We start from the raw sequence: 72,089 nt of genomic DNA, 5'->3' as shown, positions 1-72,089 counted from the left end.
ATTAAGTGAAATTAAGACTGAAATATTTACCTCTAGTGGGTCCTCCTCCAACTCTGAATCTGATGGCTCGGATAGATCGGACAGTCTCCTTGGTGGGACAGGCAGCCTGGGATCCTAAAGGGGAAAGAAGCACCTTATCAAAAAGCTTCATAATCATTTCTCAGTATAGTCTAGATTTTAATAATTAAATTAACATACTTCTCCGCACAGGCTTCACTGAAGCATAGGGTGTCCTGGTCTTCAATGGCTTTCCATCCAAGTTCTCCAGCTGCACAAGGTTATTTTCCGTAACCTCAGTAACCCTGAAAATATCAAACATCAATGTGAGAGCTCGATTCTTTATTGGCAGGATAAGAGATGAAGCATCTTGTTTTCGAGGGGGTCCTCGAAACGTGATGCCTTTGATGTCTTAACCATTTTTGGGTATCTTAACGATTTACCTGTACACAGTTGGCCAATCTGGCTCCATGGTTTGACCATGCCTTCCACGCTTCCTCTCATTCTTCTTCAGGACCTCCATGCCTGGTGTGATCCTGAAGCGCTTGGTCCCCCTCTTGGTCCTCCTCTTGTATGCCTCTTTCTGTATCTCCTGGGCCTTCTCTATGTTGGCAATCACCTGATGCAGGATAGTTAATCGATATATGAATATTCTGCCCTCACAATTGCCTTTCTGTGCAAGGCAACTAGCTTAACTACTAGAGATGTCCTCAAATATAAAGCAAAAAACCATAAATACATAATGATAATAATATAAATAATGATTTGCTTCCCATTTATAAAACACTTGCCTTGTCATTGACCTTTCCATCGCTCTCAGCCCTTGCCTGGACGTACTTCTCGATGTCCTCGTTATCTGGAGAAGCAATGTCCACATCATCTGGAAGATCTCCAGTGGTCTTAAGTAACATAGGAAAGGCAAAGGACAAGCAATAAAAGTACGTTCAGCCTCATAGAAATTATTATTTTGACATATATACTTTTCATGTTGATTCCCCACTGTTAAGTCGTCTCCTTATACCATACAAAGTGTAACTTCCTCCCCGAAGAGTAACAATTTTGATTTAGAAATTGTTAATATGGTAATATGAAAAAGTCAACCACTACACACCTCTGAAAACAGACGTGGCTCCCGTCCATACGATAGGGCGAATACCTGGAAGAGGCTTGGACACAACAGTTATTTGAAAAAACAATTTCTTTTAATTTGTCTTCCCACCTCTCCTGTTGTCCATCAAGGGTCTTGCCAATGGACCTCTTCAATGTTTGATTGGTCCTCTCATCCAGTCCGTTGGTCTGTAAAAACAGCAAAGTACAAGCAAGGGGAATACAAATATGTATAAGTTAATAGTAACTCTATTTAGAAGCTTATCAATCTTTCTTTTATGTCAATTATATTTCTTTATTACACAGCTTTGTTGAAAATTCGATTCTGATTGGTCAATTAGGGCATTCTACTGTCTGTTATTTCTGTATAGCAGACCGCTGCTATGAATAACAGACTTTTGCTATGGACGCCGTTCTGATCATATCCCAGTCGGGGTCCTGCATCACCCTGTTGGGGTTCATTTCTCTATAATGACCTGTACATTATCCCATACATAATATACACTATACCTGAGGATGGTATGCTGATGTGATTTTGTGCTTGACACCAAACTCCTCAAACATGGACTTGTTTACCTGAATTAAGGAATTCAACAGTTATTAGGGGTCCAAGCCAACAGGTTGGATCCCTATTGTTTTTGTAGTGTTTATTAGGGGTTGTTGGGCAAAATAACCTGCTGAGCACATATAAATATAGCTAACTCCCACCCTAGCTTGAGGAGCACAACACATGGCAGTCACGTTACAATATAGTCAGCTTTTAACACATAACACAAACATGATAATATAGTCAGGTCAAGGCCAGAGCCAAGGCCCCATTTCCCAAGCAGGCAAATGGTAGACACTAACGGGAGAGCCACATTAATTCATCACACAAGAGATACTTCGAGCACACAAGAGATACTTCGAGAACAAAGGAGACACTGAGGAGCTCTTCCCCGTTAGTAGGAACACAAGAAGATACACTTGCATACACCAGGGCCTGAGAGCCAAGGTCAAGCAAAAACACACAGAACCACACACACCTCATCAAGAGGAGGATACAGTATAAAACTGTATCACACAGGGACTCATGATCCCCACCTTCTTCTGAAGCAGACCTTCCACGGAGGCGAAGCTCCGGACGAACCATCAGCGCTGATTAGGGACTTAGACATATTCGATTTCTCACGCTTTATGACTCTGTATAACCGTTGCCACTTTACTTAATAAATCCAAGGTCCTCGTGCCGACAGACTTTATTACCTCTCCGTCTCATTTCATCTGGTCCAGTAACTAGACAGACCGTTTTTCCCAACAATTTGGTGACCCCGACGTGATTTTTTCTGAATTGAACACGCAACTGGGAAACGAGAGACGGAGAGCGGCACGACCTCGGGACCCCGGAGCACCGGACCGATTCCTGCAGTCTCACCTCGCGGCCGCCCAACAAAAGGTAGGCAGAACCTGTTGATAAAATCCAAACTCTGCATAGTTATATAGGAACCACATTAGGAGGTGAGACTGTGAGAGCGGTTCGCTACGGGATATCTCGTGGGGACGAATAGAGTTGCATTCCAGCATTTCCCCATAAACCCGATTAACCCTGAACGCGTGACACATCGAATATCGGCTCGTTGCATGGTGAAAGAATACCGACGAGACCATAGGGCCTATAAGAATCGGTCATAGTGATACGAGACTACCGATGGCCAAGTAATGGATGTGTAATAAATACACCAGTGTATCAAGAGGGTTAGAGGCCCCACCTGTGTATCAAGAGGGTTAGAGGCCCCACCAGTGTATCAAGAGGGTTAGAGGCCCCACCTGTGTATCAAGAGGGTTAGAGGCCCCACCAGTGTATCAAGAGGGTTAGAGGCCCCACCTGTGTATCAAGAGGGTTAGAGGCCCCACCAGTGTATCAAGAGGGTTAAAGGCCCCACCTGTGTATCAAGAGGGTTAGAGGCCCCACCAGTGTATCAAGAGGGTTAAAGGCCCCACCTGTGTATCAAGAGGGTTAGAGGCCCCACCAGTGTATCAAGAGGGTTAGAGGCCCCACCTGTGTATCAAGAGGGTTAGAGGCCCCACCAGTGTATCAAGAGGGTTAGAGGCCCCACCTGTGTATCAAGAGGGTTAGAGGCCCCACCAGTGTATCAAGAGGGTTAAAGGCCCCACCTGTGTATCAAGAGGGTTCGAGGCCCCACCAGTGTATCAAGAGGGTTAGAGGCCCCACCTGTGTATCAAGAGGGTTAGAGTCCCCCTCTTTGTTTGTGTATTAAATAATTCTATGTGGTAAGAAGGTTAGAGATAAACTAGGCTTGTTGCGTGGTGAAAGAACACCCTCGAGGCCTAAGGCTCGCCGCCCTTGATAAGTGAATCTGAGGTGCCTGAAGAAGCACAACGCACATTTCTTGACCATATATTCATAGCATATGCGGGGACTGACGGACAGACACCTGAACTGACGCAGACTAGGGATAGCAGAGACCTCTCACCCCCACCTTCACGACCAGAGAGCAAGTGCGTGTGTATGGAGTCGAGAACGAGAGTCAGCGTGGGTGGAAGAATAGGAGAGCATGGGTGAAAGGGAGACAGAGTGAGAAAGACTGTGTGCGTCTCTGTGCGCGTTAGGGATGGGCAAAATGATTCTTTTCCGGGAACTAGTTCTTTCAGTTCAGTTCACTATAACGATTCGTTTATTTGATTTGTTCGTTTTGATTCGTTCGTTACGTCAGATTACATCTTAAAAAAAATTAAAAATAAAAAATCTTTTTTTTTATAATTATTGTTTTTTTTTTAATTGGTCGTGGGTCCGGATAGGACCGTCAGGACCGCAGTCCGCCGTTTGGAGATACCTGCTATATAGTATGTCGAACGTCCCACCAATATTTATACCACTTGCTTACTCTCTATATTTCATTCATGGTTTTACATTTATAATTTTATTTTACTTTACATTTAATTCTTCATTGTTCAGGCATTACAGAACTTGCATGGTCATAAATAAAAAATACGAACTGCAGTTTAATTTCTTTGTTTGTTCTTAAATTGACGTAGAATGGAGCAAAGACTCCTGGGATTGGGAAATGCGTTTATCCAATAAACAGATGGAGGTCAAGTCTATTTTCGAAAAAATGTAGGGGGATATATGAGTCGAATGGTATGACCCAAGATACGTCAGAGAGAGAACGCGCGCATATTCGACGGTACCGCCTTGTCATTGGTTTACCCAGGTGCCATTCCAACACCATTGCTACCTCTCATTGGCTGAATCTTTGAGGAAGTTGTAGACTCAATCAATATAAGTCGCGGGGAGACGGAGCTCTGTTCGTTTGTATATTTTATTTACGTGACCATATGTTTGGTTGATGTTAAAAAAAAAGAATCAAAGAACCAGTTCTTCTTGTTTTGGGGAACCAGTTCTTGTCGTTCACGTTCGGGATTCGTTCGTTGTAACGAATCAGTCGCGACCGACACATCCCTAGTGCGCGTGTACGCAAGAGTTGATATGTTTCTGTGTGTGTGTGTGTGTGTGTAAGAGGCCCAGAGAGAGAGTGACGAAGTGGCTGTGTGTGTGTGTGTGTAAGAGGCCCAGAGAGAGAGTGACGAAGTGGCTGTGTGTGTGTGTGTGTGTGTAAGAGGCCCAGAGAGAAAGCGACGAAGTGGCTGTGTGTGTGTGTGTAAGAGGCCCAGAGAGAGAGAAAGAAAGAGAACGAGCGTATTTGTGAGCCGGTTAAATATAGAAATAAATCAATTAATGATAACCCGGCTATGTGTGCAACGCTTGCCTGCTTTGTTATGCCCAACGCTATTTTGCCGTGTCTGATGATTGTGGGTGCGGGACACAGAATGAGAAGTCTGTTGATATGTGTCTGTGTACGTCTGCGCGAAAGAGAGAATCTGTGAGTGAATCAGTGAGTGTATGCGTGGTCCGCTCTATCTTCGCCCGTTAAAACGGGTAAAGGAAAGAATAGATAGATTGATAATAATGAATAATGTCTCTCTGACGTATTGCTTCGGTCTATGGCTTAACCTGCGGAAATAGATAAATTGACAATGATAGATAACCTTTTACTGTGTTGCTTCAAGTTACTGTTTGACCCGTTAAAACTAAAACCTAGATAAGTTGACAAGGATAAATGATATCTCTTTTACTGTGTTTCTTTGAATTACTGCTGGATCTGTCGCATAGATAAACTACGATACTAAACCACATCTCTTTGCCGCGTTGGTTGACTGTTTAGTCTGTTGAAGCAGATTAATCAATAAGGATAGATAACGATTATTGGCTATAAGGAATATCTGGATGTATTGAATAACGTCTCTAGGCCTTGTTGTTGTTTTTTGCTTCCCCCCCCCCTGTTTTTTCCTCCTTTTTTCTCGTTCTCCTCCTCCAAGAGTGACAAGGGTTACCCCCTAGTCTCTCATCCGCTCTTGTGTGTTAAGACAGGTCACACAGAGTTATAGCACCACGGCCGCCATTTTTTGAGTTCTCTCACTCAGTCCCAAGCCACACCTCCCCCTCCGCCAAATCTAGACCACTCCAGCCCTACCCTTCCTCAACTACACCGCCCCCTACTGGACCACTCCAGCCCTACCCTTCCTCAACTACACCGCCCCCTACTGGACCACTCCAGCCCTACCCTTCCTCAACTACAGCGCCCCCTGCTGGACCACTCAGACTCTGCCCTTCCTCAACTACAGCGCCCCCTGCTGGACCACCCCAACCCTACCCTTCCCCAACTACACCGCCCCCGCTGGACCACTCCAACTCTGCCCTTCCCCAACTACACCGCTCCCTACTGGACAGCATCAATACCAATCCAACCCCGACTCTCGATCACCCCCTGTTAGAAGAATTATCCCAGTTACTAATAAAGCTAAAAAGACAAACCTCCCCGCACTCGGCCTTCAGTGCAAAGGCGTCCACAACCCCGACCACCCCCATACCAGGCTGCTGTAAGAAGAAGCGGCGAACACGCCCACCATGTCGGACGAGCGACGAAGAGCCCCCGGAGAGGATTGGCAAGACGAACCCCAGAGAAGCGAAGACAGAGAGCGATTCTCAGCCTCCCGGCCAGCTGACAGCCACTCACCCCCACCCTCCCCGGAGAGGGCTCACCTACCCATGCCGAGATTGTTCTGTCCCCTAGAATCGACAACACCAGTTCAGTCCCAGCCAAAAGCCCCCGCCTCATACACCCCACCTTCCCCATTAATGACCCCCTCCCAGTTCAGCCCTGACCCAGATCACTTAAGGGACCCCCGTACCAATAAGAGCGAGCCCCGCCGCCCCCGGCCAGGTATACAAGAGGCTTTTATGGCACCTCTATTGATAGATGCGGAGGGAAGAGCAGCATACACACCATGGAGCCACCGGGACATGGCCAACCTGGTCGCCCGCTTGCCAACGCTCACGGCAGGAGCCTCGGCCTGGATCAGAAGATTTGAAACTGAGACGTCTGGCGATCTCCTGACCCTGGGAGACATACGAGCCATCATCGGCAGGGCACATGGTGCCGGACGAATCATTGAACTGGAGACACTGACCAAGACTGAGGCCCTACCTGACAACACCCCCTTCGAAGCTTACCGAAACCTCTTCTGGGAGAGTCTCAGGGCGCTCTTCCCAGCCGACGCAGGCAGAGTGGGAATCTCCGGCCTGACCATCAAACCTGAAGAATCTATCTTTCAGTACATAGAAAGGGCTGAAGGATTGTGGACGGATAATAATGACTGTCCCCCACACAGTAGCAAACTGGCGACACAGACATTCCAGCGGGCAATAATACAGGGACTGCCACCCACGGTCCAGAGGAGACTGAAGACAGTGGTGGCACTGCACTCCAAGCCCCGGACGGAATGGGTGGCTCACCTTAATCACCACCACCGACTCGAGGAAGACAAACGACTTGAAAAGGATGATGATTACGAGGAATTGAAGAAGCAACTCATGAGGATGCAGATCAAGGAGCTAGCCGAGAAATCCCAGCTGCACAAAAGACCAAGGACGACATGGGGACCCATGAGTATGATGCCTGTAGCGGCCCCACTGCCGACACCCCCAACGCCCCCAGCCCCGACGCCTACCCCACCAATAACACCAGCACCAATGCCCCTATCATGCGCAATGTATCAGATACCGGCGTGTCAAGGGCCCCCGCCACCTGGATGGCTGCAGCCGGGATACCAACCCACCAATTACCCTGGGTACACAATGGCCGCCCCGGTGCCGGCGCCCGCACCACCCCTGTTACAATACCAGCAACCACCCAGCGCCGAGAACTGGACACCCTCCTCCTCAAGCTACAGCCAAGCCCAGGCCCCCGAAACCAGGTTACCACCACCAGAGCGAGCCCAGCCGAAAGCAGAAAGGATACGGACGCGAATCGGCGCCCCTGGCGCCAGCTCATTGGACCTGGCCTCCTTCCGGGTCAACCTATCGTCCCTGATAGACGGGGAGCCATACCCGAGGAGCATGAGCGACTTCCTGATATACCTTGGCGAGATGCAAGAACACGCCGGTCCTTATGAGAAGAGCTGCTGGATCGCACAAGGATGCACTCAGGACGAATCCGAAATCTACCGCTACTCCGATGGCAAACCGGCACTCAGCTCCCGAGCTCTCTCTCTCATGGCTCGGTCACACCACTCCCGCACCCACCAGGGCACCACCGCGACAATGGAGACAATCCGGCGAGACTGGTGGCACCCCGAAATGAAAGCCAGCATCCAGGAAGTGATCAAAGACTGTCACGCCTGCCAAATACACAACCCACGCCCAGCCCACATTCTCCCCCCAGGGGCCCGGTACTAGACCATTATGATGAAGCCCTCTTAGAATATGTACAGGCCCTGACTCTTGCCTCCCGAGCCTTGTACACACAGGTCACCTCCCTCCCGACCCCCGCAGATCCCAACCCCGTCCTCGTTAATCCCGGGGATTGGGTCTGGGTCAAGGTCCACAAGAGACACTGCCTTCAGCCACGGTGGGAAGGCCCCTATGAGGTACGTCTGGCCACCCCCTTCTCTGTCTCCCTTTCAGGAAGGAGCGGCGCCCGCTGGCACCACCTGTCTACCACCCGCAAGGCCGACAACCCGCATGACCGCACCTTGGCTACCGTTCAACGCGACCTCGCCCGGCTGCACCATGAGGCCACCACTGACGCCGCAGGAGGCCCGGACCAATAGACGTTGCATCATCGGCATGGTAGGAATAACCGGGGCCATGATGGGTTTCTTCATCCTGTGGGGAGTGGACTTCCATACGGCCATCCCGGGGAGGTCCCCCACCATCAAGCCCCCGTCTACGACGACACAACCCTCATCGGGACCCCCAACCCAGAGTCCACACCGCCGCAGGAGACAGACACCCCTGCAAGCCGCCAAATCCCCCAGCGACCCCTGCCTCAACAAATACGGTGGGCTATCCCTAACCTATACTTATGGTTCCAGCGCCGCCTATACCTTCCTCCTATGCGACGTCGTTCCGTGCGTAGGCGGACCCGCAGCCTGGGAGAAGTACGATGCATACATCTGCGATGCTCCCAAGGGTTCCTTCGCGGGAGTCCAGGGCAACGGGGTAATGATGTCCCCGGACAACAGCCAGAGCTGGTGTCGAGGATGGCGAAATGTACTATGGATGACAGGGAGGCACCAGGGGTACTATGTGACTAACCGCTCTCAGACTCTCCACAGGCCTGACGCGACGGCCGCACTACAGGCGAAGGGCTTCCTCTCGGGAGGCAACGGCAGAATCACCCTTACCCTCAGGAACATTACCAGCAACCCGTACCAAGGATGGGGCAACCCCACATTAGGGTCGACTCGGGCGTGCGGTGTAAATACTGACTCTGCCTATTTCGTGTTCGGGGTGTCCCAATCCGGCACGGACACGGCGGCTTTGTTGAAAATAAATTTCAGAAAGGCCCCCACCACACCCACCGCACCAGCCTCCAGGGCCAACACGACAACTCCTAAACCCCCCGTCCGACCCATAATGACTCGCGACGGCCCGGTCACGATTTTTGATTTAAATTCCGTGGGGCGACTCCCCACCCACGATTCCATCGCGCTCGCGACCGGCTACGCAGACGATAATGCATGGCTTAGCTGGATTGCTGCTACGATCCGATTCCAGGGGCTGTCCGACTGCGTAGCCTGTGCGTCAGCTCGCCCCCATCTAATCTCGACCCCAGTACTGTTCGATTTTACCAGCGACCCCATCGGTTCTCACTGCATGTTAGCTCTGTTTGTTACCCCCAAACCGGCCGGCTGCGGCCTCCTTAGCTCTCTGTTTCCACCCGGCCTTAACGACTCGATTCCCCCGGTGTACTCCCCTGGGGAGTACACCCACTCTTGCATCACCAGGGTCGGAGCGGTAAATGTTGGGGTGGTACCACCATCGTGGTGCCACTCCATCACGAACGTTACGCTTTGGCCCAACATGACCGAACCGGGCCTAGGACGCCAAGACCTATTCTGGTCCTGTGACAAATTCACCCTTAGACTTACACTCCCGGCACAATGGTCCGGAACCTGCATTATAGTGCGCCTACTTATGCCCGTCACGCTCTTTACCCGGGGTTCGCCCGGGCCCGATAACCGAACTACCTCTCGACACCGCCGCGACTCCGCTCTCACCGACCACTTTGACCTAACCAAGAACACCCCCACGTACATGGATAGCATAGGCATTCCCCGGGGCGTTCCGAACCAGTTTAAGTTAGCAGACCAGATAGCCGCGGGTTTCGAGAACATACCCCTTATCTCTGCCATAATTCCAATCACCCCCAACAAAAACGTAGATCGCATTAATTACATTCACTACAACGTCCAGCGCCTATCCAACCTGACTCGCGACGCGGTAGAAGGGTTGGCCTCACAACTGGCCGCCACCTCTCTAATGGCGTATCAAAACCGTCTAGCCCTAGACATGTTGTTAGCCGAGAAAGGGGGGGTCTGTTCGATGTTTGGGGCTCAGTGCTGCACCTTCATTCCCAACAACACGGCCCCTGACGGGTCAGTGACAAGGGCCCTGGCCGGCCTTCGAGCTCTTTCCGTCCAGATGGCAGAGGACTCTGGGATCGACAACCCCATGGAGAAATGGATGACCGACATGTTCGGCAAGTGGAAGGGCCTTCTCATGGCCGTCCTGACATCCCTGGCCTGCTTCGTCGGGATTGTGGTCTGCTGCGGGTGTTGCTGCATCCCCTGTGCCCGCACCCTCTGCTCACGCCTCATCACCACGGCCCTCGAAAAGGAGAAACAACAGCCCCCTCCCTACTCCGAAGCAGCCCCCCTCATGCCCCTTCTGGATTGCCTGGACGAGCTTCCCCTGGACGACCAGATGGTGCCTGAAAAATTTGACTGTGAGTATGGCCTCCCTCGCCCTGCAACCCCTGACTTTGAGTACGAGCTCGACTGTGTCTTCGCCGAGCCGGACATCTACCCGTGAGTGCTAGTGGCCTCTCCCGGTGCACGGCCCCGGCGTCCTGTTTCCACCACCGTATGCTGAAACCCCACCACGACACCCCCTTTTCCCCCCCCCCCCCGCCTGTGACGTGCTAGTAACCTCTCCAGGTGGGCTGCCCCATTCCCGCATTCCCGTCCCCGCCAACGGCACCACCCCCCTCCCACCTGATGCACCCACGTTGCCCGGACCAGGGATCTGCGTTCCGGCACCAGGGGCTGCGGCCCGTTCCCTTAAGGCTTGAGGGCGCCCCTGGCTGTATTCGCTTCTGTACGCTTCACTGTTTTTAGCCGCTCCCATATCTATGCCCGCGTCTACGCAACCGACGCCGGGAACGTAAATGTTGTTGTTTATATCGCTGTCCCGCTAGATGGAGCTCGGGGATACACACGGGCGAGATTCCAGGGGCCTTGATTGCCCGTTTATCAGATGAGGTCCTGAGCGCAGTTGAATAAAAGGGTCTAATGCTCAGGTGGCGCCTTGCGTCCACCTGCCCGTGATGACGCTCAGGGCTATTCCGTGGTTTCAGTTGTTCCCGTGCCCCGTGCCTACCCTGGATACCCCATGCGTGTGATTGCTTATTGTTACACGACCAGCTAACTCCTCCTCACATCCTTAGTTTGTGGTCACCTAGGGATGGGTTGAGGGGGATTGCCATTCGTTATGCACCTCATATCTTTCTGATATTATTATTATTATTTAGGGACACATTTCATGGTTGCATTTCTTTCCTGTGATTGTTATGGTGTAGTGTTTGTGTGATTGTTGCGTTTTTGTTTGTATCGTTATTGTTTACTGTTAGTTTTATTGTTGCATTTTGTTGTTATTGTTATGGTTTGGTGTTGGTTTTGTTGTGTATCACCTGCTGCCACTTTATTTGGTATTGTCTGTTCGCGATGTAAGGCCGGGGTGGATGCCACCCCCTAGGTGGGGTGTGTATGGCATACCCATGTCTGAAGCATGGGTGGCGTTTCTCCCACGTGGTTCCCCATACACCCGGTCCAGCGACTTATTTTAGTCCCATGCTCATGGTTGTTTGTTTTTATGATAATTTTGCCTTCTTTCTGTTATTTCTAAAAGTGTTATGATGGTGGTCCCGCGCTGAAGTCCTATCCCTCGTACCCCTAATGAGTAAAAGTCGTCTTGCGACGACTTGAGGGGGATATGTTGGGCAAAATAACCTGCTGAGCACATATAAATATAGCTAACTCCCACCCTAGCTTGAGGAGCACAACACATGGCAGTCACGTTACAATATAGTCAGCTTTTAACACATAACACAAACATGATAATATAGTCAGGTCAAGGCCAGAGCCAAGGCCCCATTTCCCAAGCAGGCAAATGGTAGACACTAACGGGAGAGCCACATTAATTCATCACACAAGAGATACTTCGAGCACACAAGAGATACTTCGAGAACAAAGGAGACACTGAGGAGCTCTTCCCCGTTAGTAGGAACACAAGAAGATACACTTGCATACACCAGGGCCTGAGAGCCAAGGTCAAGCAAAAACACACAGAACCACACACACCTCATCAAGAGGAGGATACAGTATAAAACTGTATCACACAGGGACTCATGATCCCCACCTTCTTCTGAAGCAGACCTTCCACGGAGGCGAAGCTCCGGACGAACCATCAGCGCTGATTAGGGACTTAGACATATTCGATTTCTCACGCTTTATGACTCTGTATAACCGTTGCCACTTTACTTAATAAATCCAAGGTCCTCGTGCCGACAGACTTTATTACCTCTCCGTCTCATTTCATCTGGTCCAGTAACTAGACAGACCGTTTTTCCCAACAGGGTCCAAGCCAACAGGTTGGATCCCTATTGTTTTTGTAAGGATTTTTCCTATTATTAGGGGTCCAAGCCAACAGGTTGGATCCCTATTGTTTTTGTAATGATTTTTCTTTTTATTATTATTCCCCCCTAGAAGTGGGTCCACAGCCCAAACCGTAAATGGTGCCGACACGCCAATTGCATGACTAGATCCAGGGCCCTGAGTTCTAAGCAGACGACAAAATCCAGACACGCCGGCCACTAGGTGGCGCTATACCAAGGAAAGACGCGTTTGGGGCTATAACTCCCACACCGAACCTCCCACATTCAAAACCTCGTACACACAGATTCACTGGAGTCTGCTGCATCTTTTGGCATAGGCCACGCCCATTTGCGTCTATAATTTTTTTTCGCAAAATCGCGAAAACCGCAAAACTGTTTTTTCGCTACTCCTCCCACATTTCTTGACCAATCGACACAAAACTTTGCACACGACATCTTCAGACGCACACGCAAAGGAATCATATACAGTTTTTTGATCCGACCTTCGACGACGAAACGATAGCATTTTGAATATTGGTATATTAGCTAAATTAGACGTGGAAAATCAAAAATACAAAAAAATACAAAATTAGACATCGGATCGAGTCCAAATTCTACACACATGTTGGTGCTAACCTTAATGACGTTCGATAAAAAATTCGGAAAATTCCGCCATTAGGGGGCGCAATAAACGAGGAAATTGTATATCTTCTACAAAATTTCGCCGCAAAAACGCTACACTGACTTCTCGCTACTCCTACCACAGTCAAATCCTTTGTATCCACAGGTTCAGGGTAGCGTTTTCAACACATGCTTCGCGATGTGCCGGCGAAATGCACATTTCTTGTCGCGTTGTGCCGGCGAAATGCACACTTCTTGGACCCCTGCATAACTGCTTGCAGTTCTAGTTATTCTTCCCCCCGTACTTGTTGGACTACAGCCCAAACCGTAAAAGGTGCACACGCGCCAATTGCATGACTAGAACCAGTACCGGCACCGCTACTCAGATAACCAAATCCAGACATGCCGGCCACTAGGTGGCGCTATACCAAGGAGAAACACGTTTGGGACTATAACTCCCACACCGAACCTCCCAGAGTCCAAAAACTTGTACAGACAGATGCACTGGAGTCTGCTGCATCTTTTGGCCTAGGCCACGCCCATTTGCGTCCATGAATATTTTTCGCTAAATCGCGAAAACCGCAAAACTGTTTTTTCCCTACTCCTCCCACATTTCTTGATCAATCGACACCAAACTTTGCACACGACATCTGCAGACGCACACGCAAAGAAATCCTATATACTTTTTTGATCCGACCTTCGACGACGAAACGGTAGCGTTTTGAATATTTGTTTATTAGCTAAATTAGACGTGGAAAATCAAAAATCAAAAAAAATCCTAAATTAGACATCGGATCGAGTCCAAATTTTACACACATGTTGGTGCTAACCTTAATGTCGTTTGATAAAAAATTCGGAAAATTTCGCCATTAGGGGGCGCAATAAACGAGGAAATTGTATATCTTCTACAACATTTCGCCGCGAAAACGCTACACTGACTTCTCGCTACTCCTACCACAGTCAAATCCTTTGTATCCACAGGTTCAGGGTAGCGTTTTGAACACATGCTTCGCGTTGTGCCGGCGAAATGCACATTTCTTGTCGCGTTGTGCCGGCGAAATGCACACTTCTTGGACCCCTGCATAACTGCTTGCAGTTCTAGTTAGGTTTCTTGTTTGCCAGTGTTAATCAATCACTGTTAAATGACACATCTATATGTGTAAATACTCCACCTTGTTCCAGAATTCACGACCCTGGTCTGTCAAGATGACCTCAGGAGCCCCATGGGAGTAGAAAATGTCCATCCTAGCCTGTGGAACATCAAAAGAAGCTGAAATCATTCTCCATCCCCCCGCCAAACTTTTCTGTCAGTTGTAACAACATTCTGCATTCACAATATGTGGCTACGCTGCAAATGTTGCTATGATTTATACACCTGTGATGTGGCAATTGCAGTCTTGTCCTTGATGGGCCTGGCCTCCACCCACTTGGTGAAGAAGGCAGTTGCTGTCAGACAGAAGCGGTTCCCATTCTTTGAGGCTTTGAATGGTCCAATTAGGTCAACACCTAGAGTAGGGAGAGTAATAAACACATACCCACAGCCCATGACGTTAGAGAGGTAGAAATGGCAATACAGTACATTAAGAAAATAATACAAATTAAACTATGACTTTGAGAGGTTGTAGCCATTTCACAGAATCAAAAAGCAAGATATCTCACCAATCATATGCCATGGTGACTTTGGTTTGATGGGCTTCAACTCTGGTGCCTCCGTTTTCACTTGCTCAAACCTCTGGCATGACATACAGGTTTTCACCTTTACAACACAAGGAGATTAAACACAACAGATTTAATAATATGCTCTAGAGTAGAGGTGATGTTCTTTGCGTGTCACAGTAGTTTGAATGAACAATTACTTATATAAGGCAATCACTATAAATTATTATAGGGGTCATTTGACCCCTCTTGTGGCGCTAGTAGTAAGTAAAAATGGCCCGGCGTTCCTAGTGTTAAATCTCATGTTCCTCAGCGTATCACAGGAAATATTAAAGCTGATCTGGATCAAACACAACTTGAACAAATTTATCACTTGCCCATTCCTGAACATCTCTGGTAATTCCCTTCCAGTAGAAGCGTTGGTTGATCTTGTCCAGCATCCTCTTGACTCCAAAGTGGCCAGCATGGATTTCTGTCAGCACCTCATCCTTCTCCTTCTCAGTGAGGATCACCCTACTCATTGAAAGGCCATTCTCCCCAAGGTAGTGCATACAATTCCCTAGAAAGAGGGAGAGAACATACATCAGCACTGCATCAGGTGTAGATTGCCTATAACTTAATTCAGAATGAATTATGATGGACTGCATAAAATCTTAATTATTTAATTACAGAATACCTTTAAGAATGAATTTTTTTGCATCCCTCCGGATCTGCCGTTTCTCCGTGAGGGAGCGACCTGCTTCATACGACTGAGACGACAGATGCAAAAAAATACAATTAAATGACACCATTTTCAATCAACAAGAAAAACCTATACACCTAAAATCTAATCCTAAAATCTATCAATCTATCTAAATTAAATGAACACAAGCTAGCTAGCTAGACGTTAAACACGTTAAACACTCAGTTTGCTAGCTAAATATGATTAAACAATTTAATACAATACAAATATAAAGTTAGCAACGCTAATAAATGTAATTTGTAAGTGTAAGTGTTATCTGTCTTGTCACGGTCGATGTTATCGGTCTTGTCGCGGTCAATGAAAAATGGCGAATGAACGAGCTTGAAGGTTCGCGAATGTTCGTCAACCTTTCACGTCATTCGACGCGATCGTCTGTTGCCAGGCAACGGACGACGCGATCATCTGTTTCCAGGCAGGTTTGGACTGGATTACGTAATGATGACGCGCCCGGTACAAATTTGGCAGCCGGTACAAATTTGGCATGACAGAGGCCGTGCCCCCCCCCCCCCCCCCCCCCCCCCCTTGGGGTTTCCCTGCATGTCCACGGCTCCACAATGGGTTTTATTGTGTTGCATGTTTCCTATTTCTTACCCTCCAGCACTGATTCACCTTTACTTATATGTGCACAATGTTAATTAAAGTCCTTAACGTCTTTATTCTGGTTGGAGTTTTATTTTGTGGCGACCAATGTGTGTATGTATGATACTTTACATAATTATTTATTTCACTTATGAATTATCTGTTTACTGTACATATTTTACTATTCATATTCTTATTAATTCATACCTGCTTTCTATCCACTTACTTACTCTGTTGTTTTTAATGCTCCCTTCTAACATGTGTGGATTTTTATTGCATGCACCTGCATTGTTTCACTAAAACCTTGCAATGGGCGCCTGTTCCTTCTCCCTTTAAACCCTTTATTTAATATTATATATATTTATTTACCATGATTTATTTCATCTTTGTGTGTGTGTGTGTGTGTGTGTGTGTGTGTGTGTGAGTGTGTGAGTGTGTGTGAGTGTGTGTGTGTGTGTGTGTGTGTGTGTGTGTGTGTGTGTGTGTGTGTGTGTGTGTGTGTGTGTGTGTGTGTGTGAGAGAGGGACACACAACGCATCCCTCCCAGACAGTTTATTTTAGGTTAGACTTTTATTTTATTTATTTATTGACCGTGGTATCACTAGCATTGATTGATTGATTGATTCACTAGATGTGTAACTTGTATTGACCCGTGCGCTGTGGGGGGGCCCTCTAGGGCCCCGGCCCCTCTGGCCCCCACCGGCTCCGGCGCTGACCTGTTCCCCTTGGCTCCTCCTGGGGGCGCTATAACAGAACTTAACCAACAACATCAATCTGAAACATGGACCCAGCTCTGCTCCCTCCTCAGACTCCGCCTGCTGCCTCCCATTGGTCCTTCTTTCCTCCCTCTTCCCTTTTTAGCCTAAAGGGAAAAACAACACAAATAGAAAAACAAAGGATTATATCTTAAAAAAGTAACAAATATACAAATGAAAAGGTCTCCCCTGGGTGCACCGGATGATGTGCCGGTATGGGGATGATGTGCCGGTGCACCCAGAGACATTTTGACCAGCAAGAGCTGAACAATATATTAAACGGGTTATCTGGATTAGGCCTCAGGAGACACGCCCCCTGAGGTCAGGGAGACACGCCCCCTGGGGGTCCTCAATGACCCGTCTGCAATGTCCACCGTAACTGTGAGAGAGAGAGAGAGAGAGAGAGAGAGAGAGAGAGAGAGAGAGAGAGAGAGAGAGAGAGAGAGACATTGAAAACAGACCCACTCAGCGTCGTGAGCCACTACTCACCACAGCCCTACCAGAGTGCCGATGGCAGCGCATTGCAGCAGACCTCTGAAAAGCAGAATTACCTCGTGGTGACACACTATTATTCAAGGGACCTCGATATAGCTCACCTCTCTCCAACGTCCAGCATTCCAGTCATCAACAGGCTCAAAGCAGGCTCAATCTTCCTGAGATGGGGGATACCACTCCAACTGGTGAGTGACAACGGCCCACAGTTCACCGTCCAATATGGTCATTTTTAAGTTAAAATGACCCAAAGGAAATTTAATATACCTCAAATTTGTTATTACAGTTCACACCCATTTGGTTATTCCTTCATCCAAACAGTCTTTTTTCTTTTCATCACTTTAGTGGGTCAGAACTGCATTATTTAGCTCACACTAGCATCCATTAGCTTAGACATGCAACAGCATAGTTACAAAGAAAATAAAGGTCACAGAATCGTGGACAGGACGAAAGAAAAATCATGGATAATATAATACTACATAATACTACATTAACAACAGTGTTGTCTATAACTCAGATGTAAAGGTTAAGTTATTAACAATTTATTTCTTCTTTAAGAGCTAGAGACTAGCCAAAATGTGTTTAATCCTTTCCTCTGGGATGAAATACTCATTGGCATCATGCTTTTAACTGAGGTTAAACTGTTTCAAAATCCCTGCCCCTTTGTGTACTTCATATACCCCTGTGACTTCCTGGGGGCTGAGCACCCCCAAAAGTCAGAACATAGCATCGCCCCTGGTCTAGCCAGAGGTAACGCAGCGATATCAACATGAGTAGTTCAAGCTGGAGAAGGGCATGTGTTCATTCTATTGAAGTCTAGTCTATTGTATAGCCTACTACTGTATTGTTGTTTTTATAATTGTCATTTCACCATTTTCCTCAGACCAGAACCAGGTCCGGGACCGTCCTGGTCCCGGTCCGGGACCGTCCTGGTCCCGGTCCGGGTCCTGGACTTGGACCCGGTCCGGATCCCGGTCTTGGTCCTGGTTCTGGTCCTGGTCCCGGACCTGGTTTTGGTCCTGGTCCCGGTCTGGGTCCTACGCATTCAGGTCCTGGTCCTGGTTCTGGTCCGGGTCCTGGTCCGTGTGCGGGTCCTGGTCCCGGTCCGGGTCCTGGTCCGGGTCCTGGTCCCGGTTCTGGCCCTGGTCCCGGTCCGGGTCCCAATCCGGGTCCTGGTCCCGGTCCCGGTCCTGGTCCTGGTCCGGGCTCTGGTCCGGGTCCCGTTCCAGACCAGAGGTTCTGCTGCAACCAGGGGCGGCTCTAAGTTCTTCTTCTGGGGGGGCCCAGGAAGCCTCAGGGGTACATGAAGTACATAAAGTCCTGTCCAAGAGTTCTTTATTCCACCACCTTTATTTTATTAGTTACTATGCTGTTGTATGTGTAAGCCATAAACTGGCAGTGTCAGCTAAATAATGCAGTTCTGAACCACTAAAGTGATGAAAGGAAAAAAGACTGTTTGGATGAAGGAATAATCAATGGATGTGAACTGTAATAACAAATTTGAGGTATATAAATTTTCCTTTGTGTAAATTTCACTCAAAAATGACTTATTTCTTTTTTTATTTACACAGTTACTGAAACACATTGGTACAACATGTACTAGATTAATAATATGAGAAACATACCACTATTTCGGGAGCAATAAACTACGTTGTCTCACTTTCAGGGAGACATAGATTTTTATAAAACTTCTGATGCAAAAAAATGTTGTACTGATACAAAAAAAAAAGTTTTTTTTCAGTCAAAACAAAACCGCTGGCATTATTTTATCAGCTGTGGGCGTTTTCATAGTCATTACAACGTGAGCTAATCTACAAGTACAACATGTTCTAGACCAGTGGTTCTCAATTATTTTCTGTCATTCCCACCCTAGGAGACAGATATTTTTTCACGCCCTCCCTGAATTGATATAGCCTACTATTAAGAACCTGCTAATATTTATTTATTTAGATTAATAAAATTAGCGGAGATAACATCTGCAACCACTTAAAACAATTTCCAAATTCAGTTTATTAACGCAATTTCTAACATTTAAACAAGACTGCTAAGTCTGTGTGACTCTCAAAACAGAGAAACAAGAGCAAATGATTAACTGGGGTTTTCATTTAATTAAAATTATTTTTAAACAGTAAACATTGGTCACTTGCAGGCTTCATCAGCTTATTCCCTTTCAAAAAAAAAAATATATGTTCATCTTTCAAGCATGAATAAAGACACCAAGTCCCTCTGTCATGACTAAGATCAAAATTCTTGTAAAACTTCTGACACTAAGTCCCCCCTGCCCCCCCCCCCCCCCCTGATAAGCTGAGGGCGTTTTCATGAGTCTCATAGTATTAAAACATGTTGTACTTGTTGATTAGCTCACGTTGTTATGGCAATGAACATGCTCTCAGCTGATAAAATTATGCCAGCGTTTTTTTCAACTGAAAGTTAGCACCCATGTCAACTTTTTCTGCTCCTTGCACCTTATCATGCTTATCATGCTACGCAGCATTACAAGCCCCTGCCGACTAAACCATGAAGCAATTCAAGAGGAGATATAGATAGAATCCCCTTGTGGTCAACTCTCATTTAATAGTCATCTGACGGATTATGTCAAGGTTTTAAAATGATTATTATTATTATTAGCTGGTCATGTTATAACACAGCCGGAGACCCCCCAGACCAGACCCCCAAGACCAGACCCCCCAGACCAGACCCCCCAGACCAGACCCTCTCCTCAGACCAGACCCTCACAGCCTGTTCCTCACAGAGAGAAAACTAATTTGAGAACTCTTCTGCTTCCTCCTACTCACTTGCTGTCTCACTCTCTCGCTGTCTCACTCTCTCGCTGTCTCGCTGTCTCTCTGTCTCACTCTCTCGCTGTCTCACTCTCTCGCTGTCTAACTGTCTCTTTCTGCGTCTTTGTGTCTCTCAATTTGTATAGCCCTTAATGTCTATCTCTCTCTCTCTCTCTCTCTCTCTCTCTCTCTCTCTCTCTCTCTCTCTCTCTCTCTCTCTCGCCTCTCTCTCTCGGTTCCTCAAGAACTTCCCCTTCCAACAGTTTAGTGTGTGTGTGTGTGTGTGTGTGTGTGTGTGTGTGTGTGTGTGTGTGTGTGTGTCTGTGCATAGGTGTGTGTGGTTCTTTATCATGTTATAATTCTGTGTGTTTATTTATAACCTTATGTCTATGAAACGCAGCTTTGACTTCAACAGCAGACGTCATCAACCTCTTGATTGTAGTGATTTCTGTGGACAGTGGACACAACCACGCACACACAGTAAACACACAGTACACACACAGTACACACTCAGTACTCACAGTACATACCTAGTTCACGCACACACAATACTCACAGACAGTAAACACACAGTACACAGTCAGTACACACACATTTCACACACACACATCCTGTGTACTTATACTCATACTGAGCCAGTATCCTGTGTCTTATACTCATACTGAGCCAGTATCCTGTGTACTTCTACACATAATGAGCCATTATATTGTGTACTTATACTCACACTGACCCAGTATCCTGTGTACTTATGCTAATGCTGAGCCAGTGTCATGTGTACTTATACTCATACTGAGCTAGTATCCTGTGTACAAATACTCATACTGAGCCAGTATCCTGTGTACAAATACTCACACTGAGCCAGTATCTTGGAACTCATACTGAGCCAGTATCCTGTGTACTTATACTCATACTGAGCCAGTATCCTGTGTACTTATTACTCTTAAGGGTTCATCCGTAGACACAGTTTAAAGGAAGTTCCACATAATCTGCTGAACCCAAGGTTGCCTACGTCAAAGCAGGGCAACTTTCGCATTCATGCTGTAACCACTAAGAGAGTAAACAAAGGGAAACTTAGACACACTGCTAACCTCACAAATCTCATATCTATTGCCTCCAAACCAAAAACAACCTTGAAGCCTATCAACAACACCATCAGGATGGCTCTACTTAATGTGAGGTCTCTTAATAACAAATCATTTTTAGTTAATGATTTTATTACCACTTCTAAACTGGATTTTATGTTTTTAACTGAAACATGGCTGGAACAAATTAACAATGCAACCGTTCTGATAGAGACAGCTCCTCCCAACTATAACTTTTTTGATGCATGTAGATCTGGAAAAAGAGGTGGAGGGGTTGCTGCTATATTTAAAAATGTGTTTCAGGGGAAAACAGATGTTATTTGGTGATTTTCCATCGTTCGAATACCTTAGTGCTGTATTGAAATGCTCCCCCAGAGTTCTCCTATTAATTATTTACAGGCCACCCACATATTCTGCACATTTTTTCGATGACTTCACAGAATTATTGTCTAGCATCTCAACAGAATTTGTCTGCCTAGTTATAACTGGTGACTTCAATTTTCATACTGATGATTTGAATGACAAGTGTGCAAAAAAACTTTTTACCATTTTGGACACATTTGAACTGTCTCAACGTGTGAAAGAGGCTACTCATTGTAAGGGGCACACTCTAGACCTGGTTATCACAAAGGGCCTCAATGTTTCTGATCTCTCTGTGACTGATCCTTCCTTGTCTGACCACTTTTGTGTTTTCTTTAACATATCTTTCATTCCCGACATACAGACAAAATCAAACACTGTCAAAAAACGGTACATCAATGAAGATTCTAATGTACTTTTTAAAAAGGCCATCTCCTTGCTACCACCTCTAAACCCATGTTCTGCTGATGATTTGGTAGAAAACTTTCATTTGAAAATTTTGAAAGTTATAGATGTCATTGCACCTTATAAGGTTAAAACGATTTCTGGAAAGCAAAAGGCACCCTGGAGAAAAGCTGCTTCTGTAACAGCACAGAAAAAAGAATGCAGGAAGGTTGAACGCATCTGGCGTAAAACAAAACTTCATATTCACCATGATATCTATAAAGAGAGCCTCCGTGCCTACAATTTAGACTTAAAAAATGCTAGAGAAACATTTTTCTCCAATATCATTAAAACCAACACTAATAATGCTAAAACCCTATTTGCAACTGTTGACAGACTGACCAACCCCCCAACAGAAATTCCACCTGATCTCCATTCCACGCAGAAATGCAATGAGTTTGCAACTTTTTATATTGATAAAATTGAAGGTATCAGATGCGCCATCAATATCTCCACTTCAAACAAAAATGTTGGACTACCACCCTGTTCAGGCAAAAATAACATGGCAAGGATGGCATGCTTTAATGTTATAGACTCTCAAAATCTTGTGGAAACTGTGACACAACTAAAGCCATCCACCTGTTGCCTTGATACTATACCTACCAACCTCTTTAAGAATGTTTTCGACTGCCTAGCAGTAGACATATTGCAGATAGTTAACAACTCTCTCCAGTCAGGCAATTTCCCAAAAGCTTTGAAAACTGCAGTTATTAAACCCCTTTTAAAAAAGCGGAGCCTAGATGCCTCTATTATTAACAACTATAGACCAATATCAAATCTACCCTTCATAAGTAAAATAATTGAGAAAGTTGTCCTCCAGCAACTTAATCACTTCCTGGCATCAACTGGTTGCTATGACACCTTCCAATCAGGATTTCGACCCCTGCACAGCACTTAGACCGCCCTTATTAAAGTTGTAAACGACATCCGTCTTAACACAGACTCTGGCAAAACCTCAATACTAATGCTACTTGACCTCAGTGCTGCATTCAACACTGTAGACCATACATTACTTCTGGACAGGTTAGAACTACTTTGTTTCCATTGGCGACTTTGTATCAGAATCAACCAACGTGACATGTGGAGTCCCACAAGGTTCGATCTTAGGACCCTCTTTATTCAACATCTACATGCTCCCACAAGGGCAAATCATGCAAAATAACAATATTGACCATCATTGCTATGCTGATGACACGCAAATCTATGTATCGCTATCACCAAATGACTATCGGCCCATAGATCTGCTGTGCCAGTGCATTGAGCAAGTGAAAGAATGGATGCGCCGAAATTTCCTTCAACTAAATGAGGACAAAACAGAGATAATCGTATTTGGTTCTAAAACGGAAAGGCTTAAAGTAACCCAACACCTTCACTCTCTGTCCCTGAATACCTCAATCAAAGCCAGAAATCTAGGGGTTATCATGGATTCAGATTTTCATTTCGACAGTCACATCAAATCAGTTACAAAATCGGCATATTATCACCTTAAAAATGTAGCAAGACTTAGAGGGCTCATGTCCACCGAAGACTTACAAAAACTTGTACATGCCTTTATCACTAGTAAGCTTGATTACTGCAATGGTCTCCTTACAGGTCTCCCAAAACAAACTCAGAGGAAGCTTCAGCTTGTTCAGAATGCTGCTGCTCGAGTTCTAACAAAGACCAAAAAATTTGATCATATTACACCAATTCTGAAATCGTTACATTGGCTTCCTGTAGGTCAGAGAATTGATTTTTAAAATCATGTTGCTAACCTATAAATGCCTACATGGTTTAGGCCCAAAATATTTAACTGATATGCTTCCACTACATCAGCCTTCTAGACCCCTAACAAGCTCTGAGACCAATCTATTAATTATCCCCAGAGTAAACACAAAACATGGGAAAGCAGGATTTAGTTACTATGCAACAAATAGCTGGAATAAACTCCCAGAGGATTTAAGACTTGCCCCAACTCTGAGCACCTTTAAAACAAGACTGAAGACTTTTATGTTTGCTATAGCTTTCAGCTAAATCTTAAATACATTGCACTTTCTAAAAATAACTTTGCCTTTATTTTCTATTTTAATACTAAAATGCCTTTTTCCATTTCTTTGCATATGTTTTTCTTTTACTTATCTATTATTTAATTTAATTTAATGACTGTTTATATGTGAAGCACTTTTAGTCTGCCTTGTGTATGAAAAGTGCTACATAAATAAAGTTGCCTTGCCTTGCCTTGCCTTAATCTCTCTTTTGCTCTTGTTTTGACTCTTGAGCTGCTGGTGTGTGCGTGTGTGTGTGTGTGTGTGTGTGTGTGTGTGTGTGTGTGTGTGTGTGTGTGTGTGTGTGTGTGTGTGTGTGTGTGTGTGTGTGTGTGTGTGTGTGTGTGTGTGTGTGTGTGTGTGTGCGCGTAGCTTCGTTTTCCCCGAAAACACGACATTCACTGCGGCTCCTTCACTTCCTCATCTAACGGTCCGTCGTAGCGATCAGCACTTCTTCCTCATCTTTTAAAACCTTTCACCTGATTAACTTGTTTTATGAACACTTTAACCTCCGTTTCTTCCCTTACATTCATACTTTAACAACTTTATACCGTATAGACGCATTTTAATCCCGGAGTAGATAAGGTAAGGTAGGGTGACAGTTGACTAGCGTTTATATCGTCTGTGGGTTGCTGGAATATAATGATCAACCAGTGTACTACCGTTTATATTGTCTGTGGGTTGCTGGAATATAATGATGAACCAGTTTACTACCGTTTATATTGTCTTTAGGTTCCTGGTATATAATAATGATCAACCAGTTTACTTAGGGTGACCAGATTTGAGTTTGTGAAAAAGAGGACACTTCGTCGCGGGGGGGGGGGGCGAAAACAAGGGTAGTTTTTCTTTAGTTCGTCCGTGAACTTACATTTACGTTTAGGCATGGCTGCAGACAATGGCGATCCTAGGTCCAATTGCGCCCCGGACAAGATTGTTGACGGGGGGGGGGGGGGGGGGGGGGGGGGGGGTTGTATCGTGAGCCTACGTACTTCAGTGGGGGTTTAATTCCGTCTATACACGGCACCTTCTCAACGAGCACATGAGATCGGTCGCCCAATGACAGACTCTCTACAGTCAGCTCGCGCAAGAAGGTGGAACGTAAGGGAGATACCATTTCCAGAACTTGGAAAGCCGTAATAACCATGGACATATACAATGGTAATAACTAGTAGGTTATGTGAAAGACCCAGAAACACAAATATGCGACGAGGCAAAAAAAAAAAAAAAGATAATAATAACAATAATTTTTTTTTTGCGACGAGGCAAAATACCGGACGTTTTTGGAATCCCTGCCGGACGCATTTTTTAGGTCTCGAAAAGAGGACATGTCCGGGAAAAAGAGGACGTCTGGTCACCCTAGTTTACTACCGTTTATATTGTCTTTAGGTTACTGGTATATAATAATGAACAACCAGTTTACTACCGTTTATATTGTCTTTAGGTTCCTGGTATATAATAATGATCAACCAGTGTACCGTTTATATTGTCTTTAGGTTCCTGGTATATAATAATGATAAACCAGTGTACCGTTTATATTGTCTTTAGGTTCCTGGTATATAATAATGATCAACCAGTGTACCGTTTATATTGTCTTTAGGTTACTGGTATATAATAATGATCAACCAGTGTGTGGCAGGGCGAGGTGAGAAGCGGGCGTGGGGCGAGGTCACGTTAGGGACCACACCAAGCACAGCCCGTGTTCAGGAGGTTGCAGACAACGCCACCTTGGGACTTTCACCCAAAGATTTAATTTAGGACACGCAAGTAAGTTGACTCTAATGGCAGGAGACGTGGTTCACAGTTTTAACAATATATATTTTATTTGATTAATCCAATGGAATAATCACACAATAAACTGTTAAGGCGGAGGCTGATGTGAATGGGGGGACTAGCGAAGGGAAGGGTCCAAATAATATAAATCACCCGGGTAAATGATAATCACACACACAAACACAAATCCCAGGGAAGCACAGCACACAGGAAGAAAAGGGACACCGCCACCACCACAGACCTCTGCAAAGTAAAACAGACAAGAATCAAACACAATGAAACAAAACTAATGCGAAACCAAAACGGGGCAAACAATCAATCCAAACAAAATATCCTTTGCTCAAAAACAGAAAAGAAAGTAAATAAACAAACTATATTCAAAGCAAAACAAACCCAATGGCCAAGGCGGCACACTTATGAAAAATGGCTGTAACGGTTCCGGCCGTGGTAACACAACGCCAAATCTGTTGCAACGCTGTAGGCAACAGACAACAAACAGCGCTATAAACAAGGACAACAGACAAAGCTGTAAACACAACAGCGGACGGCGCTGTAATTGAAACTGCAGACGAAATATAAAGACAAAGCAGCAGGGTTCAGCCGTTCAGGTTGCTCAGTAGCCGTCCCTCATCTAAAAACAGAATGTATAAAATTGGTAAAAATGTTTATTATTGAAATGACCGTATGGGCCCAATGCTGAATTAAAACACACTATACCTGTTGACTCGATTGGCGGCACACTGACGATAACAGGGGGAGGAGCCTACAGCTACATGCGGTACCTACAACCGAACCATTGTTAGCGCTAATATTTAATAATCAGATTGTGCAGACCAAGAGGACACTTACCAACGCAGGCCAACGGGAGTAGCGCACGCTAATAGCGGGGCACAGCAGCTCAAGCGCTCTGCAGCAAAGCAAATGCACCCAAGAGTCAACAACAACCTCAATAGGATCTCAGAAACAAAGCAGCAGCGTACCACCTTACCCGCCGCGAGACAACACTTCGGACCGGAAGTCATGCATGCAATTGAGCCCAGAGAGAGAGAGCACCAGGGAGACCTGCCTCCTTTATGTAGCGTTCCCCCTACCGGCTGCTATGCGCACTTCATTGAGTGTCTACTACTACATTCTACCCCCGCTTCTTGCATCGTCGTCCCGACGATGGACAAAAAGCAAGGAACACGAGCTAGGACCAGGGTCTAAATAAAGCAGACACTGCATGGGAAACTGGTGCAGGGGGACCCACAGCCTCTACCTGTCCAGTTGGCCGTGGAACATGATGGACATTGGAGTGGTGACCAGCAGTTGAGCGCATGGTCCGGCGTGGGGCGAGGTCACTAGGACCGGGACAACTGACTGGAGGGGTAGCGTCCAAGTTCCGTGCTCCAGTACGTGGTGCTGACAAAGGGACGCCGACTTGGGGGTCGGGGTCAGATGGAAGAACTGGCCTTTGGGGGCGGGCCTGAGTCACAGCAATTAAGCTGGTGTCGTGCCTGACTGCAGAGGCCACTGGGGGCTGTGGCCTGAGGACCAGCAGATCGTACTCAAATGAGTCATCATTCTCAGCAACTGGTTCCTCCACAGATGGTGAGTCATGAGGGGGGGCACATCCAGGTGGGTCCACTCCAACCACAGCTTTCAGCATTTTGCGGTGGACTTGCCTGATCTTAGTCGGGTTGTCCACTGGCACGATAGTATATACAGAGCCACCTTCTACAGGTGCTCTCAATACTCTGTACTTCATGGAGCTCCACCGATCCCGAATCTTGTGAGGCCCTCGTGCAGTAAAATCACGCAGAAATACCAACTGCCCTTCCCTGAGCAATAGCTCTTTGACATGCTGGTCATGGGCTCGCTTTCGGCGGCCTGCAGCGTGTTGCAAGCGCTCCCTTGCACCTTCGAATGCCACCTGTAGTCGAGCCTGGTGTTCCTGGACCCATTCATGGACAGAACCATTAACTGGGTTCTCAACTCTACCCAATAAAAAGTCGAGTGGCAGTCGAGGTTCCTGGCCGAACATCAGAAGAAACGGACACTCTCCGGTAGCCTGATGGGGAGTGGCAGGGCCGCTGACAGGTTTGGCTGGGCCCGGGACAAAATTCTCTCAATGGGCCGCCCCCCCCCCCCCCCCCTGAATCACTGTGTCTTTCTCTCTCTCTCCCTTCACTCTCCTCCCCTTCTCTCTCACTGGTAGCCTGTTCTTCCTCTATCTCACTGGTAGCCTGTTCTTCCTCTCTCTCATCCTCTTTGGTAGCCTGTTCTTCCTCTCTCTCATCCTGTTTGGTAGCCTGTTCTTCTTCTCTCTCATCCTCTCTAGCCTCTCCTATAAAGGTGAACATATTTCGATAAAAAGGGCTATATCTAAATTAACAGGGGTCAAAATGAACCATTTAAAAAAGAACAAATTGAAAACCCCTTAATTTGACGATTTAACACAGAAAATAATAGACTGATCAACTTGGCTAACTCTATCCCAAAGACTACAAAAGTTTAAAAATCTAAGGTTTTTTTTTTGTTCCCAAAATTGTCAAACGCCGAAACACAACCACAGAATTCCCTTGTGCAGCTCCCAAACACATGACGTCAGGATGACAAGCCCATTTATTACGGATAAACCAAAGTGAAAGGGAAGTTATGGCTTTCAGAATCATACCACAATAAAACTCACGCTATTGTATTCACTTAGAGCTCATTAACTGCACATTTCATCGACCATTTTTCACTTGACCAAGGGGAATCATGTCAAGGGTACTTTTATTTATCGCCAGACCCGCGTTTATGTCCGCTGAACTTCCAGAGAATGTTTGGGGAACAAGGCGGAGCCCATTCATCTGGCGAGTTTCAAGTTAACGGCAATCAGAAACTAAGTTACAGGCTACCCCAAAACGTCACGTTTATAACCCATTCGTTACATCCAACTCTATCTAAATGGCAATTTCACATGTTGCCATGCTACTGGCTTATTTTAAACCATGAGCCGCGTTACACTGGCTGTAATTCAGCTGACTGGGAATGATTCTCAAATCAATTCAGCCTGATTGGAGTGCGCAGCGCGTGCCTGCCTGAAACATTTGATTTGGACATGGGCCTATTTGCGGGGTAATGTGCATATTCTAAGATTCAATTAGATATAGGCGTATGAAACACAGTGTAATAAAGCTGTTGTGGTTATCAAATTATTCAATGCCCCCTGTCTGTCTGATATTGATCTCCGTGTGACTTGCTCATGTGGTGCTGCGCTAATATGTTTGACACGCCGCCTGTGCCTGTGTTACTTGACGACGGGGCTGGAAAAAGTTGGCCGTGTCTTACCTGGCTGTGCTGCACAGCTGCCTTTACTGGTACCGGCTGCAGCATCACCTGACTCTTTTCTGAAATATTTATTAATATTTATAAAGAGATCCCCTCAGGCTTTCGGCTTCTTCCTCTCTTTTTCACCTTTCTTTTTTTTTCAGGGCTCCTGACTTGTGCATGTTGAATCAACTCGCGCACTGACCACTAATGGAATGATGTCGTCTTTTTTCTTCTCCAAAGACCAAACCATTTTGGCATAGGGGTGATAGGGGGTTATTGGCCGTTTTTTCAAGGACAATGAAGGCAAACAATCTAGGAGTCATTAATTGAATGCAAATAAAGCACTTTTCTTCTCTAAATCAACACATTTTGAAGTATACATACAATAATTAATCCCAACTTCATGGGGGTCCAGTTATGGGCCCCCCCCATTCCAGGGCCAGTCCAGGGCCCGGGACAACGTACCCGTTTGTCCCCCCCTGTCGGCGGGCCTGGGGAGTGGTATTATAGAAATAAACGACCTGAGGCAAACATGAAGTCCAGTCCCTCTTTCGGGAGACAGGCAGTGTACGCAACAGATTGTGGAGTGTCCTGTTGAACCGTTCACACTGACCATTCCCCTCAGGATGGTAGGGTGTGGTGCGCGATTTCACAATACCATACAAGCTGCAAAGTTGCTGTATGAGCGAGCTCTCAAAGTTACGGCCCTGATCGGAATGTAACCGAGACGGGACACCAAATTTATAAAACCATTCTGATACAAGGACCTTGGCCACTGTGGTTGCACGCTGATCCCGAGTAGGAACAGCTATGGTGTATTTACTAAAAACATCTGTCATTACCAAGACATTTTCAACACCATTCTGTGCAGGCTCAAGGGTAGTGTAGTCGATGGCAACGATTTCATTAGGACGCGATGCCAACAAATGGCCCATATAGCTGTTAGGTGTTGGGTGGACATCTTTGGCGACTTGACACCTCTCACATGCCTGACACCATTGAGCCACATCAGAGGACATGCCTGGCCAATAGCACCGGGACCGCAGCAGCGCCAAAGTGCGCTCCACTCCCTGATGACCATGCTCCTGATGGACCTGGTTTAAAACCTCGCTGGTGAGAGCCTCGGGCAACAACAACTGAAAAGTGGGCTCCGCACCATCTGAGCGGAACACCTGGCGGTACAGGACCCCGTCCCTCTCGACCAGGCGATCCCACTGACGGAGCAGAATCAGTGCAGACTGTGACAGTTGTACCTGCTCCTCGTGGCTAGGACGCTGCTTTCTCTCAAAAAACGGCATAAACTCTAAAATCACCGGGTCAGCCTGCTGAAGGGTACAGATCTCAGGGGTGGTGTGCTGTGGCAGGGCTACAATGGTAGCTTGGATTACCTCATCCTCTCTCAGTGCCAGGGCTTGTTGCAGAGGCTTGGGCATGGCAGTACCAGGGAGCATAGCCTCAATATCCTGAGGACCAGGTGGGCATTGGCGAGACAGCGCGTCGGCATTCTGGTTACTCCTCCCTGACCGATACTTAATGTCGAAGTCGAAGGACGCCAGCTGGGCTGCCCATCGCTGCTCAGCTGCACACAGTTTAGCAGAAGTTGAATGACTCAAAGGGTTATTGTCTGTATAGACAATACACTTATGACCCAACAGGTACTCTCGACTTTAACTTTTCAGTCATGGCCCACTTAAGGGCCAGGAACTCAAGTTTCATGGAACTATAATTGGTCATGTTCCTTTCTGTTGGTCTCAAGCCGCGGCTAGCATAAGCTATCGGCCGCACCTTTCCTGCTTGTTCCTGTGAGAGCACTGCCCCCAAGCCACCATGGCTCGCATCCACCTCCAGGATAAAAGGGAGGGTAAAATCTGCATAGGCCAATACTGGTGCAGTAGTGAGCCTTGCCTTCAACGCTTTAAAACCTTGTTCACACTCGTCAGTCCACTGCTCGATGACACCATGTTTGGACTTCCTACCCGTCTTTGTGCTCCCAAACTCTGCCACAGCCTTATGCAGAGGGGCTGCCAACTTGGCAAAACCCTCTACAAACCGCCGATAGTAGCTGGCAAAGCCAAGAAAAGACCGCAGCTCAGAGACAGTCTTAGGCATTGGCCAATTAGCGACTGCCTTAACCTTGCCGGGCTCCGTGGAGACACCGTCTCTAGATATTACATGGCCCAAATAATGCACCTCCTTCTGGAAGAAAGAGCATTTACTGAGCTTTGCCTTTAGGCCCTCATTTTTGAGTCGGTCCAGCACAACCCGCAACCGCTCCAGGTGTTGTTCCACGGTCGATGAAAACACAACAATGTCATCAAGATACAACAGTAATGACTCGCATTGTTTGTCTCCAAAAATACGCTGCATGAGCCTCTGAAATGTGCCAGGAGCATTACAAAGACCAAAGGGCATGCGGTTCCATTCAAACAAACCAAACGGGGTGCAAAAGGCAGTTTTTGGCTTGTCTGCCTCAGTAACTGGCACTTCATTGTAGCCACTGGTTAAGTCTAGGGTGGTAAACCAGCGGGCACCTGAAAGCGCATCAAGTGACTCCTCAATGCGAGGCAGAGGAAAGGCATCCTTCCTAGTCTTGCTATTGAGTTGCCTGTAGTCAACACACATACGCAGAGTGCCATCCTTTTTCCTCACCAACACAATTGGGGACGCATAGGGACTACTACTTTCCCTGATTACCTTCATTGAGTGTCTACTACTACAAGTGTACCGTTTATATTGTCTTTAGGTTACTGGTATATAATAATGAACAACCAGTGTACCATTTATATTGTCTTTAGGTTACTGGTATATAGGGCTGTCAAAATTGCTCAAAAATGACATTCGAATGTTCGTTTGGAAAAAAATCACGAATTCGAACTATTCGAATATCTGGTTGCCTATTTTACGCAATGCCGTCAATATGTCAATAATGCGACAAAACCATGGTTCAAATTAGTGGGATATATATATATCCTATATATAGGGCGGCGGCTTCCTGCTGGGCATTTCCTTACTTTAAAACGAGGGACATCGCGAACAGACGGAGGCTCATTCACAAAGCAGTTAGGCGCTTGTACCGCGGGAGTGTTTTTTCACATTCGAATATTATGAGGGACATCGCGAACAGACAGAGGCTCACTCACAAAGCAGATAGGCGCTTGTGTAACCGAGCGTTGGCACTTAGATATTTATATGACAAGAATGACACAAGCGTGGAAGGGAAATTAGTCTCGTTTACTTAGTACCTATCAGAAGTCACCCAGTCACAGCGTGAGAGCTGGAATACCTATATCCAAGTACGGAAACCCCGAGGGGATAAAATACATTTGCTCTTCACAATACTAGTCTGTTACACTTGTACCGCGGGAGTGTTTTTTCACATTCGAATATTATGAGGGACATCGCGAACAGACAGAGGCTCATTCACAAAGCAGATAGAGGCGCTTGTACCGCGGGAGTGTTTTTTCACATTCGAATATTAATTTTCACGTTCGAATTCGCGTTTTTGGATACATTTCGAACGAATATTCGAACTTCGAATATTCGTTGACAGCCCTACTGGTATATAATAATGAACAACCAGTGTACCGTTTATATTGTCTTTAGGTTCCTGGTCTATAATAATGAACAACCAGTTTGCTACCGTTTATATTATCTTTAGGTTCCTGGTATATAATAATGAACAACCAGTTTACTACCGGTTATATTGTCTCTAAGTTACTGGTATATAATAATGAGTTTACTGTAGAGAATACAACGTTAGTTCATGTTTCACTGCTTTTCTGACCCGTGTGGTAAATTGAACAATGCTTTCAATATTCAAGTGATTCATTTGTCTTGATGCTCCTCCAAATTAAAAGAAGGACGTGACAGAAGTCCTTTGTATGTACTGCTATTTAAGTTAAATATCTGTGCGTAGGGTCTGGGGATTTACAGTTTAATAGAGCTCGTAAGTAAGCCAATTCCGGTAGACCCTGTTGTGGGGTTCATATTTATGAACCCCATCCTCTCTCTCAATGAACAGCTAAAGTATAGAAGGAGTTGTGTTTGTGTCCAGGTCTCCAGTCTACTATGTATGAGGAGAGAGAGGATGGGGGTCCTACTTCTAAGACCACTCTGTCTGGGGAACATGGCCGCCGGAGCAAAGCTAAGAGGTAAGAAGAGGATCTCTGTCTGTGACTGTTGTCCATCTCAGAGCTCAGCAGTGATACATCATGACTCCATCATTAGTCTGACTAACAGCTGTGTGTGTGTGTGTGTTGTGTTGAAAACCGGAGCAGCAGGAGAGAGCAGACTCCCCTGGACACAGCAATCGTATGAATTAAATTAATATTAAGACGACTTTACAGGTTTATTGTTGAAAGATTCAATGTCTTTCAAATGGCCCCATTTAATGAATCAGTTTTAATTTATCTTTGGAGGTGAAGTGATTAGTTGAAACCAATTATCCGTGAAGAACAACACTGTGTAGAAATGTAGAAACTGACTGCTCTATTTTCTATGTTAGATAAATTCATTGTGAATAAACACTCTATGCACAGTATGAAGGGTACTTGTTTGTTTTTATGTCAACATGTAATTGCTTTAATGCCATAATAACTTTTTCTGCCCCCCCCCCCCCCCCCTTCAATTTCCATTTCAATAAACTGAGAGTGATTATTGAAATCAAAAGTCATGAGAAAGTAGTTGAGTAGTCCTGCAATAAATGATGAAATGAAACGACATCCACCAATCCTAACTTCCATATGGTTCTTGTTTTTCTGAAGGAGGCAGCAGAGAGCAGACCCCCGTGGACCCAGCTTTGTCTCCATGAAGAGCGACCGGTCTATGGATTTACCTTTTAACTTTAAAGATGGACGCCCCTCCAGAGAGGAGAGGTAGGAGATTCAAACAGACGATGAAAACAGACCGGTTTGTTGTTATAAGACTCTACTGATACTGATGTTTACAGGTCAGGAGAAAACAATTGTGTGTGTGTGTGTGTGTGTGTGTGTGTGTGTGTGTGTGTGTGTGTGTGTGTGTGTGTGTGTGTGTGTGTGTGTGTGTGTGTGTGTGTGTGTGTGTGTGTGTTTGTGTGTGGGTGTGTGACGGTTGTCCATCTCAGAGCTCAGCAGTGATAGATCATGACTCCATCATTAGTCTTAGTAACAGCTGTGTCTGTGTGTGTTGAAGCCCAGAGCAGCAGCAGCAGAGAGCAGACTCCCCTGGACCCAGCTGTGTCTCCATGAAGAGTGACCGGTCTATGGATGGACCTTCTGACCTTATAGATGGACGTCCCTCCAGAGAGGAGAGGTAGGAGTTTCAAACAGACGATAAAAACAGACCGGTTTGTTGTTATCAGACTCTACTGATACTGATGTTTACAGGGCCCAGTTTACCGAAAGCATCGTTAGCCTAAGTGGATCGTGAAGTGCGTCGTACGAGCATCGTACAGTTTTCACACCGTTTCCCGAAAGCATCGTTGGTAACGAACGTCGTGAAACCGCTCGTAGCTAACGAGGACTCCAGGGTACTCGTAGGACGCTAAGAGCATCGTTAGCCTACTATAGCCTCAGTGGCGTCAGCAGCGGACATTCCGAGTATTGGATGCATTTTATTAAAACACATCCAATACCACGCAAGGCCCAGCTTAAGCCAATTTTGATTCCATCACTCTGGTTAAAATGTCCTCATATTGATCAATGACAGAAGACATTGGCTACTAGACTTGCATCATGCTGAGACCAGCGGGTGTCTGAGAATTTCTGCAGGTGTTTTTTGTTGCGATTGTTGGCATTAAGCACTGTAGGCGCTTCGGTGAGGCTGTGATGAAATTCACTATTTATTGGACCCTGTCTAGACAGTAACGAACATCCATGACCATAGTTAATCGCGTTTGTAGTCTCCACTCAGACGTGAACTCATTATTGCATGCGGGTGTCTTCATTCATTAAAAAAATAAAACATTCGGGAGTATGCAATCATACAAAATATTACTGAGATGGTGAAATCGCCGGGCGTGCCAAGCTGCGACCGAACCGGCTCGGCAGTGTAGAAAGACCTATAGCCAGGGTTCGAGTTAGGTGGGAGCCAGTGGGAGCTGAGCTCCCATCGAGAGAGGTCTGGCTCCCATGAAAGCAGCAAACTCAAATATCTGTTGGGGTCTCTGAAAATACAGCAGCATAATATTGTAATGACAAAGAAAGCTATTTTCCCTTCCACATGCAGAGTAATATTGACGTTAAGTGGGATAATAGAACGCCGGTCATTATCGGGAAAATAAGCCCAGACAGGGCGAACCGGACACCGACGCGAAACGGAGGTGCTTCCACCTGAAGGGGCTTATTTTCGATAATGAGCGGCAACTTGCCAAACGAAGAAATAACCTCACAAGGTGTCTTTTTACAATTTATTTGTTACCATTCGTAGTGTTGATCAGCAGAGAAATAGTTGGCCAAAGACGTTGACGTCGCTTAGCAACCGAAGACGCAGGCATTGTTGTGAAGGGCCCATGCAAGTGAACGGAGCGTTCCACGGCATGGAGAAGAGCCGTGTCATAATAGCCCATATATCATAGCACCCCCCCCCCCCCTGTGTGTGCGTGTGTGTGTGTTTGTGTGTGTATGTGTGTGTGTGTGTGTGTGTGTGTGTTTTTGTGTGTGTGTGTGTGTGTGTGTGTGTGTGTGTGTGTGTGTGTACGTGTGACTGTGTGTATTTGTGTTCCTCACAGATCACACCAGAAGAATTCAAAGGTTACCAGGCCTGTACAGAAGCATCAAACAGAGCTGATCAAGGTGTGTAAATGTCCACCAAGACATCTTCAGCTCTACATGAACATTAGAAAGCATCTCTTGTAGTGCTCATAGTCTCCAGGCTTCCCTCTTTAGACCATGAGGATGTGAATCCAGGACAGATGCTTCTGATGACCTCAGTTAGTTCAGAGTAAAGATCTCCATGATGTTTGTTCTGTTCCAGAGGGCTGAGGAAAACGCACATGCTTTCCTAGACAAGGAGCTGAAGAAGCTCTGGAGGGATCTCTTCTCTGATTACCCACAATGCTCAGAGGGTCAGAGAGTGGAGGAGGAGGAGGTGGATGGTAAGAAGGAGGAGCAGAGGAGGCGCGCCATAGAGGGAGTGGTGGACATCACAAAGCTCTGCCTGATGGAGATGAACCAGGAGGAACTGGCCGGAACACTGTGGGGCGGTAAGAGACTCTTATCTTGAAAACAGAGGAGACTATTATTTTGAAGCGCAGAAGACTCTTATCTTGAAAACAAAATGAAAATGTATATTTTAAGAGTAGTATGAGACTCTTATTTGTTCTGTTCAGACTAAATTATATAATCTTATTTAGTGTTAAGAGATTTCTTCATTTATAATTCATCAATGGGGCGATATATTTCTTCTTGGGGGTTTAATGGTTTGATCCAGATATGAACGGTTATTGTGAGTCGATCAGGTTAAATGGTTTGATCCAGATATGAACGGTTATTGTGGGTCGATCAGGTTAAATGGTTTGATCCAGATATGAACGGTTATTGTGGGTCGATCAGGTTAAATGGTTTGATCCAGATATGTAGGGTTATTGTTGGGGTATCAGGTTAAATGGTTTGATCGTTATGTAGGGTTATTGTGGGGGTTTCGTGTTAAATGGTTTGATCCAGATGTATAGGGTTATTGTGGTTCGATCAGGTTAATGGTTTGGTCCAGATATGCAGTGTTATTGTGGGGTTTGAAGTTAAATGGTTTGATCCAGATATGAAAGGTTATCGTGCGTCCATCAGGTTAAAGAATGTTAAACAATAAATGGCAAATCAACAGAATAACTATAAGTGGAATAAGTGGAAGAGATGCAGCACTATCTTGTTATATCAGCATATGAAGTTAATTTCCACTGATTCACTATCATTGTTATACCTTGGTGTACCTTGGGTTGGCTTCGAGCTGGATCGCTCAGGCCAAGATATCGAGTATCTCCAACGCCAACGTTCCCGTAATAGTAGATAGCAATTATTGACTCTTGCTACCAGCCCACTCCAACAGAGAGTTTCCGTTTGCCCCAGTGTAGCCAGGGGTAGGAGGAGTGTCGGGAACAGAATGGAGAAAGCTATCAAGTGCTGCCTTAAACTTGTCAAGGGTTGGGATCGACTTGATGTCTGGTGGTACAGCATTGTACAGTGCAGAGGCTGTAGATGAGAAGCAATGGAATCTCATTGTATTGATGCTGCTGTACTTGGAGCTGCCGAGAGGTCGCAAACATGTAACACCTCGCCTTTGTGAATGTTGGAAGACGATGTTAACATTGTTGGGGATCACTTCGTGGTAGATCTTCCAGACGAAAATCACGATGTATCTCACGCGGCGGCGCTGCAGGGAGTAGAGGTCGAGCTGCTTGAGTCGATCCCAGTAGCTGAGGTTCGTGTAGCCCGCTATTTTGGCAGTGAATGAGCGTTGGATAGACTCAACCATGATGATATCGCAGAGCAGGTGGGGAGACCAGAGAGCACAGCAGTATTCGATGATGGAGCGAACGTATGTTTTGTAGAGCAACATCAGTGTCTCTGTCTCTGACTGAAAAGGTCCTCAATACCCAGCCAGCTTTGCCAGAGGCTTCGGTTGACTTTTTGGAGATGTGCTGGCGCCATTGGAGATCCTTGTCGATGTACACACCAAGGTCTTTTACAACGTCGTCTGAGGATATTGATTTCCCAGATGGTAAAGGGTAGGGGTGCTACAGATCCTGGTTTTTACCGTGTTGTAAAAGTTGGAACTTGTTTTCGTTTAGTTCCATGTTGTTGCTGTTAGCCCAACGAACTACCGCATGCAGATCTTCTTGGAGAAGCTGGCAGTCTGACGGGGAGCTGATATTCTTGTGCAGCTTAGAATCGTCAGCAAAAACTTTTACTTTGCTGTGTTTAACAACTGAGAACAAGTCATTAATGTACAAAATAAAAAGTAGTGGACCCAACTCAAAACCCTGATGATGTTGGATTCCACACCATCAATAACAACGTGCTGCGTTCTGCCGTGTAGGAAGCTGGAGAGCCACTGGTGTACTTTTCCCTGGATGCCATAGAGATTACGTTTTTTTAGCAGAATAGCATGATCGACTTTGTCAAATGCTTTACTGAAATCCAGATAGAGGATGTCAGCGTTCTCGTCAGCATTCAAATCACACATGATGTCCTCAACATGGTGAAGGAGTTGGGTCAGGCAGCTTCTTCCAGCTCGGAAGCCATGCTGATCTTGATTGATGATATCCTTGGATTCAATAAAATCAACCAACTTAGCACGGAAGACCCGTTCGAACATCTTGATGAGATGAGATGTTAGGGAGACAGGTCGATAGTTGGCAGCTACCGATCTTTTTCCCTTTTTGAACAGAGGAATCACGCTTTGACTCTTGAACTTTGTCGCTATTTCTCCGGAGTTGAGTGATGATCTCCAGAGCTGAGTGACTACTGGGGCTAGCACGGTTCCACATTCCTTGAGGATGAGGGCTGGGAACTTATCCGGGCCAGCAGCTGAGTAGCGGCCCATTGCTTTGATAGCATCAAGGACATCGTGCTCGTCAAAGTCAATATCCGTTATCGACTCTGACTGGGCGACAAGCTTGGATACACGAACCTCAGCGAGGTTCGTGTATCCAGCGAGGAGATAGGAGACTTTGACTTCTTTGCAAAGGAGTAAAAGGCCTTGGGGTTGGTCTTTATTTTGCTGATGCAGCTAATTCGTCTCCCAGGCGTTGCTGCTTGATGTCTGCTTTCAGAAGCAGCTCGATGGCAGCTCTCTCGTCATTAAGTTTTTGAAGCTTGGTGACGTTTCGTGGAGGAGCAGGGCCTGCGAATCTGTACTTGATAGAGTTGATCCTGGCGTTGAGGCGCTTCTTTTTACGGAGGAGAGCTCTTTGGGACTTGGGGATCTTTGAAGAGGATGAGGATGCGGCGGCTTGGCGGTTGTGGTTGTGTGAAGGAACATGCTTCTTGCAAACTTGGACGATGATACCTTCAAACATGTCCCAAGCAACATATTGTGGTGTCGTTGGATTGACGACTGTAGACCAGTCTACAGCAGGAAGTGCATTGTTGATGCACCCCCGAGCCCTACCCCTTCTGCCCGCCCACACCTCTCTGTCTCTGTGAGGGAGGTGAATCGCCTGTTCAAGAGGCAGAACCCCCGGAAGGCGGCCGGACCGGACGCCGTCTCACCCTCTATCCTGAAGTTTTGTGCTGACCAGCTGGCCCCGGTTTTCAGTGACATCTTCAACTCCTCCCTGGAGCACTGTCAGGTACCAGCCTGCTTCAAGGCCTCCATCATTATTCCCATCCCCAAAAAGCCGAGGATCACAGGCCTAAATGATTACAGACCCGTTGCCCTGACCTCTGTGGTCATGAAGGTCTTTGAACGCCTCGTCCTTGCCCACCTGAAGTCCATCACAGGCCCTCTCCTAGACCCCCTGCAGTTTGCGTATAGGGCCAACAGGTCCGTGGAAGACGCGGTCAACATGGCTCTACACTACGTCCTGGAACATCTGGACACTGCAGGGACCTACGCCAGAATCCTGTTCCTGGACTTCAGCTCGGCGTTCAACACCATCTTGCCACCTATTCTGGAGAGTGGGCTCTCTGCGCTGCAGGTGCCTGACTACACCTGCAGGTGGATTACACATTTCTTGTCCAACAGGACTCAGCGAGTGAAGCTCGGGAAGTACACCTCTGAGCCGAGGTCGATCAGCACCGGTTCCCCGCAGGGCTGCGTCCTGTCTCCCCTTCTGTTTTCCCTGTACACCAACTGTTGCACCTCCAGCCACCAGTCGGTCAAGCTCCTTAAATTCGCGGACGACACCACACTGGTAGGGCTTATCTCCAGAGGGGATGAAGCTGCCTACAGGAGCCAGATCGACTTGGTGGTTTCTTGGAGCAACAATAACAATTTGGAGCTAAATGCGCTAAAAACAGTGGAGTTGATAGTGGACTTCAGGAGAAACCCGACCCCCACCCCACCAATCATACTGGGGGGCACTCCAGTCGTCACCGTGGAGTCTTGCAGATTCCTCGGGGTGACGCTCTCTCGGGACCTGAAGTGGGGGCCAAACATCGATGCCCTCACGAAAAAGGCCCAGAAACGGCTGTTTTTCCTGAGGCAGCTCAGGAAATTCAAGCTGCCAACATCCATGCTGGTGAATTTCTATACGGCCATCATCGAGTCCATCGTCACCTCCGCCATCATCACCTGGTTCCCCGCAGCGGCGGCCAAGGACAAGGCCAAGCTGCAGCGGGTGATACGCTCGGCGGAGAGGGTGATTGGATGCCCCTTGCCCCCCCTTGGGGCCCTGTTTAACAGCAGGGCTCTGGGGAGGGCCAGGAAGATAATGGCGGACCCAGCACACCCAGGCCACGGTCTCTTCGTTCCGCTCCCTTCAGGCAGGAGGTTGCGGTCACTAAAGACTCTAAAAACTAGACATTCGTACAGCTTCTTCCCCACGGCCATCCGACTCCTAAATGCACTGCCCCCCCCCCCCCCCCCCTGACCTGTCTCCCCACTCAGTGATCCAGTGATCAAATGGTCTGTTGTACCCAATCACGTGAGCTCTCTGCACTTTGGCACTCTATATTTATTATATTATTTATTTACATTTGCAATGTCTTGTCCTGTCTTGTCTGTCCTGTTGTGAACTCCACTGTACCAAAACAAATTCCAAACGTGTTTACATGTCATGGCAATAAAGTCTTCTGAATCTGAATCTGAATCTGATGGAGTCCCAGTCAGCAGAGTTGAAGTTGATATCGTCAAAAGCTGAAGTAGGAGCATACTGCAGTTTGGCTGGTTGCTTCAGCAGGAACTGCGGATGGAGGAGAGTACAGCTCACGATGTCGTGATCTGACTTCTCGGTCTTTGAGACTGACATGCTATGAATCATGTCAGTGTTGTTGGAGAAGATGAGGTCAAGGATGTTCAGGTCCTTCCGGGTCGGCTCATCTACTAGCTGCTCAAGGAAGTTGGAGGACATAAACTCTAGTATTGCTAAACCAGAGTTCCTGTCAGAGGCTAGGATACTGGAGGTAGGCTTGATAGACCTAGTCGACCAGTCGATGAATGGGAGATTGAAGTCTCCAGCGATGTACAGCTCGGGTACACCTGTTATACCGTTGATGAAGTCTTGTATAACGCACAAGCAGTCGTCGAACATGTCCAACCGTGCTAGTGGGGGACGGTACACTCCGACAAGCAAGAAGTTGGAGTTCGCGTTGTAGATCAGTGCGACTTCACAGTAGGAGTTGGAGTAAACTTTCACCATGTCAGCGGGTATGGTGTTGTGAAGATAGATGGCAACTCCACCTCGGGCACGTTTGTCGCAATCAGCCCGGAACGTGGTATAACCAGGGATTCCGGTCTGGGCTTCGAGATGGTAGGGCTTCAGATGGGTCTCTGTGAGGATGAAGAAGGGGGTATGCAGCGTGCTCGATGCAACGTTCTCCTGAAGAGACTTGATCTTCCAGCGTTGGTTTTTGATCCCTGGGTCCATTCCCTGGACGTTTAGCAGGAAGGTGGTGGATATTGGGAGAGGAGATGGCCGTCCTACAATCCCTTCGGGGTCTGGCAGGGGAGGGGATGTTATGCTGCGTAACCCTGTAGAGGAGGAGGAGGAGGAGGATGATGATAGAGGGATTGATGAACCTCTGGGTAGTACTGCATAGGAGACGGGGGATACATCTGCCTGTTCAGGTTGAATCGTTGCTGATGGTGGAGCCCCATCATTGTCTGGAATGACGTCTGGATCAGGGAGGACAGATCCTTGGTGACCTCCTTTGTCAGGTCTGCCTTCATCTGCGCCAGGTGCTTGAGAAAATCCTCGTGGTTCAGGGGCTTGGGGCTGGAGGGATTTTTGTTTGCTTGCGTTTTTTGGGATGACACGCTATCATTCCTGCTGCGCTTGGAGTGCTGCACGGGCTTATAAGTGGGCTTTCGTTCGACACTGAACGTTGTCTTCTTTCCTGCAGCTGCAGCGGTTTGTTTTTTGTTCGATGTTTTCTCATCTTTAGAGCGCTTCACACCACGGATGTGTATCAGCTTGCAGTTCTCGTTGAGACACATTTTTGTGGCGAGACCATTGAGGCAGAGTGAAGCATGGAAATAACGGCACTTATCTCCTTTCTTGCAGCCCCGATTGCCTTCGGGACCGTTCCTCATGTGTTTCTTGCACCACGTGGGATGGTAGTTAGCACATGGACCGCCTGTTAGTCCTGTTATTCCATGGGAGCATTCATGTTTCAGGAGCAGGGGGCAGACTGGCTTGGAGCGATCATACTCGGAGTCCTGGAGGAGCTTCTTGTCGCTGGGATCGCTATCAGATGCCAGACGCTCGCTGAGAGGGGCAGTTGTCTTGAGCTTGGTGTTATCAGCAGGTTCCAATTCGACAGGGGGAGCTACCTGTGAATCTGGAGCCGGGTTCTTCCTAGCAGGGAGGCAAATGCTGCAGAGAAAAACTATGCCAGTTTCTTCGTCTATCAAGGTGTCTGCATAACACCCTAGATGTCCGGGTCTACAGCACATGAGGCACACTACCTCGCTGGTGGTGTTCTCAGAGCAGGGGGAGTAGTCCTGGCTGCATTTGAGGCAGGTGATGGTACGTGCATCTTGGATGAATTGCACGATTGCTGTAGCAAATGCAGGTTTCGTGGTGCCTTTGAAGGTAGATAGTTGCGCTCCAAGGGTTGGGAAATCCACTTGAGCCGTTGATAGAAGGAGCTTAAACGCAGCCTTCATATGCTTCAGGAGGATGGTACTTGTGCTACCAAGTAGGTCAACATTCCGCTGGAATGGCTTGTCGTGTTGGTAGGCGTCGAAGAGGGTCTTTGTCTCAGTGTCTCCAGCCAGGGATTTGAGCTTCCCGATGAGCAGTTCATCTTTTGAGAAGTCAGCGGCCGAGGAAGGCATAACCAGGAAGTGCAGCGTTACAGCACCTTTCAGGCATCAGTAGCTCAGGTATTGGGGAGCAAACCAAAATGATTTTGGTTTGGTTTTCGTTAGACCAATGGTTTTTCTCTGTAAATAACAAACAAAAAAGAAAAAAAAAATATCCATTCCTTGTCACGACCAGCTTCTCGAACCACAAGTAATGAAGCCAATAAATATCATGAAGTTGATCATTTTACAAGAAATATTGGCATGCTTCCACTGATGTCTCCATCCACTAACTGATGTCTTCTGTTCATTCTCAATTAGGATCTGCTGCTGTCGAGTGCCAAAATAAAATCAAGTCTCATTTGAAGAAGAAATTCTGCCATGTGTTTGAGGGAATCCCTAAAGCAGGAGAGAAAACAGGCCTGAATGCCTTCTACACAGAGATCTTCATCACAGAGAGAGGCAGTGGAGAAGTCAACCAGGAACATGAGGTCAGACTGATTGAAACAGCTTCCAGGAAACCAGCCAAGGAAGAAGAGCCAATCAAATGTGAAGACATCTTTAAACCCTTACCTGGAAAAGATCAACAAATCAGGACAATAATGACAACTGGAGTGGCCGGCATTGGTAAAACCGTCTTAACAAACAAGTTCACTTTGGACTGGGCTGAAAGCAAAGCCAACCAGGACATACACTTCACATTTCTCCTCACTTTCAGAGAGCTGAATTTACTGAAAGGGACAGAGTTAAGCTTGGTGGAACTTCTTCATCACCTCTTTATTGAGACCAAAGAAGCAGGAATCTGCAGATATGAAAGGTTCAACGTTGTCTTCATCTTGGATGGTCTGGATGAGTGTCGACTTCCTCTGGACTTCCAGAACAACCGGATCTGGAATGATGTCACAAAGCCGACCTCAGTGGACGTGCTGCTGACAAACCTCATCAGGGGCGACCTGCTTCCCTCCGCTCGCATCTGGATAACCACACGCCCTGCAGCAGCCAATCAGATCCCTGCTGAGTGTGTTGACATGGTGACAGAGGTGAGGGGGTTCACCGACCCACAGAAAGAGGAGTACTTCAGAAAAAGATTAAGAGAGGAGACGCTGGCCAACAAAATCATCTCCCACATCAAGAAATCACGAAGCCTCCACATCATGTGTCACATCCCAGTCTTCTGTTGGATCACTGCTACAGTTCTGGAGGACATCTTCAAAAAATCCCAAGACCCAAGACCGTGACTCAGATGTACAGCCACTTCCTGAGGGTTCAGTCCATACAGGGGGACAGGAAGTATCATGGGAGAGCTGAAATAGATCCAGACTGGAGTTCAGAGAGCAGGGGGATCATTGTTTCTCTGGGAAAACTGGCTTTTAACCAGCTGGAGAAAGGCCACCTGATCTTCTACGAGGCAGACCTGGCAGACTGTGGCATCGATATCAGAGCAGCCTCAGTGTACTCAGGAGTGTTCACCCAGATCTTTAAAGAGGAGTTTGGGCTGTACCAGGCCAGGGTGTTCTGCTTTGTCCATCTGAGCTTCCAGGAGTTTCTGGCTGCCCTTTATGTCTTTCTGTCCTTCATCGATACTGGTATCAATCTGCTCTCAGAAGAACCACCCACCTCTGGGGAAGATAAACTCCTCCTCCTCTACCAGAGTGCTGTGGACAAGGCCTTACAGAGTGAGAACGGACACCTGGACTTGTTCCTCCGCTTCCTCCTGGGCCTCTCTCTGGAGACCAATCAGATTGTCCTACGAGGTCTGCTGGGACAGACAGGAACTAGCTCACTGACCAATACAAAAACAGTGTCTTACATCAAGAAGAAGATAAAAGGAGATCTATCTTCAGAGAGAAGCATCCATCTGTTCCACTGTCTGAATGAGCTGAACGACCGTTCTCTACTGAAGGAGATCGAACAGTACCTGACATCAGGAAGTGATCCCCAAAAAACTCTCTCTCCTGCTCAACTGTCAGCTCTGGCCTTCATGCTACTGACATCAGAAGAGGAGCTGGACGTGTTTGACCTGAAGAAATACTCTGACTCAGAGGAGGGTCTTCTGAGGCTGCTTCCGGTGGTCAAAGCCTCCAAAACATCTCTGTAGGTTCACTCATAACAGGAATTAAAATACACACTACACAATATACATGAAACTAAAATATAAGGTTAAAATAATATGCAAAAGATCCCTGTAAGTTCAGAACAAGATGTTTTACCAATCTACTCATAACCGAATTAAGTTAAGTTATATAATAATATACAAAACATCTTTGTAGGTGTCCTATTAACGTTTAATGTATTACAGTACACATAAAAGAATATTCAGATCAATAGAACATAGAAGTTAGGGCTGTAACGATACGCGTATCGAAACCGAAATCGCGACACTCAAAGCCACGAACCTGTCTCGCGGTGTGAGAAGGCAGAAGCGCGATATGCCCTTTCTATCTCTTCGGTCAAATTGTCAGATTGAAATCTGCTGACAGCGCCCCCTCCTATCGATGCCGTAAGTATGTGACGTGATGCCCTCTCTGTGATGACAGCTCTCCGTGGCTACGGAGGATTGCATTTCTCCACAGCCGTCGAAGTCCTCATATGCGATATGAACGACATTTATCCAGAGTGAGCCAAGCGCGAAAAAAATTGCCTGTGTGATCCTGTCTCTATTGTTTTGTGTGATTTGACTGGCAGTTTGTCTGCTTATAGGTCGGAATGAAGCGGCCACCGATTATTGACAGGATAGGTACTTTATTCTACTGGACTCGTTCGCTTCTTCACTAGAGACACGCGCTACCGCTCGCTCTCCTCGCTCGTCCACTCACTCGCTGACGTCACTCACACACGCATACGCACACTGCCATTCTCGCGCACACACATATGCTACTCGTAACACTATGCCTCGTTATTGCGACGTTCATGTTAGACGTTCATGTTTTTCCTCATTTATTGAAAGTTAGGCTATTAAACATCTTGCATTCTATACGGCCTGATTATGTCATTATTTAAGCTACATAGCCAAATAAGAAGCGCTAATAAGGATATTTGAATAAACCAACCAAACAGTTAAAGGGGCCCTATTATGCCTACTAGCAAAAAGCATCCTCCAACTGCAATCTTTGGTTATTTCTTTATTAATTTAGCTATACTTTAATAGTATTCTTTCTGTTCAAATCTGTTCAGTGTTCCAAATGATTTGTTATTAAATGTTACATTAAGATAATTGGTATATAAGTGTTGTTTAAATAAAATGCTTTTTAAATTTAAAAAAATCGTGGGATGTATCGAACCGTGGGTCAAAAATCGTGATACAAACCGAATCAAGAGTTTGTGTATCGTTACAGCCCTAATAGAAATAGTTTTAATTTAAAAACATTTTCAATCTAAACTAAAGAAGCATTTAACATTTTGCATTGAATATTTTATGAACATTTATACATTTAATTTTTTAGTATTTTTTGTTAAACTAATTACATTTCTTCATTATGGAATAACTTAAAGATTTATGTTATTTTAAAATTCCTAACTTGTTCTGTTTATTGTGTGTGTAGCCTGAATGGCTGTTATCTGTCAGAGAGATGCTGTGAAGCTCTGGCCTCAGTTCTGAGCTCCAACTCCTCTAGTCTGAGAGAGCTGGACCTGAGTACCAATGATCTGCTGGATTCAGGAGTGAAGCTGCTCTCTGCTGGACTGGGGAGTCCACACTGTACACTGGAAACTCTCAGGTCAGTTATCAGCCTCTTCTTCTAACTGGTTATTCTAGCTTCCAGTAAGTGCTGCTCCTGCCTGATGCATTTCTGTTGCTCTTTTCCCTTCTGACAAAACACTCCCTGGTTCTACACAACGTTAGAACCTGTGAAGAAACGGTCTTAGCGTACCAAACACAGCAGACTTCTCCTGACTCTAACTGAACAATATCTCATTGAGGTGTAGCTATTGCTGACAGGGCTGAGGGGGAGGACTAGGGGTGAGGGGGAGGGGGGGTAACCGGGCTGAGAGGGGGGTGAGGGGGAGGGGGGAGGGGGAGGGGGTGAAGGGGCTAAGGGAGGAGGGGGAGGGTTGTGACCGGGCAGTGAGGGGAAGGGGAAGGGGGGGTGACGGGGCTGAGGGGGGGGATGAGAAGGAGGGGGATGAGGGGGGTTGGTGAGGGGGAGGGTGCTGAAGAAGAGCAGGCGATCACAAAAAGAAAGAGAATAAAAAGAAGAAGAGCAGCCTGGATCCAAGGAGAGATGTTTGTTGTTGATATATTCATAATATTGTTGTTGATGTTTTCATAACGTTATTGTTGTATGTGTACATATGTATATGTATGTATGTGTTCATATCTATGTATATGTACACAGAGCGCAGGAGAACTTTACTAGTGATGATGATGATGATGAGGATGAAGAGCGATTCAGCAGCTCATCATGTCTGGTTCTCCCTCAGATGCCTGTGACCTCACACTGGACCCCAACACGGCCATCAGACTCCTCCCTCTGTCTGAGGACAACAGGAAGGTGACGGGGGATGTAGAGGACCAGTCGTATCCGGATCACCCAGACAGATTTGACACCTGGTACCAGGAGTTGGGTAGAGAGGCTCTGACTGGCCGCTGTTACTGGGAGGTAGAGTGGGAAGGAGGGGTTGGTATAGGAGTGACATACAGAGGAATCACAAGGAGAGGACGGGGTGATGACAGCAAGCTTGGACTGAACAACAAGTCCTGGAGTCTTTATTGTACTGATGGTCGTTACTCTGCCCGGTACAACGGTACAGAGACAGCCCTCCCTCTCCGCCCCGCTGGCTCCACCAGAGTAGGAGTGTATCTGGACCGGCCTGCTGGCTCTCTGTCCTTCTACAGAGTGTCCCCAGGTGGAGGAGGGTCCTCAGACACACTGACACACCTCCACACCTTCTGGTCCTCATTCACCCAGGAGGACCTCCTCCCGGGGGTAGGGTTCTGGAGGGGGTCCTCAGCCTCTCTGTGTCGGTTGTAGAAAGAGAGCGGGGGGCAACAGGAGCCTCCCGGGGTTCTGGGGGGCGTCTCGGTGGTCCCTCAGTTGTAGAGAAATGGGGGGGGGGTCTGCGGGGTGCCTCAGGGGTGGAGGGGGGGGGGGTAGAGGAGGGTGGAGGGGGCAGCACTTTGCACGCACACAAACACATACACAAGCACACATACGCATGCAAACACATAAACACACATACAAACACACACACACATATACAAACACACACACACACAGACACAGACACACACACACACACACACACACACACACCTACACACATACACGTTCACACACACATAAAAAAAACACATCTCTCTCTCTCTCTCTCCCCCCACTCTCTCTCTCTCTCTCTCTCTCTCTCCCTCTCCCTCTCCCTCTCTCTCTCTCCCTCTCCCTCTCCCTCTCCCTCTCCCTCTCTCTTCTTTAAAGTATAGCATGATAAACCATGAAAATACTTTGAAGATCTCCCATAGTTAGATAAGAACATTTATTATTTGAAATGTACATAAAATACCTATTGATGGTCAACCTTTATATATTCTCAGACTTCACCAGTTTAAGTCTTAAAGTGCGTATTGGAAGTTAGATACTGCAGTGAAGAATCATGTAGGAAAAAAATTCGAATACACGATTATTTAGTTTTTATTATTAAATCTACACTACAAGTGGCATCTTGAGCCGTTTTTGTGATACAATTTTACTTCCGCATCTCAAACGCTCGTTTTCGAGCGTGACGTAGGAATTGGTAGACGGACGTTCTAATCATCATAGACTACATAGGCAACATAACAACAATGGATAACAGTTTCGGACCACTTCCGTACAATTTTGAGCCAGCTAGCCGTGAGGGAGAACAGCAACCACCTAAAATGGGGAGACACCATGGCAATAGGAGGGAGATAGAGTTGTGGTGTCAGGAGAATTATGGTGAACCAGGAGCGGCTGAACATCAACACGGCCACGGAGGAAGAGCTCATGACCCTGCCCGGGGTCAACCGCCCCGTGGCGCGGAGCATCGTCGAGTACCGGGAATGCATCGGGGGCTTCAAGAAGGTGGAGGACCTAGCGCTGGTGAGTGGGATAGGCGCCACCAAACTGGAGATTATTAAAGTGGAGATCTGCGTGTCGAGTAGGACCAGTTCGTCGCAGCACTCCCCGTCCTCCCTGCGGAGAGACCCGGAGCATATGTCCTCCTGCAGCGGCATGAACATCAACACCGCCACCCCGCCGCAGCTCATGAGCATCCGCGGCATCACGGAGAAACATTGTCGCCTATCGGACCCAACACGGTCCGTTCAAGAGCATCGAAGACCTGGTTCGGGTCGATCACATAAACTGCTCCCTACTGGACAAGATCCGTTTCCAGGTGTTTGTGGAGCGCTCAAGAACTCCGTCCACCAATACCAACGGCGGGCTGACCTACACGGGTCGGTCCCATCCGAGCCCAACCTCGTTCAGCCTCCGGAGCGACGACCCCGACCTCCCGCCGGGAGGACCCACGCAGATGGTGTCCCTGCGGCCCCGCGTGGCACCGGCCCCGCGGGGCGGCCGGGCCGCGGTGCGCCTGGCCACCTTGGACCTTCAGCGCTGCTCCAGTGAAAAGGCCAACAACCCTGGCGTCAAAGAGGTCGTGTGTATGCCCCTACTGGAGAACGAGTGAGTACAACTAACGTGAGGGTTTGCAGGCTCAAAAGCCTGCTCCATCCTTTCTCCGATCGGGGAAACTGTGAAATCGGAGATGGTCGGACAGGAGGTCGGAGTTGGAACAACCCCCACTGATACAAAACCTCATCTCGTCGATTAGAAAAAACCCAAAACCACAGGGGGGGGAATACAAGACCCCTCACCGCGGTAACTACTCACAACTACGCATAGAGCTGAGGCAGCAACAGCGACCGCGTCTACCAATTCCTACGTAATATGACGCGTTTGACGTATCACATAAAAAAACAACGGTTTTTGAAGCCTTGCTCAAAATAGTCACTGTAAAACTGGATTTTTTGCCGATATACGTTTTTAAACTGATAAAATCCTGCATTTTAATTTCAAAGAGCAATTTTCAGAGAATGTTATGTATAAATATTTTTAAAAACATTAACTTCCAATACGCACTTTAAGGGCTGTTATATCATCATTTTTGTCATAATCCTGATTTGCGACCTGATTTAAAGCAGATGTTATGTTTTATTCTTACTAATCAAGATGTCTATGGGATAATGTTGCATCTTGTAAATGACTTTAAACTGAATCTTTTTGTGTTCTGTTGGGAACCAAACGGCCGCAGAACATGTTCAGTTATTAAAGATACGTGCTCACCTGTTGATGATTTGTAGTCTGCTGCTTCTATTGTTTTAGTCCTCGTGTTTATTGTGTACATGTAAGGGACTATTTTTCTGTCTATTTTTGTTAATGAAGCATAATAGCAATAAACAACTCAGTGGATCCAACTGAATGTTCTCATGTGTTCAGCGGATGATTTCTCGTTTTATTAGTGAATAATACTTCCATAAGTGCCTTAAGAATATAAGATAAAATTAATCAGAAATTATAAATAAACCAATAAATGTTATTCCGATTTTATTCTGGGACCTCCTCCCTGGGTTTTGGTTGTGGGGGGGGGGGCGGCCTCAGTCTCTGTCGGTTGTAGAAAGAAACCAAAGACAAAGGGCTGGATACACACTCTCTGTCTTTCTTTCTCTCTCCCCGTCTCTCTCTCTCTCTCTCTCTCTCTCTCTCTCTCTCTCGCTCTCTATCTCTCTTCCAGTCTCTATTATTTTGCAATTGTTCAAATAAAGGCTGTAGATAAAACACAATGAGAAAGACTACATGTCTCGTATGTGCCGTCACGCTCCTGTAACTAGCGTGGACAAGACCGCTAATCTCCCCACCGGCATAACTGAAACTCTCCACATGCCCAAACGTATGCTGCTATCCATTTGGATGGTATGCTGGTACGAACGACCAGCTTCAGCAAGAACGTGACGTATTCCCCTTGCTCCAGCCTTCCAGTTTGCCATTTGTGTTTCTGTCGAGCCACGAGGGGGAGTAGTAGCAGGCTAGTCATCATTAGCAACATAGCCTCTTTAGCAAACCAGCTTCAAAACAAAACTTTACATTGAATTGCACGCAAAGCAAGACCGTGCAATGCATATATTGGTGACCGGATTAAAGCAGCAATGAAATCAAGTGTGTAAGAGGTTTTTAACGACATTAAAACCACCAACGTGGTACAAATAGAAAGAAAATACATCTCATCCCCCATTAACTATGGGCGCAGCCATCTTCTTTGCGAGTTGTATAGCTCTGCACGCTCTACTTTGAAAGCGACGAGATACTTCGACCAAAAGGGGGCGTGCCTCAGTGAAATGCAGCAAGAAAGCTGGGAGATTTGCGACTTTACCACTTCGTAAATCCAAATGGATAGCAGCATTATAATGGTTTTCACCTCTTTGGATGCTTTTGTCATTAACATTAACATTATCAAACTTCTTCACGAAAATGTTTAGTTTTCTTTGCATGAAAAATTATCATTTTAATCCCCAAACATCATATGTGTAACCCGGGGCATATAAAGACTGGGACCAGAAAATAAGTACTTTCTCTCCATTGAAACCCATTCATATTTTTCGATCTCATAGGTCCCATGGGCTCTACCGGAAGGGGCGTGGCTTCGCCACTCTGTAGGTCCATGACTAGCCCTAGGCTAACGTCTTGCCTAACACTTTACCAGGGATAACGTCAAACTGTTGCCGTGTTAACGGGACTAAAAACCAACCGCCGCAGTGTGGGCAGCTGGGGCTGGGGGAGGGCTGCGGGGGGACGGGGCGCGCCACCCCTCCTCGTCCCAGCCGCCGGCGTGGCCGTCAACGGGCCAGACGTCGGAGGGCGGCGGAGGATGGGGTCCCCGAACAGCGCTCCAACGGCCACCCTACGACGGATCCCGGTGGGGGCCCTGAAGGAGGTGGTCCCCGACCACACCCCCAGGGCTCCTGCTGACTCTGGGGTCTGGCAGACGAGGGCCTTCGCTAAGGATTCTGGGGGTTCTACTGTTCTAGGGGGTGGGACCGTTTCGGGGCCCTCCTGGGTCATTTGTGGTTGGTAAACTAATCAGGGTTCATGGGTTGGGGTTTATCGATGTCGGGGTGTGTTGGTGACTCTTGTGTTCATGTTGTGTTCATTGCACCATTACTGAAAGTGTTAGTGTGGTTGAATGGTGGCGTGTGTTTTAGTGTGTACCGTGCTGGTGTTATTAAAGGCAGCGCCGTTGTCCAGCGGTGTATGGGGCGCGGAGCTGCGGCCGACTGCTAAACCTGGGCTCCCGTCTCGTCCTTCACCTGCTGCTCGCCACAATATGATTGTTGAAGTTAAACGGATTGAATTATGGTATATGATCGTCTAGTGAGCTCATGTTTAAAAGGATTATTGTGGGATGTTATTATTTAAATAAGAAGTAAATATTAAATATTTATAATTAGAACTAAGTTTAAGTGGATGCACCAATCTCGTTCAACTGGAGAATGCAGAAAAAAGGAGAGAACTTGACAATAGTAATATTATATCAGTATTCATTAGTGATAGTAATATTATAACAGCATTCATCAGGGATAGTAATATTGTGATAATATTCATTAGTGATGGTAATATTGAAACAGCGTTCATTAGTAATAGTATTATTGTAACAGTATTCATCAGTGATAGTAATATTGTGATAATATCAATTAGTGATAGTAATATTGTGATCATATTCATTGGTGATAGTAATATTGTAACACTGTTCATAAGAGCTAAAATTATATTTTCAGAATCCCAGTTTTACAATTTTAATTTAATACCTGCTTGTATTTCCAGTTGGTCTCATCGATGTTGAGGCTAGAGTGTGAGGTCGTTCTAGATGGCGCTCTATTCCGAGGTGGCTATCACTAAAGCTAACATGAAGCTAAAGCCGTTGTGTATGTTTGGTGTAATGAGCTCACAGGAGTCCCAGCGTTCTGCTCTCAGCGCTTTATTAAAACATTCCTGGACACGACGCTCGGCGATCATGAGTGATGTGATGATGAGAGTTGATCAGGAGCCCGTCCTCTGGCCGGGTCACATGGGGCTCCAGGTGGGAGGTCAGAGGTCAGAGCCCGTCCTCTGGCCGGGTCACATGGGGCTCCAGGGGGGAGGTCAGAGGTCAGAGCCCGTCCTCTGGCCAGGTCGCATGGGGTTTCAGGTGGGAGGTCAGAGGTCAGAGCCCGTCCTCTGGCCGGGTCACATGGGGCTCCGGGTGGGATGTCAGAGGTCAGAGACCCTCCTCTGGACGGGTCACATGGGGCTCCAGGTGGGAGGTCAGAGGTCAGGGTAAGCAGGCCACTGGGGGTTAGCGCGCCGCGGTAAAAGCAGCGACCTCGTCTGAAGAGACTCACGTCCAGGCCCAGTGGGAGGGCCAGCTCTGGAGTCCTGTTCCCCAAGGTGTAGTGGCTGGGTCGGCGAGGCTCCGGGCCCCCCACCGGGGGTCCATAGGGGCTGCAGTCAGGTCTATAGCCGCTGAAGCTGAGCACAGCCATGGTGCGGACTCGGAGGTGAAGGATCCCCCTCCCTTCTGATTCACTGTTCTGTCTGTTCTAACGTGTTGCGCTGACTGGACTGGATGCCTGGACTCTCCTCTTGGTTAACCGGTCAGCACCCCATCATCAATTTAATAGGTTTAGCATGTATTTACCTGTACGTCAATTATGGCCCCCACACTCAAAAAAAAAAATCATTGGATCAACGTGATTTTATCATGCCACCTAAATTCCACGTAAACAAATCATGTTATGTCAGCGAATCTTAATCATGTTATTTGAACACATTGTACATGTGTAGGTTGAACATAATGTTAATATTTTCATTCAACTAATTTGCATCTTGTTGAATTTATTTGTTTGTACTTCATTGGATCAACGTGATTTTATCATGCCACCTAAATTCCACGTAAACAAATCATGTTATGTCAACGAACCTTAATCATGTTATTTGAACACATTGTACATGTGTAGGTTGAACATAATGTTAATATTTTCATTCAACTAATTTGCATCTTGTTGAATTTATTTGTTTGTACTTCATTGAACCAACATGATTTTATCATGCCACCTAAACAAATCATGTTATGTCAGCGAACCTTAATCATGTTATTTGAACATAATTTTAATATTTAAATTAAACTAATTTGCAGGTTTTTTTTATCAAATCAATTTCAATGTATTATATTATTGGTCAAACAACTTAGTCCAACATAATTTCACCTTGTTGTAGTAATTCATGTGGGGTTTGTCAGTTTAACTAATGTTGATCTTGCAAGTGTTTCTTTCATTCCTAGTACAAGAATGTATTGTATACGAACAAATGTGCATAATAGATTTTTTTTACCCAAATGCATGTACACGCAGGTACACACACACACGCAGGTACGCACACACGCAGACGCAGGCACGCAGACGCACACAAAAAAAACCGCAGGTACACACACGCAGCTACGCACACGCAGGTACGCACACGCACAAAAAAAAACGCAGGTACACACACGCAGGTACACACGCGCAGGTACGCACACGCAGGCACGCACGCAGACGCAGGCACGCATACGCAGGCACGCAGACGCACACACAAAAAAAAACGCAGGTACACACACGCAGGTACACACACGCAGGTAGGCACAAGCAGGCACGCACGCAGACGCAGGCACGCATACGCAGGCACGCAGACGCACACACCCAAAAAAAACACGCAGGTACGCACACGCAGGTACGCACACGCAGGTACGCACACGCACGCAGGCACAGGCACGCAGACGCACAAACAAAAAAAACGCAGGTACACACACGCAGGTACGCACACGCAGGCACGCACACACGCAGGCGCAGGCACGCAGACGCACACACAAAAAAAAACGCAGGTACACACACACGCAGGTACACACACGCAGGTACGCACACGCAGGCACGCACGCATACGCAGGCATGCAGACGCACACACAAAAAAAACGCAGGTACACACACGCAGGCACGCACGCAGACGCAGGCACGCATACGCAGGCACGCACACACACACACACACCATCAAAAAAAGATTCTCTGCTCAACAAACATGCAAGACCCTCTGAACTAGTTTTAAACTTATAAAAATAAAAATAAATCTCCACAGACTGTCTATCTGGAGGGAATTCACTCCATCAGCTTATTTTTTAGGAACTGTGCCTTTGAGGACAGCCTCTGCCCATCCAGATTGAGAAGAATTTTCTGTACCACTTCGAATGTACACTTGAGGTCTGCTGGGTAGGTTAAGTTAAGGCAGTAAATCAGTCCAAATAAAAGCACGAAGGCCATTTTTTACCCAAATGCATGTACACGCAGGTACACACACACGCAGGTACGCACACACGCAGACGCAGGCACGCAGACGCACACAAAAAAAAACGCAGGTACACACACACAGCTACGCACACGCAGGTACGCACACGCACAAAAAAAAACGCAGGTACACACACGCAGGTACACACGCGCAGGTACGCACACGCAGGCACGCACGCAGACGCAGGCACGCATACGCAGGCACGCAGACGCACACACAAAAAAAACCGCAGGTACACACACGCAGGTACACACACGCAGGTAGGCACAAGCAGGCACGCACGCAGACGCAGGCACGCATACGCAGGCACGCAGACGCACACACCCAAAAAAAACACGCAGGTACGCACACGCAGGTACGCACACGCAGGTACGCACACGCACGCAGGCACAGGCACGCAGACGCACAAACAAAAAAAACGCAGGTACACACACGCAGGCGCAGGCACGCAGACGCACACACAAAAAAAAACGCAGGTACACACACACGCAGGTACACACACGCAGGTACGCACACGCAGGCACGCACGCAGACGCAGGCACGCATACGCAGGCATGCAGACGCACACACAAAAAAAACGCAGGTACACACACGCAGGCACGCACGCAGACGCAGGCACGCATACGCAGGCACGCACACACACACACACACCATCAAAAAAAGATTCTCTGCTCAACAAACATGCAAGACCCTCTGAACTAGTTTTAAACTTATAAAAATAAAAATAAATCTCCACAGACTGTCTATCTGGAGGGAATTCACTCCATCAGCTTATTTTTTAGGAACTGTGCCTTTGAGGACAGCCTCTGCCCATCCAGATTGAGAAGAATTTTCTGTACCACTTCGAATGTACACTTGAGGTCTGCTGGGTAGGTTAAGTTAAGGCAGTAAATCAGTCCAAATAAAAGCACGAAGGCCATCCCGATGTTGCCAAGATCGCTGATCACCTCCTCTCCCTCGATGAGGACGCCAACGTCCTCTAGTTCGTCTCCAGGCTCCGCGCCTTCCCTTTTCATTGCATAGACTCCCAGCACAGTTTGTGCCTTGCAGGCGCTGACCTCGGTGTCTGTGTTCTGTGGGATATAATATGTACATCGTTTTATTTGTGCTTGAATTTATGAGTTCAAACCAGCTCTGCAGAAAATAGATAAAAATTATCAATATTGTATTAAAACTAAAACTACGTTATGTCTGTCATAAAACAAACAATTTCTATTTGTATTAGTTTCAAATGTATGTTTTGCCACTTAAAAGATGTAGTGCGTTAGAACACGTATTTTGGCACATCTAGTCGTAATGATATAGAGGTCAACGCTCCCCTGCTAACCCCAAACTTGAACCACGACATGGAGGAGAAAGGGATTGTTGGCGGCGAATGTCTCCCGCTTGAGCCCCGCTGAGGGACCACCGCCGGAGGCGGAGGTGCATAAGCGCTGCCCGGCCAAGATCCCTTTCTCCTCCTTGTCGTGGTTCATGTTCTTGAGGGAGTCAAAGCCAAAGTTCCTTCCCCCCCAATTCATTCTCAACCTTGGCTGAGATAACCCCCAATACGAGTCTCGTTGTAGAAATACCAGAGACGAGAGTCCGACGTGTTATGCGCCATCACACCAACAGCAGAACGGTTATCCAAATAACAAGGAAGTGTACAACACTTGCGTTACAGTCCTGGAGCTCTATATCTAAATAATATAATACATAGATATCTATATCATATAACATATTGTGTGCGCCTCCAGACGATATTATGATGATACTCTGGTTCTTCCACTTTCACATCAACCTGAAGTCGACTGAACCACGCGCTGCCTGCTGCCGGCTGCCGGGCGATGGTGCCTCGCGGCAACCGGCGGCATGTCGCAGTTCATGTACTTCAGCGAGTCAAACCAAAGTTCCTTTCCCCCAATTCCTTCTCAACCATGGCTCAGATAACCCCCACGACAGTCTTGTTCTGGAAATACAAGACACGTCAAAGAACCGACAAGAAACACTAGCGTTACAGTGTGTGTATTCACACACACACATGTGGCGCTCGCACGGTCGAATCTCAATGGCGGGCCAACGTCTCTGGGCGGGCCAGGCAGAGTAAGGGGAGGAGCTGAGATTCCTGATGACGTCATGAGCACAGACATCAGTGATGTTGATAGGTTTTCAATGTAGTGAGTCCCCGGGACCCACAGGTGGCGAGTTGGGTGGGTCCCTGAGAAATTCAATGGGTCCCGACTCCCCAGTTTAAAAAATGTGTTTCTTTTTTATTATTATTCTATATCTTAAATTAAATGTATATAAATGAACGTATATGGAGGCAGAAGTAGGTACAGGCAATGTTGAGGTACTCTCTCTAGGCTGATCAGAGTCAGGGAGGAGTGCAGAGGTAGTGGGGACAGAAAATGCAGCTGCAATAGTTTGCTGACCTGCAATAGGTTTCATCTTTTTCTTTGGTGGCATTTTTGCGTTCTCTCTTCTCTTCTCTCTGCCTGTTTCTCGAGAAAAACGGGATCTCGTTGGAAGCGCGATGTATGCGCAGGCGCCGTTTGGGCATAACAATATGGCGGCTGCCGTTCAATGTAGTTTATCACCACCACCGGATTATGTTTCATTTATTTCATTACAGCACGTCCCCTAAATGTTACAACATAATCGACACGAATGAGCACAGCATCGAGCAGGGGAAACGTGGGTTTATTTACTTTGAAGTTCGTATTTTTAATTGTTGAAATGAAATCAGCGGTGACGAGCTAGTTGTTTTGGTAGCGGCTAAATTAGCATGTCGCGATACTTTGTACAGGGGATCACGTCTGCGCCGAGTAGATGCGCAGAGGGTTGAAACAGCGCTTGTCCGGTCTGCTCACAAGGTTTCTTTGGCCAGTTACTGTGATTAAACACGAGTTGTTTAATGTTCACAATGTATCGTTTTTCATGGGGAAAATGAGATGCGTCCCCGGGACGCATGGATAGTGAGTTTAGTGTGTCCTTTCAGATTTTAATGTGTCAGGGACGCAGGACGCGTACCTAGCAACATCACTGAAATCAGCGCGCTTGAGCCTCCGTTTTTTCAAAGGCGAGCAGAACAGCTAGTGCTAGTTTTACACCAAACGCAAGTTTTAGCCACTGGGGGACCATAGGCAGGCTAGGGGAACTCATATTTATGTTAGAAAACCTCCCAAAGTGAGATTTTCATGTCATGGGACCTTTAAGTGATGAGGTGAAGATGTATTTATGGAAGTATATGGAAGGCTCATTCTAACATCATACAAATAAAACCTTTTATTTAAGAGATTATATACTTATTAAGCCAAGTATTTTTCGGGAAAAACACCAATTCCTCTACACAATGCACCTTTATATGTATCACACTTGGTTACTCCTAGAATTTATCATATAAAGCGAATAAATATTGTTTATTTCCAACTTGTTTACAGCCTCTTAAATCAAACATTGTGTATGTAACTCACCATATAATCCTTGAATAATTTATCTGGGTCTTCGTTCAGGTAGACGAACAAGGACTTGAGGACACATGCACGTTTTGTTTCAATTGTGTCGTCCTGAGGGAAGAAAAATAAACTTGAGACAATATTCCATCTTTTTGTTAATACTCTTATAGCACAGGGACAAGAGGCATAATCAACTCTTTAATACAAACCTTGGAAATGTCCACGATGAGATGGCTCATTTTTCTTCCTTGCACTCCACCCTTGCCCTGAAATAACTCCATCAGGCGGGGAGTGTACCGGTCAAGAGCAGCAAAGAATGTTGAGATAAGAGGTACAGTTGATATGCGATGGAACTCCTTATTGATCTGGAAATACAATAATGCACATGTCACTTACCCTTTCAGAACCAACACAAAAATGAACAATGACCCATTAGTTGTTTAATCACCATCAGTGGAGAGAAAAAGGAACTGCTAATAATAAAACCTCAGTACACATAAGACAAGCACCTCTTTCGCATTGAACAGAGCTGGCCATCTGCTCTTGACGTCTGTAACCAAGGGCTCTCCTTCAAGGATTTCCTGCCTCCTGTATGAGAATGTGTTCTCCATTTTCAATGTCACAACAAAGTCATTGTTCCTCTTCTTATTTTCTGAAAGCAGTGCGACACTTTCCTTCTCAAGACTCTCAGTGGTTTCTCCTTTTGGATGCTGCGGACAGTAATTCACTTCCGCCCTTCTAGGCTTTTTGACATTCAGCGCTGCCGAACGCTTGTCTTGGTTCTTGTTCTTGAGGGAATTGATTGTTACCTCAGAGCATCCCAGGCCTCTCAGCTTGGACCGGAAGTTTGCCATTTTGTATTTTAGGCTTATCTTCCACCCGTAGCAGCCATTGAAGGATCCTTGCTCCCTCAAACATGGATGCTTTTTCACAAGTGCTTCTGCAACTTCATTCAAATCGTAGTCAGTGGGATAGGCTTTGAATTTGAGAATTTCTTCTGACAGGCGTTCCAGGATGTGAGATTTAAGCTTTGGTTGGAGGCTAAGGTGAGACCCTCTTGCGCTGTATTCAGCATCAGCTTTTTCGAGCTGTAGTTCAGACTCATAATTAAATTGAGGGATAGAGAAAACACTCGGCCAAGACCTCTGCCGTGCAGAGGGTGAAGACGATGCTGATGAAGCTGATGAAGCAGGCTCGGTATTTTCTGTCTCAACAGAGGAAAATGAGGCATCAAGGTGCTCAACAGAGGAAAATGAGGCATCAAGGTGCTCAACAGGTACTAGCTGGAGCGTAATTGATTCTTCTGCAGAAGAATTATGCAAATAGACCACCTTTAAGGTGGCTTTGTTGTCAATTTCCGCGATCGCTGAAAGATTAATAAATTCCATCCCAAAATCGGCGTCCTGATATTGTAGACGAAAGTCCTGGTCCAATCCAAAATTTTGCTTTAACGTCTTTATCAATTCCTCGATGGAGTCTGGTCTCCCTGCTGGCAGAACGATTTTTCGGGCATCGTCTTCACCCAGGATGACCCTCAGTATCATAGGTTGGGTCATTATGGAGACCTGAAAACGCAAACAAAAAGGTTGAATTTGGCACAATAGGCACTTTTTGTACAAACTGTGTGATGGCTTGTGATGTTTATTTGACAGGTACAATGCACAGGTCCTTAGCAGTACCAGCAAGACAGTCCTTAGCAAGACACTTAACCCTAATTGCTCCTGACGAGCTGGCTGTCGCCTTGCATGGTTAACTCTGCCGTCGGTGTGTCAATGTGTGTTAACCGATGTAAGTCGCTTTGGATAAAAGCGTCTGCTAAATGCCCTAAATGTAAATGTAAACACCATCAATAAAATCCCAACATTAGGAAACCACTAAACCAGACTTCACAAAATGAAAGTTTAAGTCAGCTTATGGAGAAGGCTCGTCTTTTTGTTTGGCAAATACAGGGAAGGTGAGAAGAAATGTATTGATTTTGACTTCACCTTGAAGATAACAGTCTATGATGAGAACATGATTGGGTTGATTGTGGGTGTGAATACTTACAAACATTACTCCCATTATCCGTGCAAGTTAGTGTGTCTCTTCAGAGAAACCAGACGCAGGCATCCCACTGAATAGGCAGCTAACGGGTAGTCATCGAGTAGTTCCCCATGCTCAATCAGAGCCACCTCTCTCACATGTGACGTGTCCAATTCAAAAGCTCGAAAATGCTCTCTATACCAACTAGAGAACTTTTTTACAATAAAATGTATCTTGCCTTGCAAAATACAAATCTGCAGAATTTCAGCTAACTCGGGCAGACCAAATAATTGCCCATGGACAAGAATCATTCCTTTGTTGTAATTCATTCCATTGTATGAAGCAAAGTTTGTAATGTGGACATCAGTCTCATCTGGTAATCTTTGCTTAATAGCAGCTGCAATGTCACCTTGCAAAACATCCACGGGTACTGATGAGACACTTGTTACCGACAAAGGTGTCCTATGGTGAAGACAGTGCAAGTCAGAGGCAATTGCAAGCTGATGTTTTCTTGCAAGAGTGAGAGATATGTTTTTGAAACAGTTGGTATGGCGAGCAATCTGTTTGAAGACACTATGTTTTGCCTCGAATCTCATAGTCCATGCATGGACAAGAGGGCCAAATTGGCGAATCAGAGCAGGATAGTGCTCCAAAAAATGATGCTTAGGGAGAAGACGGTTGTTGGGAAAAAGGTCTTGGTATCTCAGGTGATGTTCATCAATTTTGAACTCGAGGTAAGCTATTGACTCATCAGAGTGGACAGGGGCTACAACAAGCTCCACTATGTCCTTTAGATCCAAAACAACATGCCATACAGGTTCATCCTCCGGAACAAGTGGACCAATGATCAGAGGCAACAATCGAAGCAGAGCCCAATTCTCGTGTGCATTTCCACCAATGCTTTTTTTTACCGAGAAAGTCTGTGGTATTGCAGCAGGACGATTTGTTTTATCTGCCCATTTATATTCAAAAGTTTTGATCAAATTGTTAAGTTTTTCTAAAGTGAAATACTTTTTTGAAATCAAAAGAGAAAAACAATGAGCTAGCTCTACAGGTATAATGCCCTCAAAAAGATCATGGGCAAGATCTGGAGGATAACCTGCAGTAAGATGAAAATGTGACAGAGCCTTGCTCAGAACACATTCACGTTTAACACCACAGTATGCACTTGCCTTTTCCAGTGCACACTTTAAGTGTGCATCATGAAGTTCCAGCGTTCTGCGCTCAAAACGACCAGCTGTCAATGACTGAATTTCTGTTTTCTTAGCTGTACAGAATCTACAGATGTATTCACCAGAGAAACTTTCTACAAAACCTGCCAGGCCATGGGCACCTAGGTTATCAGCTATTACGCAACTCACAGTGCCTTTGATACACTTATTCAATTGACTGATGAACAAACCATGCTCCTCCAGAATTACCAGATCTTTCAAAAGTGGATCCAAAACTTCTTTGAAACCGAATTTCCTCAAATCGTCACTTTTACAAAGAACAGCTAAATAAATTGATGAGAGAGCAGAATGAGAGCCGGGCGGCAAATTGTCCAAAACCCAATACACCCCACAAAGCTTGTGCTTTTTGCGAGAGGTCCCAAGAGGATTACAAACCTCAAATTCGTCGATGTAAAGTTTTATGGAAAATCTCAACTCATCAACAGCTAGAAAGCTATTTGTTTTGTAATTTTCACCATCTCGAAAAGACCTGTAAACTCGTTGATCACCATGCAAAGCTTCTCTATTTATTTGACCAGTGTGTTCTTCAATCACTTTATTCACTATTTTATTGTGACTCAGTACTTCCTGCAATAACTGTAATAATGGGACATATTGAAATGACCTCCTTTGTTCCACAGATAAAATATACTATCGCTTCAACAACTCTAAAATGAACCTTGTAATATTTTTTTCTTTTATAGGATGTGGCAAGAGGGCCAGACCTTTCAAAACTTTTAGAGACAGGGTTAGAGACGAATACAGAATTAGCAAGTTCTTCGACAACTGCCGGACCAATATTGAGGTTATGGCTCTTGAAGATTTCTGTAATTGTATGCTTTGTGACAGGTACACTAGCTGAACTTAGAAAATGCAACTCTTCCAGTAACTCATCCACACCTTTTGCAGGAATATGAAATATATGTTCTAATTTTAACAATATTGCTGCTATTTTCCGCTCAATAACTTCTGGCAGATTTTCCACAGCTCCAATTTCCTTTACTGTCACTGTCTCAGCCTCAACTTCATCAAATGACACATCAGCTGGATAGCCAGTCCCAACACCGTCAGAGGCAACCGGTCCTTCAACGGGGTTCACAAACTTAATCACACTGGTTTTAAAATCTTGCAGTGTGTGTGGATGATGCTTTCTCTTTTTATGAGTGTTAAATGTACTATTAATATTGGTTTGGAAAGAGCATCCAAGAAATACACAACCAACCGTCTCACAACTTCGCAGATGTGTCCCAATGTGAACAAAAAAATCCCTCTCAGTAGAGAGGTCACTACGTCCGCATACCTCACATTTAAATGTTACTGAATTCAACGCAGTCTGTGTAGGTTGGAATGAATTAGCTTTATAGACATGGGTTCGGAGTCCAGTCCACGTCCTGAATGTGCAAGGACAATTTACATATATGCATTGATATTGTTGGCCTCTCCCATAATGATGATGTAGTTTATAATGTTTCAGTAATTTGTACCTGCTAGTCTCTCTGGTTACACAATGTCTGCACTGCCACATAGAGGTCAGGTCACTGTAACAAAAAAAATAAAAATAAAGATTAGCAAATAATTCATATGCAACATGTCAAGGGAATGTGATCTTGATAAATAAATAAATAAATAAATAAGCAGGATATTTATTATGATGAAAAAGGACAGTACTTTGCATCTCCCCCACACATGCATGCCACACAACACGTTAATGGCGGTTTTATTGTTGTTTTTTTTGTTAAATAAGTGAGACTCAATATTGTTATTTCAAGCATCATTAAAACATTTAAGATATGATCATAGACAACATGCAAACTACATTTCCTCACATGAAATAGCAAGCTACAGGTCAGCACTTTAACACATCTTCTGAGCGAAGAATCTAGGAATTTTGCAAGTGGACTTTTTATTTTAGCTTATATATTGATGCAGGTGATGAGTTTGTATTAACAGCACAATGTAGTATCAAATGTTGAACAGATAAAACTGAAGGAACTCTGTTAACAGCAAGGCCTTATAAAAAAAATGTGAGCAAATACTCATAAGGCAACCTCAGGAATGAGTAAATTCAGTTTGCAAAAATTATTTAACACTGATATCAGCTTAATGTTATGTTTATTTATGTTTGTACAAATGGATAAACAATCTGATACAAATATTAACTTACCATGTGAGGCTAAAGGTATCAGCAGACAAAAATCTGAGCAGGGGGACAGCTACTTTTCTGATGTATTTCTGGTGAAAAAAAAAGAAAGATGAACAGTTTTAAAATGTTATAAACATGGCATCTGCCCGAATGCCAGACCGTCGCTGGCTCTAATATATATATATTATCGCGCTGGAGGCAACGCAACTGAAGATGAGAGATGAGACGCGACTAAAATGTTGGTGGTGCTATTTGGACATTCAAAATGCATATTTTCCAATCATTACCCTCCCGTAAGGTTCTTATGCAACGGAAACATGAAACAACGTTCACTCCTCCAGTAAATAGGACGGACCTTAGCTACAGAGGCGGGCCGTCAGGGCCAGCAAAGCCTTCTCTGCTGGACTAGAACCTTTCAGAACAATACATTATTTTTATTAAATATATAATTGATACCTTTTAATATATATATATATATATATATATATATATATATATATATATATATATATATATATATATATATATATATATATATATTTATTTATTTATTTATTTATTTTTTCATTCTATTTTAATAAGTTTGTTCACATAAGTCTAAATACGTATTTATTTATTTTTCCTTCAGTTGCGTTGCCTCCAGCACGATAATATATATATTAGCGCCAGCGACGGACTGGACGGTCTGGCATTCGGGCAGATGCCATAGGGGCCGCGGCCTCCCGTGGGCCGGCCAATCATGCTTGTCGGGTTCGCGCGGCCGCTTCGTCGCAAAATAGATAGAATGAAAAAATATATATATATTCAAAAGGTATCAATTATCTGTCTAATAAAAATAATGTATTGTTCTGAAAGGTTCTAGTCCAGCAGAGAAGGCTTTGCTAGCCCTGACGGCCCGCCTCTGTAGCTAAGATCCAACGTGTCATTAACACAACGAAATTAACACTGATGCACACGTGCACTAACACCATGGCTATGACCATGTGCTAGCACTCCCCCACTACCCATGCACACGTGCGCTAGCAACATGGCTATGACTATGTGGTGGCACTCCCCGCTACCAATGCACACGGTGGTGGTTGTATACACATACATTGCCATTTCTTTCAATACGAAGCACGAAAATCAACTTTGAGAATACTCGGGTGGTCCATGGGTGTAAATTATAGAAACCTAGCAAGGCGGAGTTGAGCTACTTACCGCTAACTAGGAAACGAGTGACAGAGAAAACTTGGGAAATGTATCATAAAGGCTAATAAGTACAATTTAACACTCACACGGTTAAATAATATACATTCGTGATTATAGATATGAATTACTTACCTCGTAAATTGAAGGATGCTATACGATAAATATGGAGCAAGTGCTAGTCGTCCGTATCAGTCCGTGTCATCCGGTCGGTCATGGGCGGGAACGAGCATGCGCAATAGCTCACAGTACAACAGTCATTGTCTTGATTAATCCACTTCTCATTGGATTGATATATATGTTTCTGATTGATCTGCATTTTCTTCAAATCAGCTATTATGAACAAGAATGAATCATGTAATGACGAAAAACATGTTTCAATCATTTCATGTTAACATAATTCTAGCTTGCTAATCAAACACATGCCCTAGTTCATTTTTTTGAGTGCATGGCACTCCTGACCATCCCTGGAGGAAGGGATCCCCTACTATGCGTTTCTTCTCAAGATTTCTTCCTTGCTGATTTAAGGGAGTTGTTTCTAGCCCTTGTGTTTTGGGAGTGGTTAAAGGGGGGAGTCATCAACATTTGGCCTGTTAGGCCCTTTGAGACTGTAATGGTGATTAAAGGCTATAATAAAATGTGATATAAATTGAATAGAATGAGGAGGAATCCAGAGGCTGGAGGCTGAAGCGTCTGAGGCGCTGGTCGAGCGCCTCACGCGCCTTCTGCTCTCCAAAGCCAAAGTAAATGAGTCCCGAGACGAGGCGACGGACACACGGGTCATGTTCCAGTACCTGTTGTGTACCGTGTTTACTGTGGATGCAATGAATCCATCAGATTAAAGTCTGGTTCCAGGCTCTGGTCTCTGGGGTTTAGCCTTTAAGAGCAGCGCACCGACGCTCCACACTACAGTAATAGATCTACTATGTTTAAGGGGAAAAGGGAATCAAAAGGAATAAAACAGTGCTGTTCAGCTCAAAATATGTACCAGGATGGTCACCTAAAAAAGAAAAATGAAAGAAACAGATAAACAGATGGCATAAAAAACAGGCCTTTGAAATAACAGGTTAAAATGAATGAAATAATAAATAAAAGGGGGGGGAGTTTTCTTTTCTAAAAAGGCCTGACGTTCCGTTGTTATCCAACTTCTTCAGAGGCTAGGGTCTGGGTTAGCCTTTAGATCAAAGCCCCGTTAACCCGGACACTCAAATGGTGGAGCTCTCTGTGGGCCTTAACAACAGGGAGCCTGGGGGTGGGAGGGCAGCGGGCCAGCTCCATGCACTCTGCATTAAGGCCTCAGAGCGCTATCCCCAAGACACCATCTATGTCCCAGACATCCACTTCTCCCGCTACCTATCCAGACCACAACAGGACACACTGAGATATCTCAACGGACACTACTAAGACCACATCCCTCACGTCTTGTATGGAACCTACCCCACCATAACCTCATCCACCACCAGGTCTCCCCATAACCCCAACCCTCACCCTGACCCCCACCATAACCTCATCCACCACCAGGTCTCCCCATAACCCCAACCCTCACCCTGACCCCCACCATAACCTCATCCACCACCAGGTCTCCCCATAACCCCAACCCTCACCCTGACCCCCACCGTAACCTCATCCACCACCAGGTCTCCCCATAACCCCAACCCTCACCCTGACCCCCACCGTAACCTCATCCACCACCAGGTCTCCCCATAACCCCAACCCTCACCCTGACCCCCACCGTAACCTCATCCACCACCAGGTCTCCCCATAACCCCAACCCTCACCCTGACCCCCACCGTAACCTCATCCACCACCAGGTCTCCCCATAACCCCAACCCTCACCCTGACCCCCACCGTAACCTCATCCACCGCCAGGTCTCCCCATAACCCCAACCCTCACCCTGACCCCCACCGTAACCTCATCCACCGCCAGGTCTCCCCATAACCCCAACCCTCACCCTGACCCCCACCGTAACCTCATCCACCCACTGCAAAAAAGCGTGGTCAAATTTTAAGATATAAACACTTAAATCTATCAGAAAATGGCTTAAAAGTAGTGAAATTATCTGTCCATGCAGCAAGATAACTTTTCTTGACAAGTTGTCTTAAAATAAGCTGCTGTTGGGCAAAATAACCTGCTGAGTACATCACATGTACATTACAAATATAGCTAACTCCTACCCTAGCCTGATGAGCACATCACATGGCAGTCACATTACAATATAGTCAACTTTTAACACATAACACAAACATGATAATATAGTCAGGTCAAGGCCAGAGCCAAGGCCCCATTTCCCAAGCAGGCAAATGGTAGACAATCAGACAATGCACCAGTCATCCTCAAGAACGGGAGAGCCACATTAATTTATCACACAGGAGACACTTCGAAGCTCTCCCCCGTTAGGAGGAACACAAGGGATACACATGCATATACCAGGGCCTGGGAGCCAAGGTCAAGCAAAAACACACAGAACCACACACACCTCAAACGCACACACCTCATCGAGAGGAGGATACAGCATAACGCCCCGTGCCCACTACATGCGTCCGTTGACTGATGTGGGAAGGCGTGGCTGACTGATGGGGGAGTAGTCTTTGCAGATGCATCCGTCAGCCAATCAAATCGCTTCGCCGGGTTCTTCCCGCTACTTCCTGCTTGTTGCGATGCAAGATGACCCGCTTTCCATGCAGTATCGTCAGAGGCCGAGTCGCGTCACAGTGCTTAAATTTGCATACGCGATTGTTACGTCCCCCGCTAGGGGAAGGGGTGGCAACATAAAACCAGATGTCTTTGGTTAACTGGAAGTTGTTTATTTGTTTATTTAGCCCAGTGCATGGGATAAGTTCCCGTGTAGCAATTAACAAGAACCTCGATCAACCAACAAATAACCATTCGAAGACCCAATATGGCAAGCTTCATATCCAAGGCCAGCTGCCGTGGATGTTGAGCTCGCCCGTGCTTTATCCTCCCGGATCCTCGGCCCTCCGATGCAGCAGCCAATCACGTCCGGGGACAGGCACATCAAAATTAACATAATGGTCAACAAATCACACGCGGGGAAAAACACATGATCATTAGCATGAGCATCGACAAACTGAGGATTTTACTCATGAGGGCGGGGTGTCAATCAGCAACCGTACAGCGATCTGATTGGATGACGGATCCGTCGCTGCCAAAAAGTTGAACATTTTTCAACTTCTTGACTGAGCCGAAGGCTCCAACGGAACGTACGGATCCACAATGCATTGCGCGTCCGTCCCCATTAAAGTCAATGGGGATAACGCAACGGACGCATGTAGTGGGCACGGGGCGTAAGACTGTATCACACAGGGACTCTGGATCTTCTTCTGAAGCAGACCTTCCACGGAGGCGAAGCTCTGGACGAACCATCAGCGCTGATTAGGGACTCCCGACATATTCGATCTCTCACGCTTTATGACTCTGTATAACCGTTGCCACTTTACTTAATAAATCCAAGGTCCTCGTGCCGACAGACTTTATTACCTCTCCGTCTCATTTCATCTGGTCCAGTAACTAGACAGACCTTTTTTCCCCTCACTGCCTCTAGACTAGAATTAAGCAGTCTCTGGTAAGTGTTCTTGGTCTAATAATAAGTTCACAGATGCTAAATTCTAGATAATTATACTTATAACCAGTCTCTGTCTAGTATCCTTGGTCTAATATTAAGTTCACAAATGCTAAATTCTAGATAATTATACTTATAACCAGTCTCTGTCTAGTATCCTTGGTCTAATATTAAGTTCACAAATGCTAAATTCTAGATAATTATACTTATAACCAGTCTCTGATTAGTATCCTTGGTCTAAGAATAAGTTCACAGATGCTCAATTCTAGATAATTATACTTATAACCAGTCTGATTAGTATCCTTGGTCTAATAATAAGTTCACAGATTCTAAATTCTAGATAATTATACTTATAACCAGTCTCTGATTAGTATCCTTGGTCTAATATTAAGTTCACATATGCTCAATTCTAGATAATTATACTTATAACCAGTCTGATTAGTATCCTTGGTCTAATAATAAGTTCACAGATTCTAAATTCTAGATAAAAATACTTATAACCAGTCTCTGGATAGTGTTTATGGCCTGAAAACAAGTTCACAGATGTTAAATTCTAGATAGAAGTACTTGAAATCAGTCTTACATTGTCAACACAATTAGTATAGTAGTTACTGGAAACAAGTTTCCTGATCTTAAAATAAAGGCAGTTATCCAGGAAGAGAGCATGTGCCAAAAAGCAGACCAATAAATTCATTCAAGTAACATCATAGGGGAAAACCAGTGTGTACCAACTAAAATGTAAATGTTGTGCTGTGTAATAAGGCACCACAAACCAGGATTAACAGTACATAGGTTATTGCTTTAATTTCTCGCCAATGTGAATTGCATTGAAATAAAAGTCAGTCAATGTGTAAAAGATTTTCAATGAGTCACTTAGCTTCCACAGGGAAGTTCAACTGGACCCAACAAATATGCCAAATATACAAATGAAAAATGAAACAAATGTACAAATATCAAATAAGCCAGCAACATTTTGGCTCATAGAATGGTATACAATATGGTACAGTGCTTTGGTATAACTCACTGAAGACAATGGTATTTGAAAAATATCTTAGCCTAATACTTGATATAATTTAGATTAATTGGTATAATTTAGATGAATTGTAGTGGACTTCTCTAAATAATATTGCATAAAGATATAATTTTTTTTTACAGGTCCCATGACATGCCAACCGGTGTGGTGTGATTAGCCGTTACAAGCCGTTTTGGAAATCTGCCCCTTATGACATCACAGGTGGGTGTGTCCACCTAGAAGGATAGATGTCCAACGTTTGCTACAGTCCACTAGGTAGGCTGGTAGACTGATCTATCCAGCACACATCTGGTGGACACGCCCACCCGTGTGATGTCATAAGGTGCTGATTTCCAAAACGGCTTGTAACTATGGCAAGCCAACCCCGACAGAAATCGACCTCATGCCGTCACGTATCACCTTCATTACGCCGTAATAAAAACGTAAAAAAGAACAGTGTTTTTTACGCAGTCATGCGCAAAAGATGCGCTGTAATTTACGCCGCAATGAAGTCCTTCAAGAGCATGCGTAAAAAACGCAGTTTAGAGCATCAAACCGCGCTCTAAACATCTCTCTGCCAATGCATTTGGTCTGCTTGTCTTGATCAGCGATTGGGCGCAAACACTACAAATGCATTGGCTGAGAGAAAAGAAGGGCGGAGATTATTAGCATACGAGAGACGCCGTATTTTACGCGCGCTCTTAAAGGACTTCATTGCGGCGTAAAAAGCGGCGCATTTTTTGCGCATGACGGCGTAAAAAACACTGTTTTTCTAAATTTTACAGCGTTTTTTACGGCGTCATGAAGGTGATACGTGACTGAATTAGGTTGTTTTCTGTCGGGGTTGGCTTTCTATCTGTAACGGCTAATCCCACCACACCTGGTGGCATGTCATGGGACCTTTAAATACTTTCCTGTGAATAAATTCAGCACACGCATAATAAATGCTAGCAATGTGCAATCAAGAGCAGGATATTGCATAAAAAGAAACTGCAAACAAACGTTTACCCCCCCCGTGAAATTATTTTAACCTGTTCAAACTGTAGGTTACAAAGGGAACAAATATTTTTGCAGAAGCAACATTTTTATGAACAACCAATGTACGCCGTTGTGGCATCCCGATCATGAATTGCATCATGAAGCACCTCAGTCTGAATTACAGACAGAAGTGTGGAAACAAACTTCGGATAGGTCAAGTGAAGGGTGTAGTAGTAGGCCATCAATGTAAGCATACCATTGAAGACATCTTCCAGGGTACTCACAGGGGAGTTGCCAATTGCGAGAATGCAGGTACTGCCGTCGTATAGAAGGACTGGGGAGGACAGTTGGCGTTTCTCAAGGTACTTGTTGGGATCCTCATTTTCCTACAGATTGACCAAATGTGAAAAAAGTCAGGATGTGGAGCATAATAGAGTAAAAACAATGTGGACACTACACAACCTAGTTCTTAACTCAAGGACATGAATTAATGCTTCACTGGCTCCTCCGAGACGTTTTGGTGGTGGTGTTGGTGATGGGAAGAGGGATGGTAATGCCTTCAGAAGGGCAATGGTGAAATCTGCTGGGTGGAAGCAATGTCAGAACAAGAGAAAACTCATTATGCATTGAACCTTACAATAATACTCTACTTCATAGAACTTTAACATTCAACATTGCAAATTTATCACATAAAAGTTACTTCAGTAAACAGCATACATGAACGGCAAAATGTCGTTTGCCTCCTCTTTCCATTCACTTTATATGGGAACAGATGAATCTGTAGAGACCGGGCATGACCCCTTGGTCCAACTGTTACCACATGAAGAGAACAGCATGGAATAGACGGGTTTCCAGTCCATATGTCAGATACACTATGCACATATTCTGCACATGATTTGATAGATTACAATTCAGATTATAATACAGAACATACCTCCAGCCATATCCACAGGAATGGGGGGTTTTAGGACCTTCTTCCACAGACCATAGAATTGGACATTGGTACAGAAGGTCTGCCATCTTTTCTTGGTATCGTCAATGTATTTACTGTTGGCGCCACCAAGGATACGCCCAAGCTCGTCAACTGCCTACAAGACAAAATTCGGCATACAGCAAATACACAAACTTGGTGTCTGTGCTGTGATCAATGGAAAACAGCTAAAGGACAATTCCAGCGCAAAATTAACCTAGGGTTTGTTGGTATATCATTACGAGTTTGAACAATTGCAGGGATTTGTTTTTACGGCATCTGGATGTAACTAAAATACTGCTAATTACCTCCTAATTCTAGCTGTGGGGAC

General features: G+C 45.8%; 3 protein-coding genes and 2 long non-coding RNA genes across 6 annotated transcripts in view; 1 reads left to right on the top strand and 4 right to left on the bottom strand.

The window, feature by feature from the left end:
• Positions 1-17,230: 17,230 nt before the first annotated feature.
• Positions 17,231-45,213, top strand: LOC130378676 (NLR family CARD domain-containing protein 3-like). Its single transcript, XM_056585381.1, is given in 7 exon segments — positions 17,231-17,413; positions 33,037-33,133; positions 33,746-33,856; positions 35,689-35,752; positions 35,934-36,162; positions 43,185-44,084; positions 44,087-45,213. Coding segments are annotated over 7 exon segments (2,298 nt in total). The 5' UTR covers positions 17,231-17,391; the 3' UTR covers positions 44,962-45,213.
• On the bottom strand, positions 25,559-26,716 carry LOC130378680 (uncharacterized). The gene is made up of 3 exons (XR_008894838.1): positions 26,674-26,716; positions 26,403-26,592; positions 25,559-26,316 (listed from the first exon to the last, which is right to left on the bottom strand). It is a non-coding gene; the product is annotated as an uncharacterized LOC130378680 (long non-coding RNA).
• A 10,555-nt stretch (positions 45,214-55,768) lies between the features above and the next one.
• Positions 55,769-60,363, bottom strand: LOC130378678 (uncharacterized). Of its 2 annotated transcripts, XM_056585383.1 has the most exons (3): positions 58,672-60,363; positions 57,000-57,167; positions 55,769-56,292 (listed from the first exon to the last, which is right to left on the bottom strand). In XM_056585383.1, the coding sequence occupies exon 1, from the start codon at positions 60,207-60,209 to the stop codon at positions 59,127-59,129; it is 1,083 nt and encodes a 360-aa protein (XP_056441358.1). In that variant the 5' UTR covers positions 60,210-60,363; the 3' UTR covers positions 55,769-56,292; positions 57,000-57,167; positions 58,672-59,126. The 2 variants fall into 2 exon arrangements, with proteins under 2 accessions (XP_056441358.1, XP_056441359.1); XM_056585384.1 differs by lacking the exon at positions 57,000-57,167.
• Positions 60,364-61,422: 1,059 nt separating this feature from the next.
• Positions 61,423-65,640, bottom strand: LOC130378679 (uncharacterized). Its single transcript, XM_056585386.1, has 3 exons — positions 65,353-65,640; positions 64,051-64,118; positions 61,423-63,424 (listed from the first exon to the last, which is right to left on the bottom strand). Exon 3 carries the CDS (start codon positions 63,409-63,411, stop codon positions 62,455-62,457), a length of 957 nt encoding a protein of 318 aa, XP_056441361.1. The 5' UTR covers positions 63,412-63,424; positions 64,051-64,118; positions 65,353-65,640; the 3' UTR covers positions 61,423-62,454.
• A 5,864-nt stretch (positions 65,641-71,504) lies between these two features.
• Positions 71,505-72,089, bottom strand: part of LOC130378681 (uncharacterized) — a 5,432-nt gene continuing 4,847 nt past the window's right edge. The window contains exon 5 of the long non-coding RNA XR_008894839.1: positions 71,505-71,876. This is a non-coding gene — a long non-coding RNA (uncharacterized LOC130378681). The remainder of the gene's footprint in view (positions 71,877-72,089) is intronic.

The sequence above is a fragment of the Gadus chalcogrammus genome, unplaced genomic scaffold (assembly GCF_026213295.1).
Source record: "Gadus chalcogrammus isolate NIFS_2021 unplaced genomic scaffold, NIFS_Gcha_1.0 GACHA098, whole genome shotgun sequence".
In the NCBI taxonomy this organism is placed as follows: domain Eukaryota; kingdom Metazoa; phylum Chordata; class Actinopteri; order Gadiformes; family Gadidae; genus Gadus; species Gadus chalcogrammus.
Note: the sequence above shows the minus strand (reverse complement) of the source record. Positions and strands in the feature narration are given on the sequence as shown.

Bases quoted from the DNA above. Each gene is read 5' to 3' on its own strand.
- LOC130378678 (XM_056585383.1), bottom strand. From the start codon at position 60,209: ATGACCCAACCTATGATACTGAGGGTCATCCTGGGTGAAGACGATGCC.
- LOC130378679 (XM_056585386.1), bottom strand. From the start codon at position 63,411: ATGTGGCAGTGCAGACATTGTGTAACCAGAGAGACTAGCAGGTACAAA.